The sequence below is a fragment of the Hoplias malabaricus genome, chromosome 3 (genome assembly GCF_029633855.1).
Source record: "Hoplias malabaricus isolate fHopMal1 chromosome 3, fHopMal1.hap1, whole genome shotgun sequence".
NCBI lineage: Eukaryota > Metazoa > Chordata > Actinopteri > Characiformes > Erythrinidae > Hoplias > Hoplias malabaricus.
In genome coordinates this window covers 72,787,495-72,851,484 of record NC_089802.1, presented here as the reverse complement: position 1 = coordinate 72,851,484, position 63,990 = coordinate 72,787,495, and the positions used below count along the sequence as shown (strand labels likewise).

The 63,990-nt window shown below is 42.0% G+C and overlaps 3 protein-coding genes across 6 annotated transcripts in view; 2 read left to right on the top strand and 1 right to left on the bottom strand.

The window, feature by feature from the left end:
• The first annotated feature begins 13,913 nt into the window (after positions 1–13,913).
• Positions 13,914–26,035, top strand: htr2ab (5-hydroxytryptamine (serotonin) receptor 2A, genome duplicate b). Of its 3 annotated transcripts, XM_066665513.1 has the most exons (5): positions 15,500–15,529; positions 15,611–15,814; positions 15,893–16,144; positions 23,853–24,053; positions 24,188–26,035. In XM_066665513.1, exons 2-5 carry the CDS (start codon positions 15,781–15,783, stop codon positions 24,979–24,981), a joined length of 1,281 nt encoding a protein of 426 aa, XP_066521610.1. In that variant the 5' UTR covers positions 15,500–15,529; positions 15,611–15,780; the 3' UTR covers positions 24,982–26,035. The 3 variants fall into 3 exon arrangements, with proteins under 3 accessions (XP_066521609.1, XP_066521610.1, XP_066521608.1); XM_066665512.1 differs by lacking the exon at positions 15,500–15,529 and adding an exon at positions 13,914–14,040 and having other exon boundaries at positions 15,722–16,144; XM_066665511.1 differs by having other exon boundaries at positions 15,611–16,144.
• A 3,898-nt stretch (positions 26,036–29,933) lies between these two features.
• On the top strand, positions 29,934–56,681 carry atp7b (ATPase copper transporting beta). Its single transcript, XM_066662845.1, has 21 exons — positions 29,934–30,115; positions 32,461–33,595; positions 35,226–35,468; positions 35,654–35,817; positions 37,162–37,323; positions 38,210–38,292; positions 38,480–38,663; positions 39,292–39,525; positions 42,510–42,601; positions 44,523–44,650; positions 45,052–45,206; positions 45,338–45,472; positions 45,938–46,132; positions 47,422–47,604; positions 49,059–49,275; positions 49,500–49,637; positions 50,941–51,083; positions 51,365–51,568; positions 52,106–52,223; positions 54,102–54,204; positions 54,666–56,681. The coding sequence occupies exons 1-21, from the start codon at positions 29,957–29,959 to the stop codon at positions 54,934–54,936; spliced, it is 4,446 nt and encodes a 1,481-aa protein (XP_066518942.1). The 5' UTR covers positions 29,934–29,956; the 3' UTR covers positions 54,937–56,681.
• Positions 56,682–60,897: 4,216 nt separating this feature from the next.
• b3galt1a (UDP-Gal:betaGlcNAc beta 1,3-galactosyltransferase, polypeptide 1a) overlaps positions 60,898–63,990 on the bottom strand; it is a 20,551-nt gene continuing 17,458 nt past the window's right edge. For both annotated transcript variants that reach the window (XM_066662843.1, XM_066662844.1), the window contains exon 2: positions 60,898–63,990. This exon is cut by the window's right edge and continues 887 nt beyond it. In XM_066662843.1, coding sequence (XP_066518940.1) covers positions 63,293–63,990 — 698 coding nt within the window. In that variant the 3' untranslated portion in view covers positions 60,898–63,292.

Genomic DNA, 63,990 nt, shown 5'->3' with positions numbered 1-63,990 from the left:
GCCCATGGATTTTTGGACTGTATGTAGAGACCCACACAGACATGAGGATTTGAACCCAGGACCCTGCGATCCTAGAGCTGTGTGGCGGTGATACTTCCTGCAGTGCCACTATACCTGGAATCATTGGGCGCAAGGCAGGAATGCACCCTGGAGGGGGCGCCAGTCCTTCACAGGGCAACACACACTCACACCTACAGACAGTCACACACTCACACCTATGGACACTTTTGAGTCACCAATCCACCTACCAACGTGTGTTTTTGGACTGTGGGAGGAAACCGGAGCACCCGGAGGAAACCCACGAGGACACGGAGAACACACCACACTCCTCACAGACAGTCACCCGGAGGAAACCCACGAGGACACAGGGAGAACACACCACACTCCTCACAGACAGTCACCCGGAGGAAACCCACGCAGACACAGGGAAAACACACCACACTCCTCACAGACAGTCACCCGGAGCGGGAATTGAACCCACAACCTCCAGGTCCCTGGAGCTGTGTGACTGCAACACTACCTGCTGCGCCACCAGTTTATTTAAAATTAGATGTAGAAATGTGAAAGAAATCACAATAAGAAGAAACACGCGCAAACAAGTCTGTGATTCCTGAGGTAAATCAAGGTTATTCTCTGCTTTAATTTGATCTAAGGAACCGGAGTGTGTTGTCTATATGACAATATGGAAAAGAAACTTCTTTTACAGCTAATCATTCTTTTTTACAGTTGGTGACCTCAGCTGTGGACAAGTCTCACGGCCTCCTCTTAGCACTGAGAGCTAGCACTGAAACACGCAATCTGCTCCATACTTCATTGGAGTAAACTTAGCATAATTGTTCAGCACGCTGCAGGGCTTCTTGTATTTACCTGGTGTTTTCAGAAGCGATGTTGTGACTTTAAAACTGGTCTTATGTGCCGTTGGTGCCTCAAGGTTGAGCTTACGTTCAGCTGTTTAAGAAAAAGAGGGCTGGGGTGTCTCCTGTGAAATCAGCAGAACTAAGTTAAACTGGCACCGTGGAAAATGTTCTCCAGCAGATTTGCATGTGTCTGGAGCACTTCTGGGGAAGGCGCTTCAAGGCAAAGTGGCAAAATAAAATTTTTCTACCCCCCCCCCACACTTCAGTGCTTCATTCCCTTTATTATGCAACACAGTTTTGCAGGGAATGTAGGATCCTGTCCTGTGATATAATAAACCAGGTGAATATTCTCCTGCAATAATTCAGTAAGCTAAATAATTAATTGAACATGATTAAATCATTCTTTAATTCATCTTCTGTACCTGCGTTATTCTGTTCAGGGTTGCTGTTGGTCCAGAGCCTACGTGGACACAATGGGCATATTGTAGGATCACAGCTCATGGGCAGGCGCCAGTCCAGCTCTGGGCACCACACATTCACCCAGTCACTCACACTACAACCTGTGGATAATTTGTCCCCATGTCCATGTGGGCTCCCTCTCACTGTTCAAAAATACATTGGTAGGTGGATGCCTGTGTGAAATGTTTCAAAGGTTTGAGTGTGCGAATGGCTGGGTCCATGTGTAGAAATGTCCACAGGTGTGATGATGTGAGATACTGGGTGAGTGTGTAAATGACTGGGTGAGTGATGTGAATTTATCCACTGGTGTGTGTGTCCGTGGGTGACTGAGTGAGTGTATAAAATTGTCTATAGGTGTGTGTGTCTGTGGGTGACTGGGTGAGAGTATGAAATTGTCCACTTGTGTGTGTGTGTGTGTATGTGTATAAAATTGTCTATAGGTGTGTGTGATGTGAGTGACTGGGTGAGTGTGTGAAATTGTCCACTGGTGTGAGTGACTGGGTGACAGTGTGAAATTGTCCACTTATGTGTGTGTGTGTGTTTGTGTGTGACTGAGTGAGTGTATAAAATTGTCTATAGGTGTGTGTGATGTGAGTGACTGGATGAGTGTGTAAAATTGTCCACTGGTGTGAGTGACTGGGTGAGTGTGTGGGTGACTGGGTGAGAGTGTGAAATTGTCTACAGGTGTTTGTGATGTGACTGACTGGGTGAGTGTGTGAAATTGTCTATTTCTGTGTGTGTATGAGTGACTGGGTGAGTGTGCGATGCACTGAGAGGACTGGCGCTCTGTTCAGGGTGTTTATTGCCTTGTGTCCAGTGATTTTTGGGTAGGTTCTGGACCCACCATGGCCCTGAACTATATAAAGCCATTACAGAAGATGAAAGAATGAATGAGTGAAGGGATCCTTTTAGCACTATAGTATCGGTAGGGATTTGCAGATTTTTTTCCTTCCTGAGTGTGAACCGCCAGTGACATTACAGTCTAATGCCTGGCCTACTGTGCCCAGAGTGGGTTGTGTCACTGAGAAGAGAATGGTGCAGGGGAGTAACGGCTGGTAGCAGTCTAGTGCTAGATTATACATTACAGGCACCTCACCTCATGCGCACTTCACCCAGAGCATTCTGGGCCTGTTCCATTCTGTACCTCAGTGAAGGTGTACCTCTTTATTACTTATTCTCCTTTCTTTCCCCACAGTCTTTTCACCATCCATTCATCCCTCACTCCCTTCATCTACCTCCCTAGTTCTCTCTCATTAGTCGTGGGGCCCTGACGGCTGTTCATAAATCTTTTCTCTGGGAGAAGTGACAGAGTTGAGGATGAGGATGTCTTGAAGCGTTTTTGTTCTCACTCTCCCCATGCAAAGCAGCTATTAACCGGATACATGTCAGGTAAAAAAAACAACAAAAGAACCCCCCACAGTTGAAAAGTCTCATTTTAACAAGTGTGGATCCTAGGGGCGAGTTCTGTTGTCTCCTGTAGAGTGGTGGATGGATCAATACTGGCACTGATTGACACTTTTCTTTTTGGTGTTTGTATGTATTTTCCATCAATTGTTACTTATTGCAGGTGGCACGGTGGCGCAGCAGGTAGTGTCGCAGTCACACAGCTTCAGGGGCTTGGAGATTGTGGGTTCAATTCCGCTCCGGGTGACTGTCTGTGAGGAGAGAGGTGTGTTCTCCCTGTGTCTGCGTGGGTTTCCTCCGGGTGACTGTCTGTGAGGAGTTGGTGTGTTCTCCCTGTGTCCGCGTGGGTTTCCTCCGGGTGCTCCGGTTTCCTCACACAGTCCAAAAAAACACGTTGGTAGGTGGGTTGGAGACTCAAAAGTGTCCGTAGGTGTGAATGTGTGTGTGTTGCCCTGTGAAGGTCTGGCACACCCTCCAGGGTGTATTCCTGCCTTGTGCCCAATGACTCCAGGTAGGCTCAGGACCCACCATGACCCTGAACTGGATAAGTGGTTACAGATAATAAATGAATGAATGTTACTTATTGCACCTGAGAAAATGGAATTTAAAGCAGTAAGAATATATTTGCTCAAAAAAAGAAGAAAAAGAAAAACAGCTTTTGTTTTTATTAAAAATATATACATTTTATAGTAGCACCATGCCTAGTGTCTGCTGAGAAGGTAAATTATTAAAAAGAACTATAATCATCTTAGATGCCTAAAATGTCTGCACCGTACAGTAGGGCTCCACTGAAAGTCAGCAACCGTCACCATTATTGAACCTCTTAACACACTTGCATTAGAACACTAAGCACCCAGCAGATGGCTGAATTTTCTAGCACTGTGCTGAGTGATGGGACAGAGAGATTATGAGTTTTATTTCTGTGTTAATATGTTGCATATCCACCCTGCTTGTTTATGACAGCTGCAAGGCTCCTTGGAAAGAGTGCTATCACTTTAGCACAAATCTGCAGAGAGACATCCTGCCATTCTTCACTTTTCAGCTGTTCTTTGCTCGAGGGGTAACGCTCCTCCAGTTTCCATTTTAAATTTGCCCAAGGTGTTGCTCAGGACTCACGCTGGGTGACATACTCGGTTAGGTGATGGATTTCACTTGTATCTTCTTACAAATCTTTTGTGTGCCTTCCACTTTTGAGGACGGCTGTTGTGTATTGAATGCAGTATTTTATAAAGGAACCGGTGAAGGTTTTGGAGAAAAGGTGTCATGTGGTGGTGAGATTGAGGAGACGAGCAGCAGAATGTGAAGTAATGAGGAGCTAATGCCTGCTAGAACAGAGCTGCAATAAGGAAGCTAGAGATGAAAGTGTGAAAGACAGCAGTCTGGGAGAGAGATGGTCAAATTTCAGCAATCCTGCTGAGGTGAAAAAACGTTTTTAATGAGGGTGATGACGTATGACGTGAAGTTTTAATGTAAGGTTAAGGATGACACCCAGGGAGGGAGATAAATAACATCATCAGGTCAAAGGTAAGGGAGCTGGTCTTGAGCTGATTGAGAACCAGTGGTAATTAGTTCAGTTTTGTCACTGATTAAAATCAGTGTTTTGTGCTTCATTGATTTCCAAATTTCGGAGAGACGTTGATACTGTTTTTTTAACCGGTTCCATTCAGCATTCTTGGCACCTGGGTTCGGCAAACCGGCCTGCATTTCCCCCAGTTCTGATGGGATCCAGTGAGGGGTGTTGTGGGTTTTCCTGGTTCCAGCATTGCTGTGGCTGAATGGGTACCAGAGTCAAGGTTTATCCACTGTTATATATGATACACATGTAAACAATTCACTGTTTTGTTAGAGTATTCTTAAGTGTTTTGAAGCTGTCCTGCTGAGTTTGTAAAGAGTGAGAACAGTGGAGAAAAGCAGTCCACGAGTTGATCTCACCACAACCCCAGAAAAGCACAGACAGAGCATTTTCCTTTCGATTTTCCCTTCAAATCAGAAATATGCATAATGGGTCACTGAGGCCATCAATGATCAATATAACATGATGCAAATGACTCCACCCAGCTGCACGATAATGCTTTAATTGAGGCTCTGTGCTCTTTCTGGAGCTTCTTTAGCTCGACACCCACAGGTACCAACATGGTTTGTGTTGAAGAACTTCATATTCTTTGGTGCCAACTGGGAATGGACTTCAGAACCTGTTTATATTCTTGAAAATACTCCAAAAAATCCAAGTTAAATGGAACCAAAGTGGTGGAAAGGAGCTACGAGAGACAAAGGCTGATGTGCCTTTTTACTAGTAATATGGCTTTTCTAATATGTCATGAAAAATAAAACAGTCAACAGCCTTAAATGTCAACATGTCCTTGAACTAAACAGAACTTTTGAATAAAATCTCCCACAGAAAACTCAAAACAATCAGTCCAAGCTTGGTCAGGATGCTCATGGCACACAACAAAAAGCTTTTGTAATTAGGACTAATTTGCATATTGCGGCTTTTATTTTTAGCACTGCAATAATGTTTGCGAACTGTACATAGTGCAACCCGAGATAGAACAGCTGAGGAAACGAGACGATGCCATCCTGGAATTGCCTGTAATAACATCAAAGTTATTTCATGGCCAGGAAAAAGCTGATACATTTCACCACAATTTAGGAAAAGCTTCAAGCACCAGCTTCGAGTGTAACAGAAAATTTTCTCAGCAGTGTCGTCCAGGCGGAGGTAACACACTTACGTGTGTGTGGGGGAGGTGTGAGTGAGTGAGAGGGTGATGTGAGTGCTTTTGCCACAGGGGTGAACAAGTTTGGTGAGGACTAGCACCCTGTTGCCATGGTTACTACCTAAAACCCAGCCCTTATATATAATTTTTTTTTTCTTCTTTCCTTGTTTATTTCCTTCACCTTCCAAGACAGCGCACCAGGCTCTCACACTCACACCTGTGCATAATTTCATACACTCACCTAGTCAAACGTGTTTTTGGACTGTAGGAGGAAACCCACACCGACACAGGGAAAACACACCATGCTCTTGTGTGGCAGTGACGCTATGCTACTTTTTATTTATTTATTTTGTTTTACAAACACCAGTATCCAACAAAACAAAAGCAAACACACTCCACTAGCATCTAATGGTCATGTTTACAATTACCAAGTGGACTAGAAGTATCCCAGTAAACATTTAGCCGTTGATTCAAATAAGCCGTTGAAATAACGCAATGACTGCCGTCTAATCAACGTTCTCTTAAGGTTGAAAATGAAAGTTGAAAAGACATCCAAACACAGACATTGAAAAGACGACTATTAGACGTATTTTGGACGTCCATTTACGTTATTAATTGGTCCCGAAATAAATTACTTGTAAAAAAACGCATTTTGGATGTCCACTGACGTTATCGATTGGTCACCACTTAACTTATTTAGGTCGGATTTTGGACGTCCATCGACGTTTAAAATATGTCCTTGACGGACAGACTACTTTTAGACCTATTTTGAACGTCCAGGGACCTTCCTTGTTTACTGAGATCTCACGTCTCATCTGTGTGTACATTTACATTGAAAGTATATGGTTGACACTTAGACATATGGTTAGGGGTCTTGCCCAAGGAAACCTGCTGATGATGTCCCTATCCGAGCTGGTAATGCAATGCCAGTTTGCTCTGTGGAGGGTTAGTGATGTTACCCACTATGCTGTTGTCTCTTAAGGAAGTTTATGAGAATTTCCATTAGAACTCCAGAGCCATTCGATGAGCAGCCTTTGGGCATTAATAATTTCCCCTGGGCCATGCTGCAGAGAGGAACGCTTAAGGAAAGCCCACTGCTGCTTCCATGTGTACACTCACTTAGGCAATAAATGATAATAATGTTCAAATATAAACATTAAAGCATGCCCATGGTATCAGTGGGAACTGGAGGGTCTCTGAGCCTTTTAAACATATTAAGAGATATTTACAAGGCTGTGTGAAGCTCCTTGGGTGTCAGGAGAAACTCTTCAATGTCAAAACCCAAATCTCTCACTTCATTTCACTGGCATCATTCAGCCACGCACACATGGGACTGTGTTACTACACATCATCAACATTCTTTATGTGATGACTCTGTAATGACTTCCTCTCTCCTCTCACTCCAAGGACCCGCTGCTAGAGCCAGTCCATGAGAATGAGATGCAAATGGAATGTAGCCTACTTTCCACACACACACGAGAGAGAGAGAGAGAGAGAGAGAGAGAGAGTAAGAGCATGGAGGAAATTGTAGCAAAATGCTAGAAAGTGTGAGAATGGAGGATGAAATAGTAAAGAGAATGGCAGAGAGAGAGAAAGGGATAAAGAGATAAAGAAAGTGAAGTGAGATGGAGCAAGAAGGAAAAAGGGAGAGAGGAAAGAGCGGGATGTGAGTGAGTTAGAGAGAGAATAGAGGAGGAAAATAGGGAGAATGGTGAAAACTGGGGGGGTAGGAGAGGAGGGAGTGTAGGTAAAGAGTTAGACAGTGGAAGGAAGGAAAAGAGGAAAAAAGGCAGACATGGATAAATCTGAGAGAAGGAAATGGAGCATGGCGAAGAAAGAGAGGGGGAGGAAAGAGACAGGAGTAGTGAAGAGAACAGAGGGATGGAGGGATCATGGAGATAGAGAGAAAGTAAGGGAGGGGAGATTGAGCAGAGCAAGATAAGAGAGAAGTGGAAAAAAACAAGTGAAGTGGAAAGAGAGAAGTAGAAGAGAGAATAAGATGAGAAAATTAGAGCGAAATAAGAATGAGGAGAGGGGATGTGGATTGTGCTGTGGTTGGGTTATATTCAAATGAATATCCACTCTGTACCGGTCCCTCAGCTCTGTCTTCTTTAAAACACTTGGGTTTCAAAGTGTTCCAGATATGAAAACTTGCAGAGATCTAATTTATGTTGCTGTGCCTTGGTACAGCACACGGAGAAGGGCGTCCAAGAACATATCTCAAAAAACAGGCGTCCAAACAGAGCCTTTTGTACTTTAACATTTTCACAAAACTGCCCAGCACCCTAAACATAAATTGTCTTTTTATTAAAGTTCCCCCCAAAGGCCTGCTTTCTTCATAACTCAGCCATTTCAGATAAGTACGCTTGTCTTCCAGCAGAGCCACCACACTGTCGAGCGAGTGTGTGTCTTCAATGTTGTCAGTGTGTCGCCTCCTCAGAGTTACACAACTGCTGAAGCAGCACCAGCACTGAAACAACAAATCATGTCCAGCACAGCTGCCCACTGAGACTTCTAACAATAGCTAGGAGCCATATCTTTATACGCTAGGCCTCACATCTGTAACAGCCTTTGTTAAGGGCTGATATGCACTACATCACACAGATGTCTAAACATTTATGAACACCTTGCCTGAGTTATTTCTGCTGCTTTAAAAGTGGTGTTCAAGATTTTAATATAATACACATTTTATAAAATTCAGAGAAAGTCTCCTCACCGTTTGCTTGCTCTCTGCTCTGTTTGCACGCTGGTGTTTGTGTTTGTACACAGCCCTGGCCACAGACTCAGTCCAGAATGGCTCAGGAACTCTTACTGGAGGCGTTTGGATGGTGGAGAGACACGATTTGACATTGGACATTGAAAAGCATGAAAATTGAGGAGGATGTTGCACTATTCCTGCTCCATAGGTGGGTAATACTCGCTTGTTTTTGCTCTTAGAGTCACATTACTTAAGGAGGGGCTGACTCTAAATTGTAGAGGGCAAACTGCATGAAACGAAACAGACCGAAAGTGCCATAAAACTTAACAATTCGAGTTACAAATGAGTTTTGTGGTAATTCAAAGAGTGAATGAAAATTTACAGACAAGTTATTTTCAACTACATCTGGCTTCTTACTCAAACAAATGATGCAACACGTTACAACACTTAAGGTGGAATTGACTGGAAATTTTGGAGACCGCTTACTGTATTAAAGTTAACGAGGGTGACAAGACGTCCTCTTTTACCCGGACATGTCCTCTTTTTTAGACTTAAAAAAATGTCCGGGCGGAATTTCACAAACGTCCGGGATTTTGTTTTTCTACAGCTTACATAGAACTTCGAGAAGCTTCGTTCACAAACTAGTCCCGCCCTCCCCTACTCCGATTGGTTCGCTTGAGTGAGAAGGGGGGTGGTGAAGTAGCCTAAACATCTTCTGATTGGACGGTCTGACTGTAGAGCTACCGTTATTGGTCGATAACCTTCTCTGTAAACATTTAATTGGTCAGTCTGCACGTCAGTAGTCCTTGTTTATGTCAGGCAAAGCTCATGTATCTACCCTCATCTCGAGCAGCTATGCCGAAACGTAAATGTAAATTCTCGGGTGAATAAAAAAGAAATCCCCATGTTTTATGTAGTAAATAAAGGTGTAAAGGACCTAAAAGCACCCCCCCCCCCCCCCGAGCTCGAGTTACAAATGAGTTTCTATGGTAATTCAAACAGTGGTAAAAGTTTCAAGTTAAACTTTAACCACCAAAAAGCTACAGTCAGCTTCTTACTCAAACATACTGTTCCACCTTAAAAGATGCAGAGAAAGTGTATCTCCCAGTGGAGGAGAGGGTCTTTTAGATATCCTCCATGCAAGTGTATCTCAGAGTGGAATATTTTACATGCACTGACTGCTGTGAGTATCTCAGGGTTGATGGGTTAAGATACAATCACTTCTGCGAGTATTTCTGAGTGGGGTGTTTTAGATAGATTCACTTCACATCTTCAAGAGGAGGGTTTTGGATCTTTTTCCAGGCTTCGGAATGGCGTCACTTTGCGGTCGTCTCCCTGTCGCCATGCTCAGTCTGGCACGGTGGGCTTTACTTCTCTTCAAAGCTCCACACTGCGCTAATCCAATCAGAGCACATTTTAATGTGATTGAGGGCTTGGCTGCTCATACACACAGGACACGGCTGATTGTGTCGCCATGGCGCATTTATGAGATAATCTGCAGTGGTTCCCTACCAGGTGCAGGATCTGCAGGCCTCAGGAAGAGCGCTCACTTGTGGGCCTGGGAAATAGGACTTTTAGAAATTAAACAGACATTAACTTCAATTAGCTTTTGTTCCAGCGCCTACAGTACGTGACATGCTTGCGTGTGGCCTAGTTCAAATAACAAGATTAAAATGATGTGTGTGTACACGTGAATGTGTGTATATGGTATGCTAACTCTTGCGTGCATGTCACTCCTCGCTAACGCACAGTTTCATCTCCAGAAATGGAGCATATGATGGTTCCATGACTTCAAAGGCTTATGAAATGATACCCCCCCCCCCCCCCACACACACACAGAGAGAATATGACATATAATTTTTTCTTCATTTAAAAGCGTATTTTAAATAGTGTTGTTAATAGTTGGGATGCTGCACTGACCTGTAATAGTGAGAATAGGGTTTCCCTTGTTGCTACTCTGGTCTTCGCACTGCAGAAACTGCACTATGTAACTTTTGTGCTCTCCCTGTGACTGTGTGGGTGTCCTCCTGGTGCTTTACTTTCCTCCCTCAGTCTAAAAACACAGGCTGGCAGGGGATTGGCCATTCAAAAGTGTCCATGTGTGTGTGAGTGTAAGTGTGTGATACCCTGTGATAGACTACTGCCATGTTACCAGGTAGGCTCTGGACCCACTGCGAAAATGAACAGGATAAAGCTTACAGATTATTGTGTGATTGTATTTGAAATTTTAATAATGTTTATGTACAACATTAAACTCATTTCAACCCCCCAGAGAAAGATAATACATAGAAGTTATGAGATACACTTTGGGCATAAAATATTGTTTTGTATAATTCATTCATGGTGGAGTGATCAAAGCAGGCCGTTCTAAGTGGATTCATCACTAATTTATCAGCAGACGTGTGGGTTCACTGGTGGTTTGAGTAGTAAATATAAAGGCAATGTTTGAACTGCAGACAGTGATTTTTGGTTCCACTGAAAATAAACCTGAGATGGCAGTGAAGGATACATCTACACTGCCTTTAAAATGCGACAAAAGAGGAGTATCATCTGGTAGCAGTTTATACAAACATGACTTGGCCTCCTGCTCCCTCAGGAGACAGCACCGATGACGTTTCAGACACAACCACGTGACTTTTTTTTTTTTTTTGTAGCCTACGTTTATTTCTGAGTCTTAATTTCACTTAAGTGCATGTTCACTTGACTTTGGCTTTAGTCCACCCGTGTGAGTGGAGTGTTAAGACTTTTGCTCCGCTACTTGAGGCGAAATGGGCTGCATTTTGTAGCGGCGCGCGTTCCCAGAGCTCCTGAGGAAATCAAACGGAGTTCCGCGCGCTCGCAGTGGTAAACACCGAGGCAGCCGCGTGCTCGTGTCTGTGCGCTCGCTCCCAGGTGAGCAATTACAGCACAGCCAGCGGCCACAGTACACACACACACACACACACTTCCACCCCCGGACTCCCAAGCGCGTGCTGGTTCTAGACTTGTCTGTCACCGTCGACATGTCGACAGAATCAGGTGAAGGAGGTGACAGAGAAGGGTCTATTTCTGCCGTTCCCTGTTGTGTATCGGCCTCCCTCGGCTATGGCTCTTCCCTCACTGGCCCTCCCCCTTCCTCTCGTCACTCTGGACTAGTGAATCCTCTAATGGTTCAGATGTTCAGAAGCTACTGTGTCTGAAGTGTAAATAATAATAATAAAAAGTGCTGGAACTACAGTTTCTGGCGTTTTTATCAAGGCGAGCACTGTCAAGAGACGACCACAGTTACTTTCATGTAGTAGGCTAGTGGCTAACAAAATGTGAACAAAACAAGAGAACGCTACATTGCTGGAACAAGAAACTGAAAATTCAGGGCCAGTTTTCAGCATTTTAAAATTTTAAAATAAAAGTCCCCCAATACTTTGAAAGATGTTTAGGTGTAATGCCTTTATTCAGTGCTCATAAATCATTTGATACGCAAAAAATATCCAATCGCCACTCACCTGCTGCTTGAAAGCCCTGCAATTGGACACTTACATTTATGATGTAATAAACTGTAGCTGCTTCAATTTGCCAATGTGAGGCTGTCTTTGGAACGCAGCAGCTTCAAAGCGTAAATGGTGCTAAATAATTATTTTCCACATGTAGGCTAAATGTTCTAGCAAACGATTCACCACACTGGGATGTAAACAAAGCAAACACTGGAGCAAGTCTTTAATTGTTAGCACTGGAGACTACTGAGCTATTAGATCTAATATCAAAACCATCATAGGTCACCTGATATTCCAGTATTTATGTGGATTCATTTAAAAAAAAAATGTTTCATGGTATGTTTCCTTAAAGCTCCCTCACAGATTGTTATTACATTGTAAATGGAGGTAACATTTTGACTTAAATTATTTCCCTCTGATCCCGTATGGACAGACAACTTTTATGACACATTCAGCGACCAATTTAAATAGGGAAATCAAAAATTAATATTGTCAGAATAGCAGTTAGGGGCGGCACAGTGGCGCAGCAGGTAGGTGTCGCAGTCACACAGCTCCAGGGACCTGGAGGTTGTGGGTTCGATTCCTGCTCCGGGTGACTGTCTGTGAGGAGTTGGTGTGTTCTCCCCGTATCCGCATGGGTTTCCTCCGGGTGCTCCGGTTTCCTCCCACAGTCCAAAAACACACGTTGCAGGTGGATTGGTGACTCAAAAATGTCCGTAGGTGTGAGTGTGTGAGTGAATATGTGTGTGTGTGTGTGTCTGTGTTGCCCTGTGAAGGACTGGCGCCCCCTCCAGGGTGTATTCCCGCCTTGCGCCCAATGATTCCAGGTAGGCTCTGGACCCACTGTGACCCTGAACTGGATAAGGGTTACAGATAATGAATGAATGAAAAAGAATAGCAGTTATAATATATACATAATATATCTATAGCCTAGATGAAGTACATAGTTGTAATCTGATGAGAGAGGTGTTGGTTTGTGGATGTGGCTATTGTGTTAGATTGTTTATTACTTTGTTGCCATTACATTTTACAATTTGTAATTTCATTCTTTACTCTCAGCCAAATCTTCCAACACTGCATCTGCCTACGTCTGTAAAAGAGTTCAAATGAATAAGTTGCTCTGGCTAATGCCATAAATATAAATGACTTTTTTGTGTGGATAACTGTGGATATACCATTTTCACAGGGTTTAAACAGTATTAGAAGCTTATGTGAAATGCCATCACACAAGAAAATCATGCTACGTCAACAAGGAGAACACAGAGGTGGATACAGACCCACTTCAAGCTCCCTTCTGTTTCTGTTTCTGTTTCTAGTTTTTGTTTTCCTCTGTTCAACTTCTAACACTGACAATGCAGTACATCAACAGCACCATCAGAGACTCTCTCTCTCTCTCTCTCTCTCTCTCTCTCTCTCTCTCTCTCTCTCATTTCTTGTCTCTTACCCATCAACACTCATTTTTCCTCTCCCTTATTTTTTTCTTCATCTAGAGAGAGGTGCACAATTGCGAAAAGTCATTTTCCCCCTGTTTTATTAAAAGTAGAAAGCAGAAAATAATTTTTAGACAAGATTAAATATTGATTCATCACATGTATTAATAATACATTTGTAATATCTTGTGATGACAGAACTCATAGGTGAAAAATGGTTGAATTACTCAGATTATTTAAGCTCTTTCAGGCCAAGGAATGCCACATGTTCACCGTCTAACCATCTTTCTAAAGGGTTTAAACATGTATGTCAGCTTATATGATATCACAAATGATCACATGAGCTGAAAGCAGTGTTTGGTTTTGGAGATGTGTTCAGGGATGACCCATACTATCTCATTTTCTATTTTTTTTTTTTAATTTACCAAGGCTTCGGAGACGGAGATTAGAGCTTAAAGAAGAATGAAGGAATGATAAAAATAGCTTCAGAGCCTCTATAAATATGAGGATGGGGAAACGTGTGTGTGTGTGTGTGTGTGAGAGAGAGAGAGGGCACATGTAAGTATGTGTGTGCCAGTGGAACGGCGTGCGGGTGTCTTTGTCTCGGTTGAACAGTGCCTGAGGGAAAACTCTAAGGCAAGTGTTTCTGGAGAGAGCTCAAACAATCTGCCTTCAGTCATGGATTGTGGAGAATGAGAGAAGTGGGGAGGGAGGGAGGGAAGAAGGAGGAGGAAGAGAGGAGAAATTAACAGAGGAAGAAGTAGTGAGCGAGGGAGGGTGTGTGGGAGAGGGATGGGGAGATGGAGGAGAGGTAGTGGGAGGGAGGCGCAGAGAGAGAGAGAGAGAGAACAGAGAGAAGCGAGAAGTGGATTCTGCAGTGAGTTTACGTTACTGTTGCACTCTGCATTTTTTTCCAGTTTTGGAGCGGTGAGTTTATTGCTGTGTGGAAAACACCAAAAATGACTTGAGAAAAGCTCTTGAATGCACTGGAACGTCACTAAACAGAAGGTCAGTTGGATGTTCTTTTACCTTTATTAGTTGCTGATGGACAGATTTCCCTGTTTTTTTGCTATTAAACAAAAGTCAATGCTTTGAATACGTTTGAAATTTGAAGGTCCTTGGGATGCTCAATAATTATAGCATCAGCAGATAATTGCTTAAAAATTAACATTAAATGATTGCATAAACTTTATTTTATATTATTTGCAATCTATTAAATTAAGTGATTTATTTTTCTGTCCTGCCACCCAGGTAGATGCTTATGTATTGGTGTTAATATCGTGCCCTAATTCCCTAATTCTATTAATGCACCATTAGAAAGCCATTTTCGTATATAATTTACTGTTAGGAAGGTCAGAGTTCTTTAATAATTCATAATTGCTTAATGTTAACTTACGCAGAGAGTTGTGCAAAGATGAGCACAGACAATACTTCATGGCTGTGACTTATTTAATCATTTAATCATCAATTGTTTTCAATCATAAAAGCAAGACAATTATATGTCAAATGAATGTACGCAGTCATCAGTCAGTTTTTCTGAGAACACAAGCAGTTTCTTTGTTTGACTTGCAAATTATCTTCTATTTTTATATGTTTCCTCTTTTCTCAGTAGCAGCTACACTGGAGAGAAACTGGACACACAAAATACACCTGTGGATTGTTATTTTTATTTTTTTACGGATCTGACGTGAGAATGGAATATGTTTTTTTTTCTTGTATCTCAGGTATTAAAATGAATTACTTCTGACCTGCTGGGGACCGTTTGTGGTGCTCTACCAAGTCCTGCAAGGTTGCCACGGGTCTAGTTTCTCAACACCGACCTCTGTTTCTCTCTGTAATGTCCTTTGACCTTGCTGTCCTTGTATCAGCTCTCCTCTGATATATCTACTGAAACATATGAATGATACACTGTAAAAAAATTCTTGTAAATTTTACAGTAAAATAGTGGCAGCAGGCACACTATTCCCAGGCAACAGAGTTCCCAGGCATTTACCGTATTTTTACAGCAACACTACTATATTTCAAATTTACAGCATATTACTGTAATTGAATAATACAATAATTTACTGTAAATACTGTGATTTACAGTGAAATACTGTAGCAGACTCGCTGTAAATTTACAGCAATCTTTACAGTGTATTTAATTACATATTTTGGCAGGAAATTAAATGAATAATGGTCTCTAACTTTTGCACTGTCCTGTGTGTATATAGTGTGTGTGTGTGTTTGTGTGTGTGTGTGCGCGTATTGTTTTCTTGCTTTGTACCAGGACAGCTGCAGATGTGTGAAGTGAAATCACCTAAGGCTTTTAGCTTGTCCTAATGAATACATTTATCCTTATCCTTCTTTCTCTCTGCTTATCTCTCTCTCACACTCACACACAATCTATCTCTATCATCTCCCCGTTCAATCTACAGCCCTTTCACTACTGACAATTGTACGTACCTGCCGTCCATGCTCCTTTGACAAGCACTTCCTCCTGTAAAAACGACACATTGTAAATACATATCATATTTACCATAAATTCTATTTGAAGTACTGTCAAATAACAAATAACAGCATATCGATTATATTACAGAGGTGTGCTTCTTCAAACATCATCTGATGTGAATATTCTACAGAGAAGAGTTACTCAACAAACGACCGGATGCGTCTGAGCTGGATTTTGTTATCTCACTTCTGTGTACAGTGCTATGGTGTGTTGCCCCTGGACTGTGGACTGGCTAATCCCGTTAGCGCTGGACGGCCATGTCTGATGAGGGAGAACGAGTGAGGACTGCTGGTATGACGTGTTTAAACAGGAGTTCTGTAGAATTAAGGTCATCATCCTTTTCAGATACTGACTCCTGTCCTGTTCTAGCAAATGGCTCCATGTACAACTCCAGCGAGGATGGAAATGCCAGCGCCGGCTCCATGCCTAAGAACTGGGTTGCGCTCCTGATCGTGCTGGCCATCATCGTCACGGTTACAGGAAATATCCTGGTCATCATGGCTGTGAGTCTGGAGAGAAAACTTCAGAATGCCACCAACTACTTCCTGATGTCACTGGCCATCACGGACATGCTCCTGGGCCTGCTGGTCATGCCTGTTGCCATGGTGACGATACTTTATGGTGAGTAGTGAAAGTAATTTTGGGATCAATAGGAGGGGAAAGTTTTTCTGAATGCCAATGTTTGGGTGACTACTTACCAAAGTAGAGTTGATATGCAATGTTTAGTTTCTAAATAGTGACTCTAATCTTTACTTTAATTGGATTATTAACTTATTTTAGCAGACTTAGTTTTGCAGACTTTTCACCCAATCATAAGCTGAACTCCCAATGTGATCAAAACTGGAAAGTTAAAGATAAGCACATGCTTTCTCTGATCCACCTGATCCTCCTTTCACACTGCCACCAATGGAACTTCACACAATGGCACAACTAGTAGAAGGAGAGTGAAGACTCCCCAGGATTGTCTCATCGTCATGTGATGAAGAGAGGGAGGGTGCTGTTCCACGCACCCAAAGAGTGAGGCCAATTGTGTCTTCAAGGACCTCTGGCCTTGGATGGCTGAGGCATCACCAAGAATCAAACAAGCGATTTCCAAACTACTAGAGAACCCCTCGTGACTTTATTAGGGTCATGCAGATTGGTGAAATGTAGTTAACAGAATTTCACAGCATCAGTGAACGAATCCAGCAGCCATTTTACACAACTTGGCGGACTCTGACTCCCTCCCATGTTTATGAAGGCAGGCGTATGAGCCTGTGTGTGTATGCCTTACTGAGGTGTGTGCAAGTGAATGGGAGTTGAAATTCGTCTTAAAGGGCTGACCAGGGTAGTGGACTTCACAACATTTTGATCATGTTTAAATAGTGTAATAAATCATACTGTCATTAAATCTTATTGAGTAGTCTGAGTGAACTTAATGAAAACCTGGATGTGGTTTGGATTTTTCTTTTAAGATAAAAGTGTGACTAATAACTACTCTTTATCCCAGCAGTAAACTACAGAATTAAGAATTAGATGCCAAAAAATCTTGGATGTTTGACATACAGTGGCTTGCAAAAGTATTCATACATGCACTCCACAAATGAAAGAGTGGCAAGAAAAAAAAACACGGTTGAAAGAAAGATATAAGAAGTGCCGTTTGCTGTTTGCCACAAGCCATATAGGGGGCACAGCAAACATGTGGAAGAAGGTGTGATATGTGTGGCAGAATAGTAATACTGCTCATCACCCTGAACACACCATCCCCACTGTAAAACATGGTGGTGGCAGCATCATGCTGTGGGGATTATTTTCTTCAGCAGGGACAGGGAAGCTGGTCAGAGTTGATGGGAAGATGTATGGAGCTAAATACAGGGCAATCCTGGAAAAAAACCTGTTGGAGGCTGCAAAAGACTTGAGACTGGGAAGGAGATTCACCTTCTGGCAAGACAATGACCCTAAGCATACAGCCAAAGCTACAGTGGAATGGTTTAGATCAAAGAATGTGTTCATGTGTTAAAAAGGCCCAGTCAAAGTCCTGACCTAAATCCCATTGAGCATCTGTGGCAAGACATGAAAACCACTGTTCACAGACGCTCTCCATCCAACCTGGCAGAGCTTGAGCTATTTTGCAAAGGGGCCTGGAGGTTGTGGGTTCGATTCCCACTCCGAGTGACTGTCTGTGAGGAGTTGGTGTGTTCTCCCTGTGTCTGCGTGGGTTTCCTCCGGGTGCTCTGGTTTTCTCCCACAGTCCAAAAACACACGTTGGTAGGTGGATTGGCGACTCAAGTAAGTGTGAATGTGTGAGTGTGTGTCTGTGTTGCCCTGTGAAGGACTGGCGCCCCCTCCAGGGTGTATTCCTGCCTTCACCCAATGATTCCAGGTAGGCTCTAGACCCACCGCGACCCTGAACTGGATAAGCGCTTACAGATAATGAATGAATGAATGAAATAATGGGCAAAAATCTCATACCCTAAAAGACTTGCAGCTGTAATTGCAGCAAAAGGTGGCCCTACAAAGTATTGATATGGGGGGGGGGGCTGAATACTTTTGCACACCACCCTTTAAACATTTTTGAAAACCATGTATTATTTTCGTTCCACTTCACAATTATTGGCTACATTGTGTTGGTCTATCACTTAAAGTCTCAATACTTTTAAGTTGTGGTTGTAAGGTGAAAAAATGTGAAAAAGTTCAAGGGGTATGAATACTTTTGCAAGCCACTGTATGAGACAGGTAGAAAATTGCATGTTTTTTCAAAGAATCACTCTTTTAAAACTCTGGACCAATGTTGGTTTTGTATACTCGCTTAGTGAAATGTATGTGTGTGTTTGTAGGTGATAATGAGACATAAAAAGGGTGTCTTGAGAGGAACCTGCTGAATAAAGATGCCACATGATGTTCAAACAGCATCAGATTTCAACACATTTTCAGGCCTAATTAACTTAAATACGCAGATTCTTAACTTCAATGACAAGAAAAAAAAGTTCATTTCCAACTTAATTTTTCTTAAAAACATCACAGTTATACTTAACATAATCACTGATGTCCTAGTTTTTTGGCCTACCAAATATAGAAATAATGTCAGCCATCTGTAGTTGTTAGACAATACCAGCAGACGTCTGTTTATTTAAGGAGGAATCAACATTCGAGGAAGAAAAAGAAAGAGGTTCTACTTCAGATGGCCCAGAGTGCCCTGGAATGTGTTTATGTGAGCGTGAGTGTGAGTTGCAACCGTCTTACTGTGAAATGGGATGTGTGATCTAGTTGGAAGACCCTTAAAGGTGTTCCACCTGAAAGAACATGAGAAAAATCCTCATGTAACTATGCTGTATTCTCTGTAGGAATTGGTGATAGGATACAATTGATGTCCTTCATGAACGGATTACAAGAAATACAAAGAATAATACCCCTGTACTGATAACAATGCCAGATGATATTTTGCAGGTAAATTGATCATCTTTGAGAGAAGGGCAGTGAAAATGGATAAAATGGTAAATGATATCATGGCTGCCTCGACTCAACCACTGTCCACTTTAAATGGGCCATATGTCAGGTTTGTTGTAACCAAAGTCAAGCCTGGCTCATGTAATCTGGCCCACGTCTGCCCCCACACAACACTTGCCAGTGCTTTAACTCTTCATCTCTAAAGTGGCACAGATTAGGCCCAAACTTGGGCTGCTGTTTGGGAAGAACCTAGGAGAGAGTCAGTTTGGAAAATAACATTTTCCTTTCCTGCTCTTGTATTTGTTGCCGTAATTCATCCTCACCACTTGCCAGCTCTGCCATGACATTCCTAACAAAATAAATGTTAAATGTGTTTTAACTCAATGATAATTCTAAATTTCTATTTATGCTCTAATCCTTCAAAAGTAGGTCAACAACATTAGCAGCATCAAGCTGTTTGGAGATATCTAGGAGATAGAACAGATAAAATAAATATGCAAGCAAATGCTATCCTTTTAGAGGTTTGTGTACACTAATGTCTATAGAAAAGCATGATATTAATTGTGCTGCACCGGAGCTGCTGCACATGAGTTTAGAGTTATCATACTCTGTGCCTGATATCTTTTAGAGAGATAGAACCTGCCCCCTCAGCATTACCCCTGAGATAGGAAACAACTATATAGTTGATGTAAATAAAATTAAGTGCAGAATGTTTGCAAATTTTGAATGAACATGACTTTTGATACATTCTGTCCATTTCAACGTCTGTGTAAAAATAAATATGTATTATTTAGAAAATGCCTTCTAGTTTGCACTATATAATGCACAAAGTTCAGAAAGAAACAGGACAAGAAAATGTCAGTCTCCCCATCCCTAGTTTTCACCAGTGCAGATGTGATATCTGAGCGTGAGGAATAATGATGCAATCCGTGTGATGAGTGGCTGGTGTGTTTGGGAGCATAATGAGTGTTTTTTGGCCGCACGGAGTGGCTGGAATGAGCCTGGCTATGTTCTCATGGGGGCAGAGTAATCCCTCCCCATCCTCACTCCATGTCTTTGATGTTGGGTTAATTAAGCTGTAATGATGCTCCTCTGTACTCCGTGAGCATGAGGAAGAAAAATAACACTGACACTTCTGGTTTGATGATCTGAAACATTTGGGCCTGTGGATTAAAAAAGGGCACTTCCAGAGAAACTGTGGAAACCGTGCTGAATGTTATTGGCATGATGAGAGATGGGCTGAAGTGACCTACTGACAGATTTGCCTTAACGGCTGCGATGAATAATTCATTCCCTGTCGCGCCCGTTTTCATGGAAAGAACGGTTGCGGCCCTTGATCCAGAATAGATAAGAGATATTAAACATGGCCAGATGGTTCACGACATGGTCAAGCGGTCACGCTCCAGAGTCACGATACAATGGAGCCAAAAAACCAAAAAGCACGTTAGACTGTCCATCACTATGCACATCCTTAGCTTCTTGGCTCTCTTGATATCTTAGCTCAGTTGACTCTTCTCTGACATTCAACTATCAATGTAGGTGTTATGTGAGTACTTGCTCACCACAAAGTTTCCATATTTGCATTAAACATGTGCACACTCACAGTCCAATCTATTAGACATATATACCTCCTTGGTCCACCTTGTAGATATAAAGTCACAGTTGCTGCACAGTTTGCGTTGGTCGTCGTCTAATCCTTCGTCAGTGGACTCTGAACTCACAGGACACTGTTGGTTGTTGGACTATTCTTAGTCCGTCAATGACACTAAGGTGTTTAAAACTGAAAAAAAAAAAAACACTGCTGTATCTGATCCCGCCCGTACCAGCACAGCACACACACATCACCACATCAGTGTCAGTGCAGCACTGAGAATAATCTACCATCCAAATAATACCCGCTCTGTCCTGTGGTCGTCCTGACCACTGAAGAAGAGGCTGAAATTGGGGAGGAACAGATGGACAAATATACAGTGTGGGCCATGTATATGGATACACCTTAATAAAATGGGAATGGTTGGTGATATTAACTTCCTGTTTGTGGCACATTAGTATATGGGAGAGGGGAAACTTTTCAAGATGGGTGGTGACCCATCTTGAAAAGTTTCCCCTCTCCCATATACTAATGTGCCACAAACAGGAAGTTAATATCACCAACCATTCCCATTTTATTAAGGTGTATCCACATAAATGCCCCACCCTGTACATATTGTGTAATGCTGTAAATACCTTTTAGTGTAATTAAGAGATGGTAAAAGTTAGTGCTCTATCATTACATCATCCTCATTAGCATGAGTGCCTCATTTAAAATTCATTAATGCTAATGTGTTTGAGCCAATCAGATATGTTGTATGCTACAGTGGGTCCGAAGGGCTCATCTGGTGCCAGGCCAGTATTTCAGATTACATAATTACATGTCATAGCTTTGATGTCTTCCCTGTTATTTAAAGCGTGGGCTCAAGATGCACAGTGACCCTGACCAGGACAAAGCGGCTACTTAAATGGAATGAATGAATCAATGGATGATACAGAAACTCCAAGTACATAAAGTTTAGTTTGTGGACGTGTGCAAGACAGGCGACCGCTTTAAATGTTGTTTTAGATGATGGTGAAAGTCTTGGTACTTATCATATCTTGTGTGGTTTTTAGAAGCTGTAATTATTACTATAATCCTGCTTTGGGAAACTGTTTTATTTGCTTTTTATTTACTTTTTATTTGCCTTTACCAATGGCCTACCTTTATCTTCTCATAATACCTTCTATGAAACACATTGCATGTTCTTAATTGCCAGAAAGTGTGATGGGTTGTCTCTGATATTAGTCAGTATTGTAACATTCACACAACCCTACATCAGCATGAGCTATTTTGGGCCTTTGTTGGGCAGCAAGGTCATTCTTAGGTAGCACTGGCCGACTGCATGTTTCATTAAAAAGTGAGTTAATCAGGTCTCCCAAGTGTTGTAACTGTACAAGACTTTGCTGTATTCTCTGGAGAATGTGCGTTTGAATCGTGCTGCTGCCAGGGGCCCAAGACAATATATTAGGTCTTGTTTAATTGGATGTAGTGCTGTGCAGTGTTGCTTGAAATGTTGAAAAAAAATCACTCTATTGTTTTTAATGGCCTTTTTATGTGGCCTTGCCTGGTGCAATTTGTTCTAATTTAAAATCTCAGACAAATGAAACATACAGTAGATTGGGAGCACATCTTTAGGTGCACTTTAAGAGAAAATAGTTCTATATGGGTACTTCAGCTGGTGGCCCAAGGGTTATAAATCCCCTGCTTTGAGCTCTGTAGCAGCAGAGTGATGGAGCACCATTTCATTACCTTTGGGAATGAGTATGTCTGCAAATGTTTAGCCATATAGTGTGTATTAAAGCATTGTTTCTCTGTCTAAAGCTGTGGAAGTTGTGCCTTCACTGGGTTCCACCCCAGTGACAATACTCTGTTTTGAGAGCGCATGGCCATTTTTTATTCACTTTATACTCTACAGTCCAGCCTCTTTGTCCACACAATGACGAGATTTGATCCCTTTATCAGCGATGTAATGGTTTATAATAGAGAGACAGAATAATTGAATTCATAAGGAAATCTAAACACGTTTAGGAATGCTCTGAGCTAAGCCTGGTGTGCTGAAGAGAGTTTGATATACCCATGGATCCCTCCATTGTGCATCTTCCACAATGGTACTGAAAGCCTGCAGTGAGCTCAAGAGCTGTCCTCTAATTTCAAGTCTTCCCCAACAGTCTTCACACCCAGTCTCTCCGGATGCATAATCTTCCAAACTTCAAAGCCAGAAAGAGACAGAGTTGGAGTTGGGATCTCTCTGCTTCCCCCTCCCCAGATGCTTCCTCTTTTTATTCAGCAGCACAGAGTGCTAATCCTCGTTAGACTTTTGTGCTTGTTTTGTCAGCGAGGAAAACCTACCCCAATCTCAGATGATGAATCATCTCCAGGGGTATAGCAGAGAAGACAGCACTTGTTTTAGATCCACAGGCCATGGGCTTGCGTGATGTAATGCGTTCAGACAAAATGGAAGCAAGCCTCAGCGAGTTTTGGGCATTTTAGTGCTCTGTTTCCACTATTTCAAGACTTAACTGTAAAAAGGTTAAAGCCCGGTCAGTTTCCTCTGGTGATTTTTACAGACATTGATTTGCTCTGGGTGTAAAAGGAGCTTAAAAAGGAATTTGGCCCAAGTGTAGTGTCTTTATCTGCCTTAATTATCTGTTACTGATATCATGACAGACATTACGGGGAAACCCTTTCAATTTTCCAAGATAAAGCAAGCTGGGAATACATTTTCACACCAAGAGGGGTGACTGACAAGTGACGACAGGTCATTATAAGAGAAAAGCACTTTAAAATGGGCAAGGAAGATTTGACAACTAAATAATATCATCTATAAAAAGCAGATTAGCCTGAATGCACTGGCACAGAAACAGGAACAAATAAGTGTGAGCGGTCACATGGCCATAATGGAGATACATGTTAACAGATGCCATGTGATGCTTTCATTATCCTGAAAAAAAAGTTTAGTTTAATTACAAATTCTTATCCTATTTCCATGGGGAATTACTTGACATTTCTACTGCATCCACATTCAAATATGTGGTAACTTGTGCTGTTTGCAAGATTATTGCAAGAGTTTCTTTCCAGAATGCTAATGCTAACATTTCAATATCAGCGTCAAAGTCAAATTTATATTTGTGATATTTTTCTTAATGTTTTGGAGCACAAAATGTATGCCTTTGTTATAATTATTCCAAATTTACCAACGCTTGCTGGACAAAAAGAAATATGGGCATTTCTAACAGGTTAAATGTAAAGAACCTGCCCCATAGGCCCTTAGGTACACTGCTCTTGCCAGGAATATGGTCCCACAATTTTTCTTTACATCTGCTTTTGTAGATTACAAATGGCCCTTCCCACCTGCTCTGTGTCCTATCTGGATCTACTTGGACGTGCTGTTTTCCACAGCTTCCATCATGCACCTGTGTGCCATCTCTCTGGATCGCTACATCGCCATCCGCAATCCCATCCAACACAGCCGCAGCAACTCCCGTGCTCGAGCCAGGGTCAAAATCACCGCAGCCTGGACAATCTCTGTAGGTAAGAACTGACTTACAGAGCCATTCAAACTTGGAGATACGTGATTAAATGCATAGTTATTTTATGTTGTATGGATATATGCTTAAACTCAACCTAGATACAGTTTTGAATCTGATCCTGAATTTTCTCTACAGGGATCTCTATGCCAGTTCCTGTCCTCGGCCTCCAAGATTGGAACAACGTGTTCGATAAAAACAGCTGCCAGCTGACAGACAAGTGGTTTGTCTTAATTGGCTCCTTTGTGGCTTTCTTCATCCCCCTTCTCATCATGGTGGTCACATACTTCCTTACTATCAGGGCGCTGCAGAGCCAGGCAACCATGTGTTTGGATCAGCTTATGGCGCGTCCAAAGTGGTTGTCTATGCTGGAGCTGCTGCCCAGAGGCTCGTTGTCCTCTGAGCGCTTGTTTGGCCGAGGGTCACTCTGTCCTGATTCCATTGTTGGAACCTCCAGACCGTTTGGCCGGCGTACCATGCAGTCCATCAACAATGAGCGAAAGGCCTCCAAGGTCCTGGGTGTGGTATTCTTCCTCTTCGTCATCATGTGGTGCCCGTTCTTCATCACCAACGTTGTGGGTGTGGTTTGTGACTCAGAACTCATGGAAAGGCTACTGAACATCTTTGTGTGGGTGGGCTACCTCTCGTCCGCTGTGAACCCACTGGTCTACACACTTTTCAACAAGACATACAGAGCCGCATTCGCCCGTTACATGCGCTGCCGCTACCGTGAGAAGAGGAGGCCTTTGCAGGTAATCCTGGTCAACACCATCCCTCCAATGGCCTATAATTCTTCCAAGCTCCCCTTGCAGGGAAATGTCTCTTTGAGACAGTCCACAGAGGGAAGTGGGTCGGGAGACTCCCCCAACCAGACGGAGACGTACGATTCAGAAAGAAGATGTGAAAAGAATGAGAACGTGAGCCATGTGTGAAACTGGAATGGTCATTCACTCTGTAGTCAGTTAGAAGGCCAGTAGGCCTAGCAGCAGTTCTACACATGTAGTTTTAGAGCACGCTGTCATTTTTGGCATGTGGCCTATAGCAGTCAGGGTTCAGAAAACCTGCATCTATCAATCAACCACTTAAGCCAGCCTAGCTTTAAATCATGACAGAAAATGGTCAAATAATGCTGTTTTGGCAACTGAAATAATCTCAAATCTAATCAATATATTTTGGTGATCAAGGATTTTTTGTTTTTTATTTGGAAAAAAGCAAAATCATCTACCAATTGGATTGCCGACTCAAAAGTGCTCGTAGGTGTGAGTGAATGTGTATGTGTGTGTCGCCCTGTGAAGGATTGGTGCCCCCTCCGTGGTGTGTTCCTGCCTTGCGCCCAATGATTCCGGGTAGGCTCCGGGTAGGGTATATATATATTTTTTATATATTTTTTTATTTATTTATTGTGTTCATTATGAACATGGATGAAATCCTTAATCATAAATCACATAATGCTCTGAAACTGCAGGTCTAGAATTGTTTGCTAGGTCTCCGGATGGATATCCCTTCATTTTCCATATTAAAATGACAACAATCCATTCTACCTTAAGTAATTACAGAAAATAAGTGCCATGGATTTCCCATGACTCAGAATGAAAGGATGTGCCATTGCTCACATTTTTCAAATGGATCCAACCCCAGAGACAGTACTTGAAGAAAGCTGACATTGCAGGACTTCGCAGCAGATTAGCATATTTCCTAAGGTTTTCAAAATAATGAGCTGGTGGAGCAACTCTGATCTGTCTGCACTTTCAAGGATGTAACATGAACATGAAATGTCTGGCTGAAAAGTGACATTTGTGTGTTAAATGTATTTTCACGGTGAGTGGTCGGTATCTAGGGAAATGTAACGTTGAAAAATAACTACGATTTTATGGACCATTTTGTTTGGTTCTCTGGGAATCAATACTTTATAAATTCTACGTGGCTTTATGAAGAACAGTGTATAATGTTTAAATGTGTTTATGTAAATAAACAGACTTATCTTGATGGTAGAGCTATATGTTTTACCTATTTATGGCCTGAGTAAGTGAACAGGAGAAAACAAGTCACTAAAAAAGCTGCATCTTGAAACGTAACACGTGGCACTGGTATTCCAAACACCATATATCAGTGCAATAATGTGCTCTCAACAATGAAGTGTTGTGCTCTCTCCCTAATGGAGACCATTTTAAGGCTAAAACAGCAGCTTAATAAAGTACCACATAAGTATCCGACCAGTTTTAAATCCTTCTGTCCTCTTTGCTATCAGTGGTTCTAACATTTAATAAACGTAAGCAAACTGAGTGCCAAGAAGAACTATGGATATCATAATTCTGTCAAATTTTAATATGAGATCTCAGGTACTAAAAGGCCAGCACATTTTCCTTAACATATATCACTTGCAAAGTGGTCTACAAACATTGCACTCGTGAATGCAGTGACTAGCTGTTCGTGTTGAAGATAATGTGGTGCAAAACAATGCAGTATATGTCTGGTGGTGAGTGGAAAGATGAATATGGTGGGTATGGGAAATTATCTCAGCTAAAAGATCAGAAGGACATCACAGGTACATGTGATTCAACGTTTAAAGAACATCTGGAAATTACGCTGAAGATATGTATATACTTTTTGCTGCTATTACAGTTTATGTACTTTGAATTTGAAGTGATTAGTTGTACACTTTTGAAATGAAGTGTGTTGTGATGGTGCAGTTGATATTGATTTGTTTGATAACAGCAAGGAGAATTAACATTACTTTGTAGAGGAAGTAATAAATAATCTCATTACAATCTGAGGCTAGTAATTGATAACACTCCAGCACCGCTGCCTGTAGTCCTATGTATGGTCCTAGCAAGCGGAAAGAGGAACAATTGAATGTCTGTGACTGTCATGTGGTCATTAAATGAGGCTGTCCAGCAGAAACATCCTTCAGAGTAGCCAGAGTCTTCAGCTATGTAACTGCAGGGCTGGACCAAGCTGAGTCCAGTCATGTCCTACGGCTCTATGTGGGTCACACAGAAGGTGAGTGGTTTTCGTTTTTATAATATAAAGTTAATCAGACGCCCAGAATTTGTTATTACATTAGAAGCATTTCAAAGGTAACTTCACTGATGTTAAAAAAAACAGCTTTTTTTTTTTTTTTAACACAAACTGGTTTAAGCAGCTTTTTCTTTCTGGAATACGTTGAAATCAGTTCAGTGGAAACAACATGGAAAATAGCTCTCTGCCTAAAATCATGGACGCAGGTTCATCTGGCATTTCTTCGGACATTAACAGGTAGTATGTATCCTTTAACAGTCTAGTGTTTTGGGAAGGACTTAGTGTAGCCATTTGGATTAAGCTTAGTACTGGACTACATCCTCCATTTAATGGAAAATCACAATCCCAAATGCTGTGTAGTCCAGGACTAGGCTTAATCATTGTCTGTGAACCCTTTCAAATACATTGCTCTATTGGTCTTATAGAGGGAGGAGAGGGGAGGACTAGCGGCTAAGCTAAAAGCTAACCCGTTCAAACCGGCCATTCCAAGTCTGTTTATAGCCAACACCCAGTCGCTACACAACAAAATGGACGAATTACGACTGCGGAATACATCCCACAAACTGGATTATTGTGCACTTATATATTTACAGAATCTTGGTTGAACATGAACACCCCCGACACTAGCATTGCGCTAGCGGAACGTGCTATCTTTAGAGCGGATAGAACTGTGGACTCCGGTAAGAGCAAAGGAAGGGGACTCTGTATCTACATTGATAATAGATGGTGCTCCAACATCACTATTAAAGGCACTCACTGCTCTCCAGACATTGAATTTATGATGCTGCAGTGCAGACCGTTCGATCTGTGTAGAGAGTTTACATTGGCGGCCATCTTTGCTGTTTACTTGACAGTATGGTGTAGGAATAACAACCTGGAATTGAACCCTAATAAAACCAAGGAGATGGTTGTGGATTTCAGAAAATCCCCCCCGCACCGAGACCACGGCCCTCCTCATCAATGGAGTGGAGGTGGAGCACTTCAAGTTCCTTGGAGTACACATCTCTGCTGACCTCACATGGGCCTTCAACACCCGATACCAAGTGCGGAAGGCACAACAGAGACTCTACTTCCTCAGTAGAATCAATAGTCAACCACCCATCCTAATGGACAATTGCACACGGCACTTTTAAACAAAGCCTGTACATATTTTCTAGTGTTAATACTCCTGAATAATCTCTGTGTTGTTTTGCACATGTATAGATTTTATCTTTTAACTGCTGCCTGAGAGAGGATGCTAAAACTGGCTTTCATTGTTTTAACACTGTTCTTGAACATTGTTTTCTCAGCGACAATAAAAAGCTATTCTATTCTATTCTATACTGGGAGGCTTTATACACTGTAAGCTAACGCCTTGCTTTGATGATGATGATCTGAGGTGCAGCCGTGCCAAAGCTCTCATTTTAATCATTATGTTTTTACAGAGATAGTTTTAACAATGTGCAGGACTACTTTGTGTTTATATAGTTACAGTCCATCAGTTGCTCTGCATACTTTGTTAGTCTTCTTCAGCCGTCAATGGTCAAGACCCCCAGAGGGCCAAGAGAGAGCAGGTATCATTTAGATAGTGGATTATTGTTGGCACTGCTGTGGTGCTGCTGTGTTACATGTGCTGTTCTGGTACATGTGGAGCAGACACAGCAGTGCTGCTGGAGTTTTTAAATACCCTGGAGTACTAGAGCATGACTAACGCAAACTGCAGCAACAGATGAATTACTGTCTAAAGGTGAATCAGCAAGTTAGAGTGGACACTGAGTGGGCATCCCTGCTGTGTCTGATCCACTTGTACAACACATCACATGTCACCAGCATATCAGTGTCCAGTGAGAATGATCCACTACAAGTAATACCTGCTCTGTCACCAATGACCATTGAAGAAAAAGGGTTAAAGGGAGCTAACAATGTATGCAATGAAACAGAGACTCCAGTTTGTGATTGTATAACAACAGAGTACATCTATTTGGTCAGTGGAGCTGATGAAAAGGACAATGAGACTTTTACTTGGCTGAATACATGTTGTCTACATTGCTGGTGGACTTTAATGCATTAGTATCCTTTCAAACACCTCTCAGTTATTAAGGGATTTTTAAATACATTATGTTCTTACACGGGATCTAAATCCTGTAATGGCTACTTTGCCAGTGTTTCTGGCGTTGTTCCCCCAATATGTTTTGTATTCGAGTAGTAAACACGGATGCTACCACTTACTTTTAGTTCAGCGAATACAGACAACTGACTGAAACTCGTTCATCGGTGTGTAAGCGCGCCCCCTGCTGGTAGGTCGAAACTGTTACAAGACATTTAAAGGGGGTATTGCTGAAAGGGGAGTTCCACCATAATAAAAAAACGTCTATTCAGTTGTTAAAGGCATGTTTACCCCTCTAGCTATCGATTGGCATTGGGCATTGTGACTTTATATTCATGTGTATGTTATTCTGAGAGATGTTGGACATACAGCCCACCTCAACAGTTGTGTAAACAAAATCAAAGTAGATGTGATGTGCAAAGAAGTATAAAAACTGAAATGGCTGTAAAATGTATTTGAATGGAAGTTAAACTTGCACACGATGCTGTAAAGGGAATTCAACTGAGCAGTAAAAACATAGACTCGCGTCCAGAACCTCATACAGGCCCACTTTATAGTGTGACAACACTAGTACACAGCAACTGGAATTACATTCACGAGTGTAGTAGCCTATGGTTATGTGGAGGTGTGTTGATTTGGACACAGTCCGTTGAGGAGAGTGAAGCGCGGCCTCGCTGTGCAGGTGAGCGGAGGGCTGTGTGCCGGTGCAGTGGGTCGTGTGCAGAGAGAAGCTATCCTCAGTCCGCCCACGGGACGCGGTCAAATACAGAGTAGCGCTTTAGAAGCTCTGAGTGTCTGCAAGGATGAATAAGCTTGAGTCTCTGGGCAGTTTCAGTAAACGCCGGAGGCTCGAAGCCGCTGAGGAGCAGCTGTGTATGGTTTACTGCGGTCCTCGGTGTCTCTGCCCCGGAGAGCCGTGTGTATGCGGCTCCGAACAGAGCCCGGACCTGCCGCAGACACAGGTGAGTATCTGGTTGTAGCTGGAGAAAGTTTCATATTATAACTTTCTATTCCACCTTAAATGGCGCAACCGTTACATTCTAGCGTTCAAAGTTAAAAAGACTCTTCACTTTACGTGTTATTCGTAATTTATTTAACAAAATAATGTATTTATTTACTACATAATATAGTATTTAGTTTTTTTTTTTACTTCAAACGACGCGTGGAAAAGTTTTGTAACTATATGTGTCACTGGGGGCGACATTGGTTGTGGGTTCGAGCCCCGCTCCGGGTGACTGTCTGTGAGGAGTGTGGTGTGTTCTCCCTGTGTCTGCGTGGGTTTCCTCCGGGTGACTGTCTGTGAGGAGTGTGGTGTGTTCTCCCTGTGTCCGCGTGGGTTTCTTCCGGGTGACTGTCTGTGAGGAGTGTGGTGTGTTCTCCCTGTGTACGCGTGGGTTTCCTCCGGGTGACTGTCTGTGAGGAGTGTGGTGTGTTCTCCCTGTGTCCGCGTGGGTTTCTTCCGGGTGACTGTCTGTGAGGAGTGTGGTGTGTTCTCCCTGTGTCCGCGTGGGTTTCCTCCGGGTGACTGTCTGTGAGGAGTGTGGTGTGTTCTCCCTGTGTCTGCGTGGGTTTCCTCCAGGTGACTGTCTGTGAGGAGTGTGGTGTGTTCTCCCTGTGTCTGCGTGGGTTTCCTCCGGGTGACTGTCTGTGAGGAGTGTGGTGTGTTCTCCCTGTGTCTGCGTGGGTTTCCTCCAGGTGACTGTCTGTGAGGAGTGTGGTGTGTTCTCTCAGTGTTCACGTGGGTTTCCTCCGGGTGACTGTCTGTGAGGAGTGTGGTGTGTTCTCTCAGTGTTCACGTGGGTTTCCTCCGGGTGACTGTCTGTGAGGAGTGTGGTGTGTTCTCTCAGTGTTCACGTGGGTTTCCTCCGGGTGCTCCAGTTTCCTCCCATGGTTCAAAACACATGTTGGTAGGTGGACTGGTGATTAAAAAGTGTCCATAAGTGTGAGTGTGTGATGAATGTGAGAGTGTGTGTCCCCCTGTAAAGGACTGGCGCCCCCTCCAGGGTGTGTTCCCGGCTTACGCCCAGTTATTCCGTAATATTACTGTTTTGTTTCCTTACACACAGAGACCTTGACTACTGATCAGTACTGGTCTGATATATTTTTTTAAGGTCTCTAAAATTGTGCTCCTTCTTCCTCACTCTTGTGTTCTAACAATGATCTGACCTGCGGTTTGTGCTCATTTAAAGGAACAGGTGCTGAAACCGGTCATTTTGTACAGAGCTGTTAAGATGGGGGAAACCGTGCTGTGGTGTTTCTCTATTGGGTTTTCATTTGTTGCATTATTACTCACACTAAAGCCCAGATTAGGTAGCAAACGTCTGTTACTTTCATGTCCATAATTAAATTAATTTTCATTAATTAATTAGTTATAACACTGGGGCCTGTGGCATGGAAGGGTACCCAGGGTCCAGGCCCTCTAATATCTTTGATGAGTTCCTGAAGTAGAAGCTACACCCATGACTCACAGAAATATCTCATTTTTAAACAATACAGCTGTTTTCTCACCAATTAGCTTCTATCAATTCTGCACACAACAGCCCCTGGCCTATAAGTTCCTAGTTACGCCACTGCACCCAGATCCGGATAAAGGTCAGTGTCACTGGATTCAAGATATGCAAGTGTGTATGTGTGTGTTTATCCATGGAAATGTGTCAGAACCTCTGTAACACTGATCATTCGTCTTCGCCTACTTCGTTTTTAACATCTCTGGTTACAAGTCAATAACCCCGCCTTCTCCACAAAAGATTTAAAACACACCGATTTCAGCTACACTTCAGCTCAAACCTGTAAGATGGTAGGTGTAATATAAGTTACCATCACATCTGGCGTCTTTCCTTGGCTCAGTGCATGGCCCCTTACAAGCTGGGGTCATGTGATAAGTCAGAGTTTCCCAGTGTGTAATCTCCCTTTGATGTCCAGTGTGGTGGGGGACTTTAGCACTAATACTCCAGTGGGTGTGTGATTAGCCTCTGCTAGTGCAGTAACCATGGTTCAACACAAGTTCATTCAGTTCAGTTCACACTCCAGAATATGCATGACTATCAGTACGGCCACCATGCTGGTCAAGGTAACTTAGGAAGTTTGTGTTTGTAGGGACACAAAATGGATCCGTTTCAGGTTTAGATTTTTTTGCACTGTACTTTTCTTTGCTTTTGACACTGGGTAGTGATGCCACTGCCCTCCATTGAACATCCTTGGGTTCGATTTCCTGCCTAGGCAAGCACACCACTCTGCTCAAGACTTAACTGTAGATCCGACATACGTCTGAACAATGTGGTTAATGTAATTTAATGTGTTTTTTTAGGACAACAGTGGCTCTCCTGAAGTGTGGTCATCAAATAAACATGCCTTTGACAATCTAGCTTATGAACCAGGCAGTCTCAGTGATCTCCGGCTGAATTCCGGTCACCTTTCTCGGCTAACTCTCCATCTCAGTGGTCCTTCTTCATCGGAATGTGCTCAGGCCCTCCACACATGGCTGTCTGCTCTCAGGGGTGTAGCGGCTGCGTCTATACCTCCGTCCGGTGGTCCAGCTTGGATAGAATACTACCCATCCACAGTTACTACAAGAGAGATCCTACAGGAGATCCAGGGAAAGGGATACGGTGTGAGCGAAGTAACCAACGAGTTCTTGTACCATAATGAACCACCAAGATTGGAGGACAGCTTGGTGAGGATCAGGGTGGAGGGCATGACCTGCCACTCATGTGTACGCTCCATTGAGGGACGGATTGGAACAATGCAAGGGGTTCTGGGAATCCAGGTGTCTCTAAGTGAGAGGGAAGCTGTTATATGGTTTAATCCCGTGGAAGTGAAACCCGAAGAACTGAGGGAACACATTATAGACATGGGCTTTGATGCTTTTCTAAAAGACCCACCTTTACCACAACCAGACTCTGGATCTCATGCAACTGACTGGCAGGAGGTGAGGGTAGGTGTGGAAGGGATGCGCTGTGGGTCATGTGTGAGAAACATCACAGAGAACTTGTGCGGGATGCTGGGTGTCCACTCCGTGCTTGTGTCATTGGAAAGCAAAACCCTGGATTTGACATATGACCCCTCTTTAGTAACCTTGGACACGATCAAAGACGTGCTGGAGGGGCTGCCTCCTGGGAATTTTAGGCTAACTCTTCCAGGTTTAAGCCCACATTTGTCAATCCATGAGCCAAGGACTAACGGCTCAATACGTTCTCAATCTATACCTCATCCCATGGAGAGCATTCCAAACCAGAAAGTGATCATTGGAATCAAAGGAATGACTTGTAACTCTTGTGTGCAATCCATTGAAGGATTGATATCCCAAAAAAGTGGAGTATATTCCGTTACAGTTTATCTAAAAGAAGAGAAGGGAATAATTACCTTTGACCCCAGTCTGACCTGTCCTGCAGAGCTCAGGGATGCTATTGAAGACATGGGCTTTGAAGCGCAACTGGAACAAGGTAGAGCATCTACACATACGACCTATTTTTATAACAGAACCATGATACATTTACACTTATTCTGAATTTAAAGGAACATGTGGCACTATATTTACCTTAAAATTACAGCTTCAAAACCACTGCGATGTTCCACTGACATGTAACAGGTAGATGTCTCTGTCTACAGTCTCTGTCATTGCTACTTCAGACTCAGCTCTACAGAAACTGTACCGAGTAATTTTGGAGGGGGGTAGGAAACCCACTCCCTCGTCCACTCACCCTTGATTTCACAACAGTGAATTATACTCTGTATACAACTGTAGGGGCGCCAAGGAGCATAAAAAACCAAATCCTAGTGTTCTTTAAGTATACATGCCCCAAACATTGAGTGAACTATTTAGGAGTAACTCAAGCAAAGGCCCTTTAATATTTAGTGCATTGTAACAGTTGGCGGCTCAGTTGTAGGTTCATTGGACATTAAAATGAGTTCTGTGTATTATTACACTGTAATCATTGTGACCCTTAGTTCTTCTCACCACCACTATACTGAAAGAGCTGGAAGGTTTCCATAGTGTGAACCATTTGTATTTATGTCTCAACAACGCAACATTCATTCATTATCTGTAAGCGCTTATCCAGTTCAGGGTGGGTCCAGAGCCTACCTGGAATCATTGGGCACAAGGCGGGAATACACCCTGGAGGGGGCGCCAGTCCTTCACAGGGCAACACAGACACACACTCACACATTCACTCACAACTACGGACACTTTTGAGTTGCCAATCCACCTACCAACGTGTGTTTTTGGACTGTGGAAGGAAACCGGAGCACCCGGAGGAAACCCACGCTGACACGGGGAGAACACACCAACTCCTCACAGACAGTCACCCGGAGGAAACCCACACAGACACAGGGAGAACACACCACACTCCTCACAGACAGTCACCCGGAGGGAACCCACACAGACACAGGGAGAACACACCACACTCCTCACAGACAGTCACCCGGAGGAAACCCATGCTGACACGGGGAGAACACACCAAACTCCTCACAGACAGTCACCCGGAGCGGGAATCGAACCCACAACCTCCAGGTCCAGGACTGCTGCGCCACCGTGCCGCCCGAACAATGCAACATTTTTGAAAAAAAAATCTCATATAAACTTTTATTTATCATTCATTTTTATAAATGTACCTTTATTTAGTATGTTATTTTTAAGCCAAAAGGCAGTTGTGTGTAGATGAATGTGGTCTGACGAGTTTATCTGCACCAGACACTTCAGCAGATAGATTCGGCAGAGGCACACAGGTTTCCGTGGTTACCAGTGAAGGTGGGCATTCTAGGATAACATGAAGTGTTCTTGAATGACTCAGACCCAGACATGGCAACCTTTAAATGGCATGCAAGCACCAAAAAAATAGAGTGAGTCTCTAATCGGATTATAGAGGGCTTTTATTACTCTCTCTCTCTTGCACTAGTAAGGTTGTTAGGATTAGCACTCCACAAGGCTGTGTCGTGAGTTTATCACTTATTTAAGAGATTACAGAAATGACTTTCGGCACTGTTTAATTCCTAGTAAGTAATTATTAAAGTTATGATGGTGGGATTTAATGTTTTTTTTTTACTGACATTTTTGCTTTCTCATTATTTAAGATTCTGCCCGTAGTGTTCATGTCAAGGGTCAGGGGTCACAAAGAAGCACCTCCTCTCAGCCCAGAGACCTGACCCCACCAGCAGCCAGGCCCCAGACCCCTAGATCTCAGACGGCTTCAGTGACTTCAGCTAGAACTGGAGCTCCCGAAGACGAGACGAGCCGCAAGTGCTTTGTCCGTGTAACAGGGATGACCTGCGCTTCATGTGTCTCCAACATTGAGAGGAACCTGCTCAAACGTAAAGGTGCTGGTGATGATATTTACTCTTCAGTTCAAACATTGTGAAATCAATGTTTTCAATTAAAATGTCCCCAAATTATTTGGAATAAACCTTTTTACCTTGAGGTTGAAGCATGAACATCTCTGAATTAATCCTTTTAGACGTGTTCATGTTTTTTTGCGTCTTCTGACCTAAACTTGTGTACGTAGGGATTAAATCTGTTCTCGTGGCACTAATGGCGGGCAAAGCAGAGATAAAGTACGACTCAGAGGAGCTGGACCCAGCTCAGATTGTCAAACTCATCAATGGCCTGGGCTTTGGAGCTTCACTAATGGAGGAAGGAGGAGTTAGCGATGGTGTTCTGGACCTTAGTGTGAGTCTGAGGTTTTTTTCTAATGTCATTGACAAATCTGCTGCTGTTTTGTGTGGTTTCAACTATTATCCAAACAGCAAGTGAGATCTAGTGATGTGAAGTTAAGAGGAGAATGATCCGCTGTCAGTATTACTATGTAATTGCTACTAACAGTGTCAGGAGACAGGCGGCACGGTGGCGCAGCAGGTAGTGTCGCAGTCACACAGCTCCAGGAACCTGGAGGTTGTGGGCTCGATTCCATGGTGGATCACAAACTCCGGGTGACTGTCTGTGAGGAGTGTGGTGTGTTCTCCCTGTGTCTGTGTGGGTTTCCTCCGGGTGACTGTCTGTGAGGAGTGTGGTGTGTTCTCCCTGTGTCTGTGTGGGTTTCCTCCGGGTGACTGTCTGTGAGGAGTTGGTGTGTTCTTTCTGTGTCTGTGTAGGTTTCCTCCGAGTGACTGTCTGTGAGGTGTGTGGTGTGTTCTCCCTGTGTCTGCGTGGGTTTCCTCCGAGTGACTGTCTGTGGGGAGTGAGGTGTGTTCTCCCTGTGTCTGTGTGGGTTTCCTCCAGGTGACTGTCTGTGAGGAGTGTGGTGTGTTCTCCCTGTGTCTGTGTGGGTTTCCTCCGGGTGACTGTCTGTGAGGAGTGTGGTGTGTTCTCCCTGTGTCTGCGTGGGTTTCCTCCGAGTGACTGTCTGTGGGGAGTGAGGTGTGTTCTCCCTGTGTCTGTGTGGGTTTCCTCCGGGTGCTCCGGTTTCCTCCCACAGTCCAAAAACACACGTTGGTAGGTGAATTGGCGATTCTAAAGTGTCCGTAGATGTGAGTAAATGTGTGTGTGTGTGTCTGTGTTGCCCTGTGAAGGACTGGCGCCCCCTCCAGGGTGTATTCCTGCCTTGCGCCCAATGATTCCAGGTAGGCTCTGGACCCACCGCGACCCTGAACTGGATAAGCGCTTACAGATAATGAATGAATAAGTGTCAGGAGACAAGCAGGCAGTATTTCAGCCAATTACACTGCAAGGCCAAAACCCCTAACAAGGACACAGTGTTATTAATGCTCCTTGTGAATGAGTTGAATGATGCATTATTATATACAATTCAGGTCACATGTAAATGTCTTCCATAAATATACACAGTGGACACTGTAAACCTTTAAACATTGTGTGAATAAATGACATATATTCACAACAAATAAACCTTCATATTTAATATTACATCTGTAATCTTTTAACAGCCATTTTTTCGTTAATGCCTTCCAAGAACACAGTTATTTTTCCTTTGTATTCCGGTTATATACATATTCTGTCTGATCTAAGAGTCTTGTCTATCTTGCTTTGTCATGTTGCTGATTTCTGCTTTATCTTCAGGTGACAGGAATGACATGTGCCTCTTGTGTCCACACCATCGAGACCAAACTTTCCAGAACGAAGGGCATTCTGGAGGCCACTGTCGCCTTGGCAACCAACAAGGCTCATGTGAAGTTTGATCCAGATGTGGTGGGGGCCCGTGACATAATCAGAATAGTTGAGGTAAAAGGGATGTCTCTGTGCTGGCAAAATACAGAATGCTGTGGGCGAAGAATTTTCATGTGAACATAATTTATGTTTATGCGCATTTGACTAAATAGCTTAGTTTGATGTTGTGTATGCAGAGAGCGTTTGGGCTCTAGCTTTGATCCCACACTGCTGATTACTAGCATGATGGAAAAAGCTTGACTAATTGAAGAGGTGCTTGAGTCTTTTTATTTATTCAAACCGAGGGTGGTCACAGCTGTAGACTGGGATCTGTGTGAATGATGGACCTTCATATTTTACACATTAATTAGCACTTTACGTAAAATAGCTCATGGTAGTCAGCGTTAGTGCTCGGTGAGTTCTGTTATACCCATTCTATTACTTCAGTATTAAATCATTAACATAACCCCAGTGATTAAAATGGTGTAAATATAGTCATTTATGAAAATATTCAGTTAAAAATGGCCATATTTAATGGTAAACCAGTGCATTATTAAATAATATCAGTTTTTTATTGTTTTCACATTTTGTATCCCTCCCAAAATGTTGAATATTTGCAAATTAATAATAATTGTGCATTACAGTGCATTATGACTGTGAACATCTAGAGATTTTACATTCCTAGTAAACCGTTATTTTCTCTCTCACATGGATTATCTTTTTCCTTCTCTCTCAAATTTATCCCGCTCTCTTTCTTTTTTCTTTCTTTCTTTCTCTTTTTCTTTCTTTCTTTCTTTTTTCTTTCTTTCTTTCTTTCTTTCTTTCTTTTTTCTTTCTTTCTTTCTTTACTTCTTTCACTTTTTCTTTCTTTCTTTCTTTCTTTCTTTCTTTCTTTCTTTCTTTCTTTCTTTCTTTCTTTCCGTATCTGTCTATCTGAGTGTTTGTGTGTGTGTCTCCATAGGGTTTGGGCTTTGGTGTTTCGATAATAAAGAATGATGGCTTGAGAAAGAATGAAGGTTTGGATCACCAGGAGGAGATACGACAGCAAGTATCTCTTGTTGTTTCCACCTTTGTCTCTGGGGTAACACCTCAGCTGGTTGTAGCTCTGTGTAACTGTGAAATACTGGAACAGGAATGAGTACCCACAGTGTGTAGTTTAATGTAGAGATACAGCATTGCAGATTGTGTTGGGTTTTCTGTGTTTACTCTGTGTGTGTGTGTGTGTGTGTAGGTGGAGGCACTCGTTCCTCTTCAGTCTGGTGTTTGGCATTCCTGTAATGGGGCTGATGATCTACATGATGGTGATGGACAGTCAGCACTCAGAGCATGGAGGCTCGATGCCAGAGGAACAGAATGTGCTGCCTGGACTCTCCATCCTCAACCTGGCCTTTTTTCTGCTCTGCACACCTGTTCAGGTACGGTGGTGTGTCCTTGGCCTTCCTGGAATCATTGGGCACAATGCAAGAACGCATGGGATGGGGTGTGAGGCTGTCAGCCCATTTCAGGGCATCACACACTCAGATATTCACTCATACACTCAAACCTGTGAATCGTTTTTGAATAGCCAATCCACCTACCAACATGTGCTTTTGGGAGACAACAAACTCCACACAGACAGTGATCTGAGGCAGGGATTGAACCCACAACCCCCGGTGCAACACCATGCTGCTTAAATATTTCCTGTAGTAAAAAAGGTTTTAAAATGAATGTTTCGTGATTAGCAGTGTTTCATTAAAACAGCACGGTAGAGCCCTGTTTTATTGGATTTAGTGCAGTTTAGTTTGTGAAAGGTCTCGTTAAAACGACCGTATTCTTCAATTCTGGTTGTGTAATATTTAAATATTTAAAGACAACTCCAGAAAAAGAAAATACTGTGATTCATGTTGTGTATCAGGGGAGAATTTTTGATGATCAAAATAAATAGGTGTTTTCTTCTTGTGTGATGGAATTTGTCAAAAATGTATTAAACCGGGATTGCCACAGTGTATATTGCACAAATCTTAACGATCATTTTATCCCCATTTCTCAATTTTCTCTCTTTAGATCTTTGGGGGTCGATACTTCTATATCCAGGCCTACCGTTCTCTGAGACACGGTGTGGCTAACATGGATGTGCTGATCGTTCTGGCCACCTCTATCTCTTATGTGTACTCCTGCATTGTGCTGGTAGTAGCCATGAGTGAAAGTGCCAAGCAAAGTCCAGTCACGTTTTTTGATACGCCTCCCATGCTGTTTGTTTTCATCGCCCTTGGACGCTGGCTGGAACATATTGCCAAGGTAAAATTAAAAGGCCTGGTACTCATATTATATTACTGACTATTATTGACTAATAAATTCACTAGGACGGATGATCTAGATTTAAGCCATGTTTAAAATCTGAGGATGCAGCGATACCTCACTTCCATATAAATGTCTCACTGTTTGTGACTGAAATGAGGTCAAACCCGCATAGACTACAAACTGTTTTGAGATCAATTATGCACTGGATTAGAAGCAAAATAAAGGGGAACAATTCAGTTTTCAGGGCACATGCACATTAATTTGGGCATCTGGAGCCTATCAAACCACAGAAGGCCATCCAGTAAAAATTTTTGCTTCTTCTATCATGAAGTTCACAGACTTCAAAACTGTACTGCCCCATCATCTGAGTACAGTAATCACTCGCTACTTTGCGGTTCATCTTTCGCGGATTCGCTACTTCACGGGTTTTTTCAAGGGGGCATATGGCCGCTGTATCGCGGATACTGAGGGAAAATCTAGGAAAACCGTGAAAGATGAATAGCCAAAATAATTCATTAAATCCTTTAAAATTTCATAACATTCTTCTGTTTTTTTTGCTATTATTAGAAATCTTTATGATTTCGTTTTCAAATCCTTTTCCTCTTCTTTTTAGTTCATTTATTATTCTATATGTTATTAATCTGAATAATGGAGTAGACCCTGTGCATCCTCTTGGTAGCAGACGACATGCATCATACTGCACAGTAACTTCTTGCTGACATAGTGCGCTGTAAGATGACCTGTGATTGGGGCAATTGGAGAGACGACGAATGTGATTGGTGCATAGATTAACGCTTTCATCTGCCCCTTTTTGTCTCTGAATCACTGTTTAATGCAAAGGGTGGGTTGTTAAAAGTACAGGAAGGTTTTAAAAGTCCAAATACTCGTTAAATAAATTTAAAAAAATCGCGGAAATACAGTGATCCCTCATTTTTCGCGGGTGGTCTTGGAACGCATCCCATGTGAAAAACGAGGAATCACTGTATTTCCAATTACAGGACTGGGCCCTTGTTTATGTGAGAGCACAATGAGCACAGAGACATAAGAGGACTGTATAAACATGGCAAAAACAAGAATGGAGAGAAAAGAACCAAGTGAAAATGGCTAGAAACTAGAGCTTGTACACACTTGTTTCTCACTGCTGTACGCTAGCGTCGAAGTGAGCTGTGGCTCATTCTCATTTTAAAGGAAATGTCATTCGGGTTTTTGTGAACATGGATGTTTGGAGATGGAGAGAACACTGCTGTAGTGCTTGTTGTATTTTGACCAAAACATGTCATAGACATTTCTTTGAGAACAGTTTTATCTTGTGGAAGATATAATATGTCCCATTTTTTTATATATGGGGATCAGTCCTGGATCAAAACAGCAAGACCTTACTTTAGGACTAGGCTGCACTGTTGTATTTGCAGATAGACACACAAATGAAACCTGTAAATCTAAAAATGTCCTTATCCAGTAAACAATTAGCCGTTGATTCAACGTTAAAATAACGTAATGACTGCCTTCTAATCAACGTTCTCTTAAGGTTGAAAATGAAAGTTGAAACACACAGACATTGAAAAGACGACTATTATGCGTATTTTGGACGCCCTTTGACATTATTAATTGTTCCCGAAATAAATTACTTGTATAAAAGGCGTTTTGGACGTCCACTGACGTTATCGATTGGTCACCACTTAACTAACTTATTAAGATGGATTTTGGACGTCCACTGACGTTTAAAATATGTCCTTGACGGACAGACGACTTTTAGACCTATTTTGAACATCCAGGGACGTTCCTTGTTAACTGGGTAGTATTGTTATGTTACAGTGTTAGCGAACCTTTATAGACATCATCTCATTGTTTACGCATGACTTGCAATGATATAAATCACAAGGCTAATATGCTCTATATGGCCCAATATAAAAAACTAGCCTCGCTGTATATGACATGTGGATGAGTCAGACTCTATTTCTGTTGGCTGTTGCTGTTGGCTTTTCTCATTGTTTGAGGTCTTTCTGAGGTTAAAGTCATGCTCTCTTATCTCTGCCTTGTCATGCTACCAGCTAGCCTGCTAACACGTGGCAGAGATATCACTGCTGTAAAAGCTTTCTGTGATTTCAGTGGAGAGCTCAAAGAAGTTGTGGAGCTTGTGTTTTGCTTTCTTGGCTGAAATTAATCAGTAACTATTGAGCCAAACCCTAAAATGCCCCTTGTATGTATTGCTCACAATAAGGTCAAACTGCTACATTCATATAGCATTGTTGTTATTGCTGCTGTAGATTGGATCATTTTAAAGGGTTCAGGCAAAGTGTTTTTTTTAGTTGTGAGGTACACTGTGTACACAGTCATTTAAAATAGTCAGTGAGAATTGCTGTGTTATTGAAAATCTGAATGGTAATTCAAAAATGGAGGCTCATATTCCAGTATATAACAAAAATATTTGTAATTATAAGCCTAGTTAAAGAACATCTTGAATGATTTTGGATTTTCTGGCACATATTATATTCTAATAAAGTTTCTCAGTATTGGTAATGATATTAGGCCAAATTAGTTGGTGACACTTTACAGTAAGGGTACATTAATTAACGGTACTTTAGCCATTACGAAATTACAATAGTAAAGTCACAATATTTATGTAATGACAGAAACAAGAACAAACATTATTTTACAATTTTATATAAATGAATGCTACTTAATGAAAGTTCTTATTTATTATCATTACTTAATGTTTAATTGTGACATTACCTAACAATTTTGTAAGGCGTATCCCGAGTTATGTACCCTTATTGTAAATTGTTTCCAAATTTTTTATGCGCACACGTTCAAAGTGGACCTCATGGGGAGAAAATATATATTTAAGAAAAACACCAAAGGACTCTTTAACATAAATTAAAAACAATATTTCTCATAGGAAATGTTAAAAATGTGTATATTGTGCATATTCTCTGCTGAATGCCTCTGACTGGTATGGTTATGTAATTATGTTATTGTAGAGTAAGACATCAGAAGCATTGGCCAAACTCATGTCCCTCCAAGCCACGGACGCCACTATAGTGACCCTAGGTCATGACAACTCCATCATCAGGTATGAGGTTTATTGTCATATCACACAGCTGAGGCACTGCTAAAAATGAAAGAGGAAATGTCAGGCAGCCCTGCAGTTAGAATGTCTTACATAAGAATGGGTGTGAGATCGACAACGTTAGTTGTGATTGCTGAGATGAAATTCATGACCTCTAGGGTCAGAGTAAAATCTCTCACTGCACGTGGTCTGCCACCCACGATCCCCTTCTAGTATTTTGGATCTATCCAAGCGAAAATAAATTTAGAAGGAAAAGTTCTTATATAGTTAGGGTCATAGTCACACAGCTTCAGGGACCTGGAGGTTGTGTGTTCAAGTCCCGCTCCGGGTGACTGTCTGTGAGGAGTGTGGTGTGTTCTCCCTGTGTCTGCGTGGGTTTCCTCCGGGTGACTGTCTGTGAGGAGTGTGGTGTGTTCTCCCTGTGTCTGCGTGGGTTTCCTCCGGGTGACTGTCTGTGAGGAGTGTGGTGTGTTCTCCCTGTGTCTGTGTGGGTTTCCTCCGGGTGACTGTCTGTGAGGAGTGTGGTGTGTTCTCCCTGTGTCTGCGTGGGTTTCCTCCGAGTGACTGTCTGTGAGGAGTGTGGTGTGTTCTCTCTGTGTCTGCATGGGTTTCCTCTGAGTGACTGTCTGTGAGGAGTGTGGTGTGTTTTCTCTGTGTCTGTGTGGGTTTCCTGAGTGACTGTCTGTGAGGAGTGTGGTGTGTTCTCCCTGTGTCTGCGTAGGTTTCCTCAAGGTGTTCCAGTTTCCTCCCACGGTCCAAAAACACAAGTTGGTAGGTGGATTGGCCACTCAAAAGTGCCCGTAGGTGTGCGTGAATCTGTGAGTGTGTGTGTGTGTTGCCCTCTGAACGATTGGCGCCCCCTCCAGGGTGTGTTCCTGCCTTGTGCCCAGTGATTCTGGGTGGGCGCCGGACCCACCGCGACCCTGAATTGGATAAGCAATTACAGACAATGAATGAATGAATTTCTTACATTTTATTTATTTCTAAATTTGCTTTAAATAACCACATTGTAAAGGCTTTTATTTTTATATACTTCTCAGATATTCCCATATACAGAAACTCATTCTCATTCTTAAGATCACTGTCAAACCCTTTTTATATCGTAATAAAAATAAGACAGAACAGATTCCATTTTTACCAAATAAATCTTTTGTTGATAGATCTAAAGAAAAACTCTGTAATATCCCAGATTTATGTGCAAGGAAATGTATTTTACATATTTTCAAGCATGTGTATAAATACTGGGAATCCTTTTTGGTATATACTGGGTCAGATCTCTTAAGCACCCTAACATTTGTATAATTTATAAGTTTGTTTATTCATTCATTCATTCATTCATTCATTATCTGTAAGCGGGAGAACAGGGAGAACACACCACACTCCTCACAGACAGTCACCCGGAGGAAACCCACACAGACACAGAGAGAACACACCACACTCCTCACAGACAGTCACCCGGAGGAAACCCACACAGACACAGGGAGAACACACCACACTCCTCACAGACAGTCACCCGGAGGAAACCCACACAGACACAGGGAGAACACACCACACTCCTCACAGACAGTCACCCGGAGGAAACCCACACAGACACAGGGAGAACACACCACACTCCTCACAGACAGTCACCCGGAGGAAACCCACACAGACACAGAGAGAACACACCACACTCCTCACAGACAGTCACCCGGAGGAAACCCACACAGACACAGGGAGAACACACCACACTCCTCACAGACAGTCACCCGGAGGAAACCCACACAGACACAGGGAGAACACACCACACTCCTCACAGACAGTCACCCGTCAATATGGGTAAATCCTCTGTCCGAATGGATATTTAAGTTCGTAGGCCAGGGTTGTTATTGTTGTTGTTGTTTTAATGTCATTGCTTTCTTCATTTTGAATGATTACTGTAATGAAGTGAGGAGCAGGTCTCTGTTGAGCTGGTGCAGAGAGGAGATGTGGTGAAGGTTGTACCTGGTGGAAAGTTCCCTGTTGATGGGAAAGTGATTGACGGAAGCTCCATGGCTGATGAATCTCTCATCACAGGTATTGCTGAACATACTCAAATGCATGTTTCAAATGCAAAAAATTGGGGAAAAATGTAAATTACGATTTTCTTTCTGAAAAACTATATTTTGTAATTAATTATCGATTAATATTGTTATTGAGCAACCACTAACCAAACCATTTTGATTGACTCATTGTCTTTAAGAGGAATATACCCACACTGAACACCTTTGGGGACAATTGGTATCTTACATCTGTAGAGTACCTCAAATGATATTTGACTAAACACTGTTTCAGAGGAAATAAAATGATGTATAGTAATTTGTATTTAAATGATGTTTCTCATATTATTATGTACTATATGAAGCATTAGGTCCTGACTGAAAAAAAGACAGTGTAGTTGATCACGTACAGTATGCGTGGGTGTGCGTGTGCTGCAGGAGAACCAATGCCAGTGAGGAAGAAGCCAGGCAGCTGTGTGATCGCTGGCTCGATTAATGCTCATGGAGCGCTGTTGGTGGAGGCCACACATGTAGGAGCAGATACCACACTTTGCCAAATAGTACGACTTGTGGAGGAAGCGCAAACATCCAAGGTAAAACACACACACACTAAGAGAGACACACACTCACACAAACACAAAGGCACAAAAGTCATGTTCCACCAATTTTATTTAATGAGATCCTAATAACTTTAATGTGTTTTAATGTGATTGGTGTTACTCAGGCACCCATCCAGCAATTAGCGGACAAACTGAGTGGCTACTTCGTTCCTTTCATCGTCATTGTCTCCGTGGTAACTCTGGCTGTGTGGCTCGTTATTGGGTTTTTGGACTTTGACATTGTAGTGAAGTATTTTCCTGTGAGTAATTACATGAACTTCCCACAATGCTTGATAATTTTACATGATTTTTTTGCAACTAATCTTCAGTTAGCTAGGAAATATATGCAAAAATGTTGTGGGCCATTTCTTTGTGTGCTAATGTTTGCTCAGCTCCATGTTAATCCAAGTGTTTTGTTTGTAATGAAGAGTAGGTTTGGGCTAACGTTGGTTTGACAGGGTTTTTTCCCCTAGCTATTTCTAGAAACACACATTAAAAACTATTAACATGCTAAGCGTGCCATATAAAGGGCATATTTTAACATTTTTAGAAAGAATTTTGTGTATTAAAAAATGAAAAAGACTAGGTGTTCTTAAAATTTTCACATTCTTTTTGATAACATCAATTGGCATTTATAATTTTGTCTCCTGCCTCTGTAAAGACCTGGAATACATGAGAGTTTGAGACTGAATTAGTGAAATCATACATTTTTCTGTTTTCTTTAGGGTTATGATAAAAACATTCCTCGGACCGATGTGATTGTGCGTTTCGCTTTCCAAGCATCCATCACAGTGCTGTCCATTGCCTGCCCTTGCTCTCTGGGCCTGGCCACCCCTACAGCAGTGATGGTGGGCACAGGAGTGGGCGCACAAAATGGCATTCTTATCAAAGGAGGAGAGCCGCTGGAGATGGCCCACAAGGCAATACTTGTTCACTTGTTTGCTTCTTCTGCTACAAAACTATTTTATATTCTTTGGCTTAGTAAGTTTTTAAACAACACTAGAGTTGGTTGGCACCATGCCATGTGTTGAAAGGAGAGAGGAGGCCTACCCACCCACCCAGAGAGAGAGTGAGAACTTTTGGGGCTCTCTTAGGACTCTTGGCCTGGTATTGCTGAAGCAGCTTAGGGTCAAGACTTAGAACGCTGGTCCAATAGGGAACCCCAGTATTATTTAATGAATTATTTATTATGAAATTAAATTAAATTAGAACATCAATTATTATTGACGTCTGTGTGTTAGAAGATAGAAAAGATGGAGAATGGAGGGGTTCTAACAGTCAATAAAATATTACAACTGAGCGGCTGCTGGCCAGTAGAGAGCACTATGGTCCCACCTTCCCTGGCTAGAATAGCATTTATTTACTTTATAAAATAAACAATATACTTTGATTACTTATTTGAGATACAAGAATGTTACAAAGGTAAAATAATGTGTAATGTATAAAACAGTGAGAAAAGGAAGCTGTGTTTTCATTTGTATTGTTCCTGGCCAAGCAGAGTCAGTTCATGGTCAGTTTAAGGAGTAAGGACCTGATGGTTAATGGTGATTACACAAGGCACAGGATTCCAGCAGCGTCCAAATTCCACAAGGTCTTTCTCTTCACAATTTTGCCCATTTTTTTTTACTGGAAGTGGGGTTTTTACACGTATGCTTAGGGCTGGACAATAATTCAATATCAATATATATCACAATATAAAATGTTTCAATAACAACGATGATTTTTAAACACTTTCAGTATTTCAATATACATTATTTACAACATCTGTCACTGACTGATGGTCATTACAGGGCACTGTCATCAGCTCAGCACTCGGTTTAAAATTCAGTTTAAAATATTAACATCGTCAATGCCAAGAGGTTTCTGTATGAAGGTGATGTCATGTTTCTTGTTTGTGCATTAATTTTTTTTACTGTTCATATCGATATCGGAATTATATCGTATCGACCGAAATTAAGAAATATATCGTGATATAAATTTTTGGCCGTATCGTCCAGCTCTACATATTCTTTATGAAACCACGTCTTCACTATAATCATTACACATTGCACACTCTTAAGCTCTGTAGTTGTGATAGCTACATTATGTGATGGGAAAGAAGCTGTTGTCCCTAGGATAAGTTTATAGTGAGCACAGAACAAGACAGACAACCTTGTGTGTTTGTTTGTTTGTTTGTTTGTTTGTTTGTTTGTTTGTTTTTCTCCTGCAGATTAGAGCGGTGATGTTTGATAAAACAGGCACCATCACTAATGGAGTGCCGCGGGTAACCCGTGTGTTGGTGCTGTGGGATCGAGCTCGGCTGGCACTCAGGAAGGTTCTGGCCATAGTGGGCACTGCAGAAGCCAGTAGCGAGCACCCACTGGGAATGGCAGTTGCCAGACACTGCAAAGGGGTATGGGACCCACAAACACACACACTTGGGCTTTTAAAACCCATCAGTCTGAAAGCAACTGGTCAGCTGTTCTGGAATTTTAGTATGGATTATTTATAATAATTTGTAAATTTTATATTGTATTAAATTATATAATTGAATTCCATGTTGGTAAAATCTGAAGAACTGTAAATCAAATGGTTGTTAGGTCAGAGACACTCTTTATAATGCATATATTACAGTAATGTGCAGAATAGACCCGTTTTCATTAACATATATTAAGAATAAGTCGTTGTTTCTGAGGAGATTATATGTAAGGTAATCCTTATGTGAAAATGTGTGAAAACTGCAGTTAAACCATTCATTCATTCATTTATTATCTTCAACTGCTTATCCAGTTCAAGGTCACGGTGGGTCCAGAGCCTACCTGGAATCATTGGGCGCAAGGCCGGAATACACCCTGGAGGGGGCGCCAGTCCTTCACAGGGCAACATAGACACACACAGACAGTCACCCGGGGGAAATCAACGCGTACACAGGACGAACACACCACACTCCCCACAGACAGTCACCCGGAGGAAACCCACGCGGACACAGGGAGAACACACCACACTCCCCACAGACAGTCACCCGGAGGAAACCCACGCGGACACAGGGAGAACACACCACACTCCCCACAGACAGTCACCCGGAGGAAACCCACGCGGACACAGGGAGAACACACCACACTCCTCACAGACAGTCACCCGGAGGAAACCCACGTGGACACAGAGAGAACACACAACACTCCTCACAGACAGTCACCCGGAGGAAACCCACGCGGACACAGGGAGAACACACCACACTCCCACAGACAGTCACCCGGAGGAAACCCACGCAGACACAGGGAGAACACACCACACTCCTCAGGCCCCTGGAGCTGTGTGACTGCTGCACCATCGTGCTGCCCGCAGTTAAACCATGAAACTGCTAAGTGTCATAAAAGACCTTGCAGATCACTAAAACTATCAGCAAAACCCTAGGCATCTGATAAACAGTACTTAAAGCCTTCATCTTTGAGAGACAAGTGGAAAAATATGCCTGTAGATTTCTTTGAAAAGCTGAATGGAAGCTGCAGTTAAGGCAAAGACTGTACAAACTAAATACTGAAAAACTGACACTATAATTAGTTGTAAAATTGGTTTCTGTGTAATTTTCTCTGTACATCTTTTTTAAACTTAATAGCTGTTATTTACTGGAAATGAAAATAAAAGAAGGATGGTGTCTGACTAATACTCTAAGTATTTGGTATTTGACTGTAATCCAATTCCAGCTTTAAAACCTGAAAACATTCTCTCGTTGGTGCCAAACGAGGGAACAGACTCTTGAGATTGAACATGAGTATGTCTTAGGAACTGGAGCCGAATCAGGAGGAGGTCTTTGGCCTGAATACGAGTCTCTGTGTGTGAGAGGTTTTTTTTTTTTTCGTCCTACAGGAGCTGGATTCTGAGATGCTGGGCTACTGCCATGACTTCCAGGCAGTGCCAGGCTGTGGAATCAGCTGCAAAGTTTCAAACATCGAGCAGCTTCTGCAGAATAGCCCAGAGACAGAGAGAACTCACACACCAGCACACACACCTCAGAGCCATCTCACACTCCATGGAGCCACGACAGATGAGAGCAGCCTGGTTACAGACTCTGAGCCAAGACCAGGTCAGGAAGGTGTGTTTATGCTGCCCTCTAGTGTCAGGCTTTTGTAGAAATTGAGGGTTAACGTTATATTACATTTCATAATAAAGGATTATTTTCTTCATATTGCATTACTGTGTACTTTTATTTCCCTTATTTTTTAATCTATGGTCTTTTCACATTTTTAAGATGGATTTTTTATTTCTGTAGATGCTTGTTTGACTGTGTGTGTGTGTGTGTGTTTCCAGGATCCCCTACATATTCTGTTCTGATTGGGAACAGGCAGTGGATGCAGAGGAACGGTATCCAGGTCACAGCTGATGTAGATGAAGCCATGAGCAGCCACGAGACTAAAGGCCAGACAGCCATCCTGGTGGCCATTGATGGTACAGTCCTCAGAGCCAATGAAGGCCTAAGAGACCTCAGATGTATTATTTAATGAACTCATGTTGAATTTGATGCTTTCAGACAACATAGAGTCATTAATGTCATTTTAAAGAGCCAGAGCAAAGCCATAGTGTCGATATAAAACACTACGTCTTTACGATTGTCAGAATTATTGTAATGAATAATATCATTGTGACATCACATTTAAGCATAAAAGGCTTTACATTATTGCAGGCATTTTCACTAATGATCATATATATTTATGGAATAAATAAGTAAAAATATAGGGCGGCACGGTGGTGCAGCAGGTTAGTGTCGCAGTCACACAGCTCCAGGGGCCTGGAGGTTGTGGGTTAGATTCCCGCTCCAGGTGACTGTCTGTGAGGAGTGTGGTGTGTTCTCTCTGTGTCTGTGTGGATTTCCTCCGGGTGACTGTCTGTGAGGAGTGTGGTGTGTTTTCCCTGTGTCTGCGTGGGTTTCCTCCGGGTGACTGTCTGTGAGGAGTTGGTGTGTTTTCCCTGTGTCTGCGTGGGTTTCCTCCGGGTGACTGTCTGTGAGGAGTTGGTGTGTTCTCCCTGTGTCTGTGTGGGTTTCCTCCGGGTGACTGTCTGTGAGGAGTGTGGTGTGTTCTCTCTGTGTCTGTGTGGATTTCCTCCGGGTGACTGTCTGTGAGGAGTGTGGTGTGTTTTCCCTGTGTCTGCGTGGGTTTCCTCCGGGTGACTGTCTGTGAGGAGTTGGTGTGTTCTCCCTGTGTCTGTGTGGGTTTCCTCCGGGTGACTGTCTGTGAGGAGTGTGGTGTGTTCTCTCTGTGTCTGTGTGGGTTTCCTCCGGGTGACTGTCAGTGAGGAGTGTGGTGTGTTTTCCCTGTGTCTGCGTGGGTTTCCTCCGGGTGACTGTCTGTGAGGATTTGGTGTGTTCTCCCTGTGTCTGTGTGGGTTTCCTCCGGGTGACTGTCTGTGAGGAGTGTGGTGTGTTCTCTCTGTGTCCGCGTGGGTTTCCTCCGGGTGCTCCGGTTTCCTCCCACAGTCCAAAAACACACGTTGGTAGGTGGATTGGCGACTCAAAAGTGTCCTTAGGTGTGAGTGAATGTATGTGTCTGTGTCGTCCTGTGAAGGACTGGCGCCCCCTCCAGGGTGTATTCCCGCCTTGCGCCCAATGATTCCAGGTAGGCTCTGGACCCACCGTCACCCTGAATTGGATAAGGGTTACAGATAATGAATGAATGAATGACTTTTATTAATCAATATGTGTCAGTGTTAAACTTTTAGACATTCTCTCTGTCTCTGTCTCTCTCTTACTCAGGTGTGTTGTGTGCTATGCTGGCTATAGCAGACACAGTGAAGGAGGAGTCTGCTCTGGCTGTGCACACTCTGAGCAGGATGGGAATCGATGTTCTTATGATCACTGGAGACAACAGACGCACTGCTAAAGCCATTGCCACACAGGTATGCGCGCGCACACACACACACACACACACACACAAACAGAGACGGAGAAAATGCAACATGGTTATGAGAAGAGTGAGGATGAAAAAGAGTGTCAGAGCAAAATCACTGATTACAAAACTCACCCAAGCTCGAGTTTCACCTGAAAAATCGGCCTTAAGGTCAAAGTGAAGTTTATTCTCATTCAAACTTTACCACGAGTCCATAGCTATACATATATACATAAATATAGGTGTATATTTTGTGCAATAATATGTGCTTTATTCCGTCCTTGTGCACAGGTTGGAATCAGGAAGGTGTTTGCTGAAGTCTTGCCGTCTCACAAAGTGGCGAAGGTTCAGGAGCTGCAGGCAAAGGGGCTGAAGGTGGCCATGGTGGGGGATGGGGTCAATGACTCGCCCGCGCTGGCCCGCGCAGACCTGGGCATCGCCATTGGCACCGGCACGGACGTTGCCATCGAAGCAGCTGACGTAGTCCTCATACGGGTCGGTCTGACTACAGAGGGTTGTTCATATATTTTCAAAAATTAGTTGCACAAATGTTTTCACAGTTCACAAAAGTCTATGAAGCAGCCTAAGGTTGCTATGGTCAGTTCTGAGAGTTGACTAGAGGGCAGTGAAACTGTGTCCTCCAGAGTGATGGAGCTAAATCTTATACCATTGGGATGAGTTGGAGTGACATGTGATCCATAACTAATCCATCAGTATCTGACCTCACTAACATGAATGGAACTGAAAGCCATCAAACCTCAACAGAAATGTTCAAACAAATAGCAGAGCTAGAGTATATCAACACATTGAACAGTAGACATCACATGAACATTGTTTTTTGTGGATATAAAAACGTTTGACACTGAGGTGGCTGGTCAGTTCAATGTTTCAATGACGTTTTTGCTGGATGGGAATGCAGTGACATTATTTCTATCATTTGCTAAAGCTAGCAGTCCAATACAGGCAGAATGCTTATTTGTAAAATGCGTGTATATGACATGTTTTCACTGGACTGTCCCTCTTATAACGTAGAATGATTTGCTGGATGTGGTGGCCAGTATTGAGCTGTCAAAGAAGACCGTGCAGAGAATCCGAATCAACTTTGTGTTCGCTCTCATTTACAACCTGCTGGGCATTCCGATTGCAGCAGGTGAGGTGAACACACACACACACACACACACACACACACACACACACACACAGAGAGAGAGAGAGAGAGAGAGAAAGAGAGTGAGAGAGATCAACTTTATGAACATGGCTTAAATTGTAAGTTAGTTAGTGTAGGATAAATAATTTACATATTTCATAGACATAGTAAATACATGAAGAAATTCACAACTAATAGAGTTCTGTGAAAAGGCAAATTTCTTTCATTTCAAAATGGCCATAAATTACAAATTATTCATTTCGGTTTTAGGAAAAGGGCAGGAAACATTCTTAACAAAAACAGTGAAAAACACACTAACAATAAACTGGTAAATATTGGACTATAATAGAACACGGCATTCTCACACTAGCAGGGTTGACACATTGATTTTTTTTTTTTTTTTATCGCATCGTAGAGGAGAACTTTTGTCTTACAGCAACACTAGGTAGTCTATTTCATTCTATAAATTCAGCTTCAAAAATATGTTAGCGATATAGAGCCTCTGTTATTGCTACTCTGGGCTGCACTGCAGAAACTGCACTATACAATTTCTGGAGAAGGGTAGAAGACCACCCCCAACTCCCTCTTTGATTTCAGGACAGTTCATTTAAAATTGTTTAACACTCTACAACTCGAGGGGGAGCACAGGAGCAAAAAATACCACATAGTACATAGTGCTACTTTAAAGGCTAAGCTCCAGCGATATGAAAGTGTCAAACAAATAAATACAGTGGAGTTTGAGTTCCTAACTTGTGTTTATTGATCGTCAGAAAACATGTTATTTCTTACTAATTGAAGGAATAAAGGTTTAAAAGACCATTGGTCCCCCCCCCAACGGTGTTCGGAAACTCTAATAGGCGTCTTGCCTGTGACGTAGATGGTGGACAACAACTCTAGAAGCTGCACTTAATTTAATGCAAAATGACGAAAAGGTGTGTTGTTTTTGGCTGCAATCATTCAATGTACAGTGGGACATCTGTGCACAAATGACCCAAAGATCCCAAAATATCCAGAAAATTGACTAAATTTGTCCACTTTAAACGGGCACTCACTCCGTTATCTGTAGCTCATTTCACTGGCGCTTTTCCAACAATATGGGCATGTAAGGACACCAACGAAAGGTGTTCAAGAGCCTCTGTAACATGGAGGTAAACAGGGTAAGGACACTCACTTTGCCTGTTTTAGTTGGTGTTAGTTAACGTTAGCTTGACTCGCTAAACTCGGTGTCTCAGATTATACTCGGCTACGTAGCTGCATTACGGAGGTTTATAGTGTCGGATGAATTCGAGTTCGACTTCGATCACATTTACAAGAATAACGGTACCTCTACATTTGAGTTTAGCTTATTGCTAGGCTATCGTCATGAATAATGTTGGTTATTTAGCTAGATACTGTCATAACAGTCAGTCATAACGGTGTTTTACCACGGCATTGTTCAGCTGTTGTCCACCAGTGACGTCACGGTTGCGTTCAAGAATTTCCGTAGCGAGCTCGGGTTTTTCCGTCAATTTAATAAAATTGTCAGTTTTAAAGCAAATTAAGCTGCTATTTTTATTTTAATTCATACTTATATCTGTCAGTAACTACAATAATGTGAAATATTCATGGAGGTCCATTAAGTGGTGCTTAGCCTTTAAGTGCTGTTTATATGAAGATGACAGGTTTGGTGCTCTACAAAGTCATGCATGATTGTTAGGACTCCAGGTTTGAAACTTGTATTTTCAAATATTTCCTGTGTTTAAGTGGGCTCTTGTCTAAATATCTTAGAATATTTAGGATAGTTGAATTTCCATATATATATATATATATATATATATATATATATATATATATATATATATATATATAGTCCATTTTTCCTCCACATATGTGCATTTTCAGGTGTGTTTATGCCTGCTGGATTGGTGCTCCAGCCGTGGATGGGTTCAGCAGCGATGGCTGCCTCCTCCGTCTCAGTGCTGGTCTCCTCTTTGCTGCTGCGTCTGTGAGTACACTACACACAGCTACTGAATCATTTAAAGGTTCACTCAGCCTACAGCATCATGGTGGTTTCAAGTGCTTAAGAATTTAAACAAATCACAGAGAGCCTTCTTAAGTAATGCAATAAAATTGTCCTTTAGATATTTAAACACACCCTATTCTTTGTATTCATCTGTAATGTCTTTCACAGTTGCTGCTGAAAATATTCCCATATACCTGCTAATATCATAAATATTATGTCATGTAAGCAGAGTTCTGTACCGGATTAAACTGATGTCAGAATTTAAAACATTTCATAAACACTGATATTATAGCTCTGTGATCGTATAATTCAGGATAAGAATACACTGACATTCCTTAAATATTAAGCAAGAAAGAAAATATCAGCCAATATTAATATGATTGATATCATCATTGGTGTAAACCTACTCACTGAAAAAATCTCCCTCTTTCTCTCTTCACCAGTTATAAGAAGACGTCTGTGGAGCAGTTTGAGTCTCGGGCTCAAGGACGGATGAGCAGTTTGAGTTCGTCTCAGGTCAGTACTCACGTTGGTCTGGAGGAGAGAAGCTGCAGCCCCCGAGGCCTGCGCAGAGGCAGAGCCAGGCACAGCCAGATCAGCCGTAACTCTGTATCCCCCTCACACACCACCACACACACTGGACCCTCAGAACCACGGCCACAAAAACCTCCAAACAACCACAGCCTACTGCAGCAGAACCAGCTCATAGTGTAGAGGTCTGCATCAGTGTTTATATCAGCCTCTTTACCACTGGAAAACTAAGGTTTCATGGCAACTATTTCAGCTTTTCAGGGCAACTGACAAAACGACATAATCATTTATAAAAGCTTATTCCAATAAGAGTCTGCTTTACTGACTGCTGTAGTCAGCTTTGTATTAGAAAGCATTATGACAGCTGACCGGTATTGGAATAAGTCTTTATAGGTGTTAAAGTAGGCTTAGGTTAGTTGCCATGAAAGACTCCCAGCCTCATAAAGGAAAACCTAGAGTAAAGAGAAAGTCTAAAGTCTAGCAGGAGGAACAGCGGTGGAACAGTTTCACACAACTTTTCCGAACACCAGGATCATTTGGGATCATTTAAAGGAAAGGCTTAATTACTAAATCCACATCATGGAGTTTACTGTAGTGAATAATACAGAGGAGTTTCCTTTAAATGAAAAGCCATTAGCACTAAACAAATGACTGTATTTACCAATGTTTGAGTGCCCCATGTGAAATGACCTGTTTTGTTGCTCTTCTGGGTAAAAATATCTTTATACATGTGGAAAACAAACATACCGACAGTAGGTTTTTTCCTGCATTTACTTTTAACTAAATGTATCATATCTTTTATGCAGGGCACATTTTTAATTTTTTTATGGTTTCATAGAGTGTACAATCTGGCAATTAAACAGTTCTTATTTTCATTAAGAAGCTTTTCCTTACTGTTTAATGGGAGCTAATGCACAGGTGCTTATAGGTTAATACATATTTTAAGACATTTTTAGTAAGGTTTCTGTTTACACTGGACATTTCCTTTAATAATGTAAACTGGAATAACACTTTAGGAGAAAGTATTTCACAGTGGGACACAGATCTAGGGTCAGATGTCTTCATGGATGTGGGAGGTGATAAAGCTGAGGGGCTGTGGCACTGCCAGATTCCAGGATAAATTCAAGTGCTAGAAATGATTTAAAAATAACAGAAATTAGAAATAATTTGAGCACAATGAAGATCTACACATACATTCGTTGGTTTCTCTTTTGAAGTTTGTATTTTTACGTTTTATTTATATATTATCAAAATCAGTAGCTATTTGCATTTAATGCTGTCTAAAGCTGCGTTTAAAAACAGAACCCGTTTTTCCTTCAGATTACTGATGGGTTTGTGGATACCACTGAAAAATAATCAGGTTTAAGTGTCTTTAAGAGTAAAAGTGTTTGAAGAAGTGTTCAAAGTGATCAAGCAGCATTTATTTGTTTTTAATCCTGCAGAAAAAATTAAATTTATATATTTATATGAATGTTAATGGAACAAGGTTTTGTAGAAGATCTGAAATAGTTTCACCATATCCAGGACTGCTGCCGTTTTCAAATTCGGTTTAAAAAAACAAACAAAAAAACACAACAAAAAAACCCCACACAAATGGAGATACAAGATTTTAAAGATTTAAAGTTTCAGCACCTTCACCTTAAACCACTGTCTAGTGTCCCTGGATGCCTCTGTATTTACTTCTGATTAATTCAACTACAAAAGCAGATCCCAGATCAGTTCTGTTCAGAAATGCTTAGTGCACACTGTTCCTGTAAATGCCTCAGTAGTCTTACACTGTAAAACATGAGCAGCTGTATCAGGGAAAAAATTTATTTTAAATAATATATTCATGTATTCTGTGCACTTATTCTTCTTTTTTTTTTTATTGTTTTAGAGGCATTTTATGTCTGCTGTTTTGTACCTATATCTTTTTATCACCAATAAATTTGAGCTCAAATAGAATGCGTGGACCATTTTGTTAAAGCACATATCAGAAATCTTCAGTCACTAAATTGGGAAAAGAGTCTTTACATTCCAAACCTCCAAGTGTTTTCATTTAAAGAAAAGGCTTAATTACTAAATCCACATCATGGAGTTTACTGTAGTGAATAATACAGAGGAGAGGAGAACTAAACAAATGACTGTATTTACCAATGTTTGAGTGCCCCATGTCAAATGACCTGTTTTGTTGCTCTTCTGGGTAAAAATATCTTTACACATGTGGAAAACAAACATATTGACAGTTGTTTTTTCCTGCATTTTGTTATATAAACAAATGATCTCATATCATTTATGCAGGGCACAAGTGTTTTCATGTTTGATGTAAACTACAATTCAAAATAATGTCAATAATGTAAAATAAAGTTGGTAGCAGGCAACTGTAGCAAATAATTCACATTTGAGAACTTTACAATTTCACAGCTTTTGTATAATAGGACACTTAGAATCTGTAAATAAAAATTAAGAAATGTTAGATGCATCCAGAAAGATTAAACAAACCACAAAAGTTACCCAGAATTCATCAAACTTAAAAAATGAGAATATAAAAAAATCTCTAAGAAATGTAACTTTTATCAAAAAAAAGTTTAATCATTTCACTTACTAAGTGTCTGAAATGTGTTTCAAAATGTACACTCCACATTCCATGTGTCTAATCTGTTTACAGAAACGACACTGAAAGTCAGTCATTGTATTTATGACGTCACAAAACCTTGATGCTAGTGAGCAGTTTAGCTTCCACATTCATGCTGAAGTTTTTCGTTTTTCATGAACAGAACGTGTTTCTGCTCAGGATCTGTTTAAATTGAAGTTAGGAAAAGACATAAGACAACGAATTATGACTGCGTCTGGTTCATAAACCTATACAGACTTTATAAAGGGGCCTCCAGTGATTCCAAACTTGTGAACAGAAGAGAACCTCGTACTGTTTTTGCGGAGCAGTGACGCAGGGGTGTGGCTGGGCACTGATGCTGTCCTAACTGCTGACCAACAGGTGGCAGTAAATGTGCAGTGTTTGTACTAGACCTCAGCTGACCGTGGCCCACGCTGAGCTTGCAGTAACTGTTTGACTCAGATTCTGGCCCGGATACAGACAAGGTGTCTCAGAAATGGCAAAAGACTTACACAGTCAGTCTCGAATCTGTTCGTATACATCGGCTCAATTTATGTGTTGATTCTAAACTGAATGAGCTTCAATTTGGCAATTTCATAAACATTAAAACATAACATTCTCCTCAAAGTCAGTTTAGCTGTCCAGGATTGTTGTGTTTACAGCAGGACAAAAAGGAGCTCCTTCTTCCCAGAGTCCGAATCCTACCTGGAACACTGGCACAGCCAACCTACCTACCAACATGTTCCTTTTGGCTGTGGGATGAAAGAGGATCACCTGGAGGAAACCCAAACAGACACAGGAAGAACACACCAAACTCCTCACAGACACTGAGCAAACTGGAATAAAATAAATGTGCCATAAATTCTGCACAGGTAACATTTTACATTTTAATATTTCCAGTACGATTGTGTTCTCTTGTTCTCTGTAGGACAGCTTCACAAAGTTAGAAGCAGAAAAGCAGGACAAACAGGTACTGATCAGTGTTTTTATTGAAAAATATGGATATCTATCATAAATTTTCAGAGATGCAAACACATCCTTTCCCCTTTGGTGTGTAAAGTGCACAACCTGGAGCCTTTTTTATTTTATTTTACACAACACTTCACAGTGTGCTGTTTATCAGGGATCTTGTGTTTCACCTCAAACTCCAGCAGATGACAGAATTGTGTTCCTGTCCCCTACTCTCCAGCCATTAGCATTAATCACACAGCTACAAGCCACAGTCAGAGATCTGTCAGAACAAAGCTTGATCCTTCAACAAGAAAACTAGAATCAATTCATCACATAAGAAGAAACTTAAACACGTTTGTATGAGTAAGGTTTGTGCGCTCGACAAATTCCTGACTGTGGCTAAGTCGCGCTCTCTCTCTCTCTCTCTCTCTCTCTCTCTCTCTCTCTCTCATTCATCCATCCATCCATCCATCCATCCATCCATCCATCCAAAAGGCAAAGATATTCAGTTTGGATGATGGTGATTTACTCAGGAACATTGTTACTTATACATAATTATTGACAAACTGTAGAAGCTTACAGGCTTAATGTCAATATATTTCTCTACATTAGCAGAACTTTGCAAAAGCCCCGTATGCTCTGGATAATTTGAACTGCAGTCTGGAAGTAATTGGCAGTGACCATTTTCAGTTGTTAAACTCTTGTCCAGCACAGTCGATCTGAAATGAAACTAGGCCTGTCACAATAATTACATATGCGCCTGACTGCAACTGTTTGAGATGTTAACAATTTCAAATCCTATTCTGTGAATAAAAAGCACTATATAATAAACCTTTCAATATCTTTTTTTCCCTGGTGAACCGAGCATTAGGCGATTTGTAAACTTGGGTGTTTGGCTAAAATAAATTACAAGGACAATATTGCACGAATTTTTACTAAAAATATAGTATGAAATCAGTCGCACTTACTGATCAAAGTTTCAGAAAAATGAGTGCGGATGGGATTCATGAAACTCATGACGTGAGTCTTCACAGTGTCCAGTGATTCTCTAAAATAACAAATATTTAGTGTTAAAATTACAGTGAGTGCAAAATGTGAACCAAGCAAAACTACTTAGTCTGATTTAAGACTGTTTTTAACGTAAGAATGGTATCAATAGTACATGGAAAACAGTAGGTGCAGCATTTGTTTATGTAAAATGTAATAATAACATTCTTTCGGTACTGAATTGTCATGTGCACATTAGTTTTTTTGTAATTAGATTTAAATTATAAATTATTATTGCTATTACTGATGTTGGTAATTGATTATAGTTTTGATCAACTAATTGTAAATCAAGCACTTTTTCATGCGGTCGAACAGTTCCGCTCAAACGTACATGACGTGTTCAGTTATCCAGAAACACCAACGATGAAACTGATTGATATCAAACTGTCAGTGAAACTTGCATATGATGGTTTCTCCCTTTGCAGCTCTGTGAATGAGGGCATTGTGTTTCAGACTAAAATGGGAATGGTTGGTGATATTAACTTCCTGTTTGTGGCACATTAGTATATGGGAGGGGGGAAACTTTTCAAGATGGGTGGTGACCATGGCGGCCATTTTGAAGTCGGCTATTTTGTATCCAACTTTTGTTTTTTCCAATGGGAAGAGGGTCATGTGACACATCAAACTTATTGGTAATTTCACAAGAAAAACAATGCTTGGTTTTAACGTAGCTTTATTATTTACAAGTTTCTGACCACTTATAAAATGTGTTCAAAGTGCTGCCCATTGTGTTGGATTGTCAATGCAACCCTCTTCTCCCACTCTTCACACACTGATAGCAACACCGCAGGAGAAATGCTACCACAGGCTTCCAGTATCCGTAGTTTCAGGTACTGCACATCTCGTATCTTCACAGCATAGACAATTGCCTTCAAAGTTAAAAGTCTAAGGGGGTCAGATCGGGAGACCTTGGGGGCCATTCAACTGGCCCACAACGACCAATCCATGTTCCAGGAAACTGTTCATCTAGGAATGCTCGGACCTGACACCCATAATGTGGTGGTGCACCATCTTGCTGGAAAATCTCCGGGAACGTGCCAGCTTCAGTGCATAAAGAGCAAAACACATCATCATGCAGCAATTTCACATATCCAGTGGCCTTGAAGTTTCCACTGATGAAGAATGGCCCCACTATCTTTGTACCCCATATACCACACCATACCATCAAGATGTGCAGCACCTGAAACTACGGATACTGGAAGCCTGTGCTAGCATTTCTCCTGCGGTGTTGCTATCAGTGTGTGAAGAGTGGGAGAAGAGGGTTGCATTGACAATCCAACACAATGGGCAGCACTTTGAACACATTTTATAAGTGGTCAGGAAACTTGTAAATAACTCATGAAAGAATAATACGTTAAAACCAAGCCCACCATTGTTTTTCTTGTGAAATTCTCAATAGGTTTGATGTGTCACATGACCCTCTTCCCATTGAAAAAACAAAAGTTGGATCCAAAATGGCCGACTTCAAAATGGCCACCATGGTCACCACCCATCTTGAAAAGTTTCCCCCCTCCCATATACTAATGTGCCACAAACAGGAAGTTAATATCACCAACCATTCCCATTTTATTAAGGTGTATCCATATAAAATGGCCCACGCTGTATATTTACATTTTCTACCTGTTCCAGAGTCCTAAATAACAGTGACTTGTCCTGTAATAAATGGTCAACAACTTTGAAACTTTGGCACCATTACAATGTCTTTAGGTTCATGACAAGCGCACACTCAGGTGTGTGCACACTTTAGCACTGTACGCATGTCAAACAGGCATGGCGTTAAGTCCAATAATACTGCACAAATACTGTGTAGGGTTCCTGGTCCATAAAGCTGTAACATACTGGGCTGTTCTTGTCTGTTAATTAGATCAGAGCACCAGGACAAGTCCGCTAAAGGCCCATAAAACAAACAGCCACTGAATGCGGGTGCAGGACGGCTCTGACAGAGCATCACCCCCAAACACACGCTACACTTTTACATGCTTCATTTTAAATGGAATGTGCTGGAATACAGAGCTGTAACCAGAAAACCTTGCTCACTGCCCTGTAACACTCGACCTGCACTTTCTGTGCCGGCACATATTGGGGTCGTGTTGGTGGTCAACACGTGTGGGATGTGTGGGCGTATCTTTGCATGAGGCCATGTGTCCATATGGTCCCTTTATATATTCAGAGTATATTTATTTATTTTAATGGTTAATTTTGGATCACTACTGAGCTCTACTGCTTTGCAAAGCTGCTGAAAAATACACAGCCACCGTTGAAGGTACAGCTTGGATTATTACTCAAGGGGCTTTACATAAGGCAGGAGCCATCAGGACCCCAGCAGCCTAGCTCTGACTCATTAGGAAGGCTACATGTCGGACACACTGAGATAATATTTTGTGACATGAATCTCATTGGTCTCTCAGAGCCTGTTTACACCTTGCATTAACCTGTTTCATGGGATCATGTCGAGATAAACCTTGGCGGTTATTTACACATTGCACCACGGTGCGTCTTCAGTTTGTCCAGATCAACGATGGTTTACAGGTCCGAGTAAAAAGCAAATCAAAACGTTGGGAGGTGCTGATAATGTAAAGTTACTTACGATAAAAAAGGCAAAAGAGGCAGCGGTGTAAATTAACTGGATCATAATCCAATTAAAGTGCATTCTGGAGACCTGCCTTTACATGGGCACAAAACATGCACGATAATGCAGGGTGTAACAGGCTCTGTGTCTTACGAAACATAAAATAAAATTGAACAAACTTGTTGAACATGTTTCTACAGGTTCCTCTGTCTTCAATGACAAGACAAGCAGCACACAATTGAGTTCAGATTTAACTAAATGTGTTTGTTTGCAGCGTCTAAAACTCTTACAGAGGCTGCTGCATATGTTTTTTTAAATCACATTCCCATGAGACGCCTAAAAACAGATGACCTTGATGCGTCTCTGTACATCCGAGAGAAACTTAGCTGCTGTTAACTTGACGGAGTTTTTATTAGAGTTATTCTCCACGTTATCATTCCCCGTCTGTCTCCTGCTGTTGTATATTGACCTCATATAAAGCGTTTGCACATTCATGGTTTTTTAAAATGATAAATTTAAAAGGAAAGAGGTTTTTTTCCAGATAGTGGCTTGGCAAGAAGAAAAATTAAGGTAGCTTTACTGGCACTGGTGACCACTGCACTGGAGGTCTAGCATATAATACTGGTGTATATTGAAATCAGAAAGCCCCTTCATCAAATAGTGAACAAAATGGTTCCCCACACATTCAAACACTACTGTGCATCACAACATTCAAGCTTGGTTCAGCCTTTTAACTGGATGATGTCAAATCCAGCCAAAAACTTGCAGCTGCATGTATCAATTTTGGAGTAAAGTTGATGTGCTAGGCTTTTTTTTGCCTTAAATATTCCAAATGTGACAATATGAACAGAGAGAAGCTGGTCCTAGATCTGAACACTTGTGCATATTGATACAGATATTTTTTTTGTGATGGAACCCCTGTTTGTTCCCTTACAGTGGAATCTCTTGGGGCCAGACAAGGTTTTGTAGCAAGAATACACTTCTGGGGACAGAAATCTATGTTATATTCACTGCTAATAAGTGGATGCTCCGTCTTAAACCTGATCCCAAATTCCTCTAGCCCACCAACAACCACCAATGTACATGCTTAATTGGAACATTTTGCAGGCGACTTACTAGCCACGTCTATTGTCAATTCCAATAAGTATGTTTCCAAATTTACCTCAGAATTTCTCATTGTTGTTCCCAGGTGTTCTTACAAAATCACGTCTGGCTCCACGACACCACCATAGGCCCCCAACCACCTAACCACTCGACCATGTGTGTTTGAAGACAATAGAACCACATTTTACAACAGCGTCAGTAGTTGTGCGAATAGCGAAGCCGTGATGTATAGCATGTTCATTCTGTCCAGTCCAGCAGACACAAGGCCTACCTTCTTAGCACTTAAGATGCTTCTTACTAGACATATCGTTCCATATCCTGTGCATCTCCTCTGGTGAGATCTGGTGCACAGTGACCACCCTGCGGTAGCGGCAGAGGCTGTAGCTCATCTTCCAGTGGTTGAAGCCACTGTTCTGAATGGGGTGAACCCCCAGTTTGCGTAAGCACATGCCCACATACACATCCTCGAGATGAATGAGACGGGTGTGGAGGGAAGTCTTATAGATCAACTCTGCCATATCCCCAGAGAACACGTAACCAGTGCCCGAACAGAAGGGAGGGTACTTGCTTTCAGGATACAACTCCCTGGACATGTACCACTTGCTGCGCGTGTCCCGGATGGGCCCTCCGTTTATGACGTGCCCTGTGAAGAAGCGCTGCCTGGGCTTGGCGGTGGGTCTCAAGAGGTTCAGCACCAGGTTGTCCATATTGACAAAGATGTCGCTGTCTGTCTTCATGACGTACTGGGCATTGGGGCAGAAGGAGGACACCCAGCGCATTCCCATCAGGGTCTTCAAGGTTAGGTTGTGGTAGGAATCTATGAAGTCCTCCACAACGATATCATGGAAAATCTGGCTCTCCTGCTCAACCATCTGATTGAGCACGGGCTCGGAATTGTAGCCGAGAAGGAAGAGTGTGACGATGCGTATATCGCTGTACAAGCCCTCATCGCCCCACGTCTCTCGGATGGCCT

Bases quoted from the DNA above. Each gene is read 5' to 3' on its own strand.
- htr2ab (XM_066665512.1), top strand. From the start codon at position 15,781: ATGTCTGATGAGGGAGAACGAGTGAGGACTGCTGGTATGACGTGTTTA. The intron at 16,145-23,852 runs GTGAGTAGTGAA...CTGCTTTTGTAG, and splicing joins CATGGTGACGATACTTTATG to ATTACAAATGGCCCTTCCCA. The intron at 24,054-24,187 runs GTAAGAACTGAC...TTTTCTCTACAG, and splicing joins AGCCTGGACAATCTCTGTAG to GGATCTCTATGCCAGTTCCT.
- atp7b (XM_066662845.1), top strand. From the start codon at position 29,957: ATGAATAAGCTTGAGTCTCTGGGCAGTTTCAGTAAACGCCGGAGGCTC. The intron at 38,664-39,291 runs GTACGGTGGTGT...TTCTCTCTTTAG, and splicing joins TGCTCTGCACACCTGTTCAG to ATCTTTGGGGGTCGATACTT. The intron at 54,205-54,665 runs GTGAGTACACTA...TCTCTTCACCAG, and splicing joins TCCTCTTTGCTGCTGCGTCT to TTATAAGAAGACGTCTGTGG.